The sequence below is a fragment of the Heterocephalus glaber genome, unplaced genomic scaffold (genome assembly GCF_053883595.1).
Source record: "Heterocephalus glaber isolate CG9 unplaced genomic scaffold, H.glaber_assembly_v1.0 deba00000738, whole genome shotgun sequence".
Lineage (NCBI taxonomy): Eukaryota > Metazoa > Chordata > Mammalia > Rodentia > Bathyergidae > Heterocephalus > Heterocephalus glaber.
The window spans coordinates 2,349,477-2,421,565 of NW_028258161.1; the positions used below are offsets into that span (position 1 = coordinate 2,349,477).

General features: G+C 40.3%; 1 long non-coding RNA gene across 3 annotated transcripts; it reads left to right on the top strand.

Annotated features, from left to right (window-relative positions):
* The first annotated feature begins 26,412 nt into the window (after window positions 1-26,412).
* On the top strand, window positions 26,413-53,052 carry LOC110345857 (uncharacterized). Of its 3 annotated transcripts, XR_002389482.2 has the most exons (4): window positions 31,260-31,414; window positions 36,495-36,590; window positions 49,932-50,160; window positions 51,751-53,052. It is a non-coding gene; the product is annotated as an uncharacterized LOC110345857 (long non-coding RNA). The 3 variants fall into 3 exon arrangements; XR_002389480.2 differs by lacking the exons at window positions 31,260-31,414; window positions 36,495-36,590 and adding an exon at window positions 26,413-26,627; XR_002389481.2 differs by lacking the exon at window positions 36,495-36,590 and having other exon boundaries at window positions 31,240-31,414.
* Window positions 53,053-72,089: the final 19,037 nt, after the last annotated feature.

The following is a 72,089-nucleotide window of genomic DNA, read 5'->3' on the forward strand; positions in this document are numbered from 1 at the left end:
AACTTTGCAATCAGGCCCTTTGAAAATGGCAGACAGTCCTCCAAATACTTTAGGCATATTATCTCATTGTGTCTTCACAATAATCTTATGGGGGAGATACTGACATTATTCTCATTTTAGAGGTGAGGAAATACTGGGGTACAGAAAGATCAGGCCACTCATGCAACACAAGATAGAACCAGGTTTTGAAGAGGGTCAGGTCGCTCCCAAAGACCACACTGTCGCTCCCTAGGTGACAGGTCTGTAAGATGTAATTGCCGTTCATACAGTCGGGGAGATAGAAGAAAAGGCAGTAAGCATGAGGCAAGAAAAAGGTTGTAGTTTGAATCGATCATCCAGGTCCGTGGAAATTATTGTGTGCCGCATCTGGTCAGGAGACCTGTGTGGTGCCGGTGGGAGCAGAGGGTGTGTGCATCGGTTTCCGATGATGCAGACTAGGGTGAGTCCTGTTTCTCAGTTTCTTCCCTTAGAAAAAGGAAATAATATTAGTAACTACTGATAAAGAGAAAAGAGTGCCGAGGACTGAAAACAGAGAGCCCAGTCTTTCAAAACGGACTGTACTACTATTGGGCAATATAGATAAACTCTGTTAGAGCAAAACCACTGAGTTCATCACTCTAACATCAGTCTGTTCAGATCCCTGAGTTCCAAGATGAGACCATGGACAAATTGACCCTGCAGTGGCTCCACAGACTCCTGGTTCTAAATACAAACTCAAGGACTGTTTCAGCAACTCCCAAGTTTATTCCTGCTCAGCTCACCTATTGTTAGGCAGATAGTCAGACATTAGTGGGCCTGAGGGACAAAGGGGTAGGGGACCCCAAAATAGCATGCATTGCCAGTTAAGTAAAGGAACAAAGGAGCCAATCTATAAAACACTTATAATCATTTGTCAGGCCTCATGGGATCCCACAGAGCACAGCGATATGTACACATTGTGCATAGTCCTTCTGATACTTGGCCACCTGGGTGTCCAATAATGCCAGAAAATAAACTGTTCTTTAAAGATCCCTGTGCTTTGGGCTAGGACCTGGATTAAATTTTTAAAATTTACCTTTCTTAAATTTCTTTCATAAGCTTCTTACATGAGTAAAGCCCTTGAGGAAACACTGACCATCTAAAAAGGACTTGAAGACATTTTGTAATTCCAAAGTAACTTCTAAAGCCTGACATGGTGCTGCAAGCCTGTAATCCTAGCACTTGGGAGACTGAGCCAGGAGGACAGCCGAAAGTTCGAGGCCAGTCTGGGCTACACAGTGAGTTCAAGGCCAGCCTGCACTACAAAGCAAGACCATGTCTCAGAAACAAGTTAACTTCTAAGTAAAATGTTGATGAGCATTATAATTACTCTAGCTCCTGAACCCCAGGAGTAACTTCTGTGCATAAAAAATTATCAAAAGTTGCACTTGGTGCAGATACCTTTGTGGAACTGCCTGCCATGTGGGTTGAAGGCATAATTTTCTCTGCATCTACTTCCAATAAGTTTTATCTTTACTTCTGAACCTGACTGAATTCTTTCATCAAGGGCACGAAAGGACCGAAGACTAAGGAAGTAAGGGACCGGTTCCTCGTTGCATCAGGACCTGATTTCCTGGTGACATTATGACTAACTCCAGCTCCCAACCCCTATAAGGACCTCTTTCCCCACCCCTTTTGGAGATACCTCCTGGCTTTCAAGCTTTCTGTGACTTCCTCGGGGTCTTTGGCTCCTGAACACTGGCACATAGTATTTCCCTATCGGCTCACCTCATAGACTTGTTATAAATACCCAACAAAATACAGCAATATACAAATGTGAGTTTCTAACCTTGTTGTCCTTATTTATGTGCTGGTCCACCTTTCCCTAAAGACAGGGAGCCCCTAAGTTAGGAGACCAGCTCTTATTTGTGTTTGTGTCTAGAATAGTCCCTGATGCATAAGGTACTCAATAAGTGCTGGTTGAATAAAAAAGAACATATAAGCAGAGAAATGAATAAAACAAAAGCAAAAACCACACTTCAGTTCTGCTTTCTCCTGATCCAGCCCTGGGAGCGAGCCAGCTTTCCTGGAACTGGGTATTGGGTTCCTAAGTGTTCAGAAGTGATGGTTACCACCGGGGTAGGCTGTCACTAGCACTTTGTTAACAGTTATAGGTAATCTTGTTTACCTATTAAAAACTGTCCTACCTGCAAGCTGCCTGGAATTGCTAGTGGGAATACTATTCCCCTTGCCCACAAAACCGGTCCTGGAGCAGTCACCCTGCAGCTGAACAGCAGCACATTTTATAGCTGGTGCGCTGGTGTGTGTCAGTGTATTAGCCGGCTGCCTCTTGTAATCACACCCCCATTTAGCAGGACGACATACTTAGGTGCTTTTGTAATAGACTCGCACCAAGCAGCAGTCAGGACACAGGGGACGTGGTGACTCTAATGGAACACGCTGAACTCCTCTCTGCACAGCGAGTGTCAGATGTGGCTAGGATGTCTGGGGACACCTCTGATCAACCACACTGCCCGTGAATCCTTTGTACCTGGGAAGCACAGGGGCTCTTGGCACTGTGTGTCTTTTTCTCCTCCAGTCCTGGGGGGAGGACATGGCGTCCCCTGTCCTCTTTGCTCTCTGAGCTCATTTCCTAGTTGTGATAGCTTCTGAGAGTTGCTTTCATTAATATGCATACTTTTTCCATAGTTTCAAAGTAGTTTTTTAAAAAACTTTATACAAATATAGCATAGCCTTTAAACTCATTTTTATATTACAGTTTTTCTGTTACCTGTGACTAGATTCCTTAATATATAGCACTCATTAGGGATAATGTTAAACCACCAGTTACAGGGAGAAAGTCTTACTCTAAAAAGGAGACAAAGCTGAGCCTGATGGTGCATAGCAATAGATTCAGCTCCCTGGGAGGCTGAGGTATGAGGATCACAAGTTCAAGCCCAGCCTGGGCCACTTAGCGACTTAGTGAAACCCTGTCTTAAGAAATGAAAAAGGTCTGGCAATGTAGCTCAGTGTGAAGGCCCTGAGTTCAACTCCTGATACCTCTACCAATAATAATAACAAATAATAATAATAATAATAAAGAGTTAATCTGTTTCTAAAAATGTTTATTATTGACATTTCTCTCTCCTTGCTTCCATGAAGGCAGAATGTTTGCTTTCCTCTTTGTATCTTCAGTTGCTTTTGGTCATGCCCTCAGGCAGTCCATATGGGGCGGAACATTGCCCGGTTTGGGGTTGATTTAATGACCTCGTTAGTCTTTCCTGGTGAGCAACACTGCAGCAGGTACTGGGCAGGTGTCCTCGGAGTTCCTGTGGAGAGTGGAGTGGCTTCAGAGGACATCATAGCTGCCTTGGGATGGAGAGGGGCATGGACTGTGGAGGTGTGGCACCTGGTACCAACTTGCACTTTGTTTTGTTGTTATTTATCTTATTGACACATAGTAATTGTACATATTTATGGGGTACCATGTGCTGTTTCCACACATATATACATTGGGCAATGATCACATCAGGGTAGTTAGCATATACATCACCTTAAACATTTAGCATTTCTTGGTGGTGACAACATTCAAAACCCTCACCTTAGCTGTTAGAAATATACAATGTTACTGTTAGCATCGTCACCCTCTTATGGAACAGAACACTGGAACCTGGAACCTGTTCCTTCTTTCTAACTGCACCTCTGCTGCCACCGGCCATCCTCTGCCCTTCTCCTGCCCCAGCCTCCGAGAACCACAGCTCTCTTTCAACTTCTGTGAGCTCAACATTTTTACATTCCACAAATGAGTGAGATTGTGACTTTCTGTGCCTGGCTTATTTCACTTAACATAATGATCTCCAGGCACACCCATGTTGTCCTAAGTAACAAGATGTCATCCTCCTTTTAAAAACTGAACTGCGTTCCATTTCATCAGAACCATATCGATGGGTACAGACCAATGCCGAGATGAATGCTCATTCTTCCCATTGGCCGCAATGTCTCCTTCTGAGGATGGGGCCACACAGGCTCCCTCTGACTGGAAACAGTGCTTGAGGCTCAGACTGCAGCTTGGTTCTTTTGGAGCTTAGGGTTTGTGGTGGTTCTACAAGACTGTCTATCCTCTGCCTTGAAGGGGCCCTGCCCTGAGCTCATTTGACTTATGCTGCACAGAAATGTAGAGAAATTTTCAAAGAATGAAAGTTGATGGCAGGGAGGCTGTTAGAGAAGCTCAAATTCAAAAATGCATGTTACCATTGCTAATTATAAGTTCAAACTCAAAGTGATATGCTCTTTACAAATTATAGCTAACTTCCTCTTTAGCAGAAGAGATGGAGGATGAAAGCTATACATTTTATAAATTGGTGATTAATATTTAAAGGGTTACAATGTAAGATATACCATGTACTAACTATATGGAACATAATTTCAATTTTGTCTGATTCAGAAAATAACTATAGCATCTTGCAGTCAATCTGCAAACATCACACTGTAAGAAACTGATTTTTTGTTAACCAAACTTTGGATAGGTTCTAGTTCACCTTAAGTGTTTAGTGGTATTATTAACTTAGTTGCTGAAGACTTACAGAGTGACAGATGATAATAATCAATGGATATCTAGATAAACAAAACAAGAGCTGTGAGGCAGAGTAAAGGGCAATTCAATAGAAGGAACTCTGAGCAAAGCCTGAAGATGAAAAGTGCAAGGTTTATTTGGAGAATGGTGAGGAGAAGAATGCCATGGGAAGTGGAGGCTCCTGCAGGCGGGAATAACAATTGTTACTAAGGTACACACCCTTTTTTCAGCATTTACCACTAGTACTAAGGCATAAGTATTTTACAAGAAGAAAACCATTGATTCTTCCTAGAAACTCTGACAAAGGTGCTTGTTTTTCTCGTTTGTTGGATGAAGAAACTGAGGCACAAAGGGGATTAACTGACTGACTACTGCAAATAGTGGTAGAGCTGAGGTTTCGACCCAGGTTGTCTGACTCCAGGACCTGTGATCTTTGGAGCTGTGGTGGGAAGGGTCGGGAGGCCAAGGTTGTGTGTGCCAGGTCAGGAAGGAGAGGGGCATACACCTGAGCAAAAATAAGGGTAAATACAGTAAGAATACACAGAAAGCCCCCTAACTTCATTATTAAGGTCATGAAATGTCCCTCCCTCCAAAGCTGTGCTTTTGGGCCTAGAACCACATATTCCCCACCCCCAGCCATTTCCATGCTTCCAGAAATAGCATCGTTGAAAGATAGGCTAGATCTGGGCTCCAGACTGTCTCAGATAGCCAGCTGTCTGACCTCGGGTAAGCTAAGCCTCCCCAAGCCTCAATTTCCTGAACTACAAAATAGGAAATAATTTCAGGGTTATTGTCAGGATCAAATCAGATACCATTCATAAAATTTATAGAGCACACTCTGAACTCATTAACAGCAGCAATTAAGAGCAGCTTCAAGTAATCTCTTTCACAAAAGTTTATCAGTCGCAATTATCTAGAATAAGAAGTTATCCTTGAATATTGATTTACTCCTCTGTCTCCCATGTGGAATATGAGTTCCTCAAGGCCAACAACAATGTGTCCACTCATAGCACCAGTGTCAGTATGGCTCCTGCTGAAGGTTAAATGACTTAGAATCCCTTCTCACTAGGATGGACCTTGGGGACCACCACCTTATTGACCCACTGGGATGTCAGCTTTCGGATGAGCATAATGAAAAAAAGGCTCGCTTGTGGGTAGTTGAGTAAGGTAGGAAGAACATGTAAGGGGAACTAAAGTAAAACCCAGCCACAGCATGGATCACAGAGAGAAGTGCAAGGTGGATGAATGCATGATGAAAGCAGCACTAAAATGACATTGCCCAAGGATGTCCCATGTGGCCCTTGCCTGGCTGTGGCTTTGCCCTCAGCCACTTTCTCATTGCTGCACTTCCTCTATTTACAGGGTGCTAATATTGGTTAGCAATTCTTTTGGATGGATTTCATTTAAAAGTCTCTGCGCCCTTCATTTCTCTTACCTAAAAGTTGGGAGCTTTTTAATGAGGAAGATCACATCTAGAAGTGGTTTACTATCAAATTAAACTGGTATCAATCCCTCATTGGTTCTCTATTCTGAGCCAGGCATTTGGCTAGATCATCAAAATTCAAAGACCAGTGTTATCACTTACTGCTGAGTAAACTTCTTTTCAACTGATATAATTGACCAGAGATGGAGTCAGGACTATAAGCTGATTCCAAATACTAACAGCTTTTGTATTGTAGTTAGTAACTTTTGTTCTTGCCTCAATTGTGTAAAATTGATTATCTTGCTGGCCCCTCAATGTTTTCTCTATGAATTGGGAATAGTCATACCTGTTCCACTTTACCATACGGAATAGTTATAAGAGTAAAGTGTGATAGGGTATTAGTATGTTTTATGTTGCTATAACAAAATACTTGAGAGTTGGCAATGCATAAAGAAAAAAGGTCAAGGTCACAATTCATAAGGTTCAAGGGCATGGCATTTGAGTTTTCTTGTGTTTTGTGAGAATCATGAGATGCTGGTGACACAATGTTGGGAGTGTGTAGGAGACAGGAAGCCAGAGACTGGGGAAAGGGCATTCTTGTTTTTTTAATCTCAACCCTTTTCTCAAGAAATAACTGTTAACCAATGAGAACTATAAGGCAGAACCCCCAAGATCTCATGATCTTGTACTAGGCCCTGCCTCTTATACATCCTACCACCTCTTATCTCCTCAATGAAACAAAGCTCCCCGTGTGAACCTTTGTAGAACACACTCCAAGCCATATATCAGTGTTAGGGTATTTTTTTAATTAGGCATTTTCTGTGTACTAGTAGCCAACATTGCTCAGACATTGCATATTATTTCATGAATAGCTATAAACCAAGTGGGGAGTATAATGATTTAGAAGACCTAGAATGTCCTACAAAAGTTGCATTGGTTCAAGGTTGGGCTTTTGAAAAGTAAGTGGACCATAGAGGTGCTATACTCAACAGTGGATTTTTTCACTGATGAATTTATAGCTGAATGTGCTATGAGGAAGCAGAGCTTGTTAGAAGAGGCAGGTCACTAGGATTGTGCCTTTGGAAGATGTATCTTCTTCTTTGACTCTTCCCTTCTTCTGTTTCCTGGCTGCCATAAGGTGAGCAGCTTCCATCTGCCATGCACTCCCACTATGCTGTTTCTGCCTTGGAGCCAGCTAAACGTGTACTGAATCCCCCCAAACCATGAACCAAAATAAACTCTCCTCCTTTAAGTTGTGGGTGTCTGGTATTTTGTCCCAGTGATGCCAAAGCTGATTAATACAGTGCACATTGTATAGCCCCACATCCTCTCTCTTGGTCCTGATGGAAGTGTTTTACTTATACCGTCATTCTTGGGAAATTCCACCCCTAATTCAGTGTATTATGATCAGACAAACCTATCACTTTCCTGCTCATCCATTTTCTCGTCTAGTAAATGGGATGAAGATAACAACTTGTCTGTGAAAGCATTGGAAGAAAAAGTGCTATCTGAATGAAAAGTATTATTCAGGGAAAAACTGCATCTATTCTAGGCTGATGTGTGTGAAGTGTCAATTTCCAGCTGTTTTTAACAGATGCACAAATAGGAGAGCAACAGCAAGAGGTGAACAATCCAAGCAGACACTTTAAAAAGGCTGAGCTGTAGAAACAGGACAAGGCCTTAGCTGCCTGCTTGAAACCATATTTGTTGGAACTGTAGATATATAGCATTGAGTCACAGTGAAATTGGGTTCTTTGGTCACCAGGAGGCTTTTAGGGCTTCACGGTGGTCACTAGCCAATCTGAGAAGAGTCACATCTGGTGGGATGCCCTGAGGGTGTCATGTGACACTCTGTGTCCAGATGGCAGGTAGCATTTATAGCAGACCCCACACCACAATTGGATAATGCGGCAAGAATGTAGTCCTGGTTTTATCTGCCAGGTGATGCTATTAGAAGCCAAACCAATACAGTATCTATCCTTCTGATTCATTAATGTGACTTTTCCCAAATACATAAGCATGGCTGTATTTGCAAAAGCTGGGAACATTATGGTTGTAGAAGGTAAATGTTACACGTTAAAGAGTGTGAAGGGTTAACAATTGGGTCTTAAGTTGTAGATTCTGGTGGTATTAGCCATGTGACCTTGAGCAAGTCACTTAATCCCTAGTCAGCTTCCATATCTAACTCTCTGCTATAGAGGGAGAGTACTTTGAAGTATTATGTAAACTATAGAATGTGATTCGTGCATAAGGTATCACAATGGTGTGGATGGTGTTAAATGGCTCCAAATAACAGATACTTTGCCGTCTTTTTATTGCATTCCTAACACTAGGATCACCACCTGGCACAGGGTGAGTGCTTAATTATGTTTGCAGGACTAATGATGCAAATTGTTGAACGGCAGGAAGTGAGAGTGGTAATGAGCTTTGCTGACCTGGAAAAGAGAACTATCAGTGAGTCTAAGTTGAATTACATCTGGACAGATAAGAGGTTGAAGCCCCTCTCATATATGCAGCCCCCAAAAGTGAAAACAATCTGTATTTCTTCTGTAAAAGAAGAAACATTTCTGTGGACCCATAGGCCTCACTGAAATTGTTATTTTGTATTTGTGTGTTTTAACTGAAACAAATATAAAACCATCTATAAACTTATTATGGTTATCAATTCTCATATAATTATAAAACCAAAACAAATTTATGAATTAAATCAAAGTGAAACTAAAGTTCAGATGGGCACTGATTTAGTTTGAGGGATGACTTTGGTTTGTGAAATTGAATTGACCCTCTAAATGTAGATAAGGTTCTTTTGAGTTAAATATGCTTGTGGTCTCACCTGCCATGTATGATTCATTTTTTCATCACTATTTAAAATTTATTTCAGTGTGAAACATTTAGTCTATGACATCATTTATTACTTACTTGATAAGAAGACACTTATATAATAAATCCACCTAAATTATTTTCTTTTTAGCTTGGTACAAATTAAATAGTATCATTGGCACCAAAATGAATTCATTCAAATTATTCACTGAACAACTACTCTATTTCAGACACGGCTGTAGGTGCTTGGGCCATATTACTACATGAAACAGACAAAAATATCTCTGCTTGTATGGTGTGACATTGTGATGGGGGAGAGAGTCCATGGACAATAAAATTGATCCATATGTAAAGTATATAGTACATCAGAAGTTAAAGGTGTTAGGAAGAGAAACAAATAGAAAAGTTAGGTAGATGTGGGAGTTACAGATATGGGTGTGAGTGGGTGTTGTAGTTTTAAACAGTGGTGCCATTAGGCCTTGTTGAGGAAGTTATATTTTGGCAGAGAATTGAAGAAGGTTAGGATTGAGCTCCAGAGAGTGAAAGGGAAGAGCCATTTTAAGAGATTGTAAACTCAAGAGATTGTGTCACTGAATGTGATGACACCAGCTGGTAATCCCAGCACTCTGGGAGGCTGAGGTTTGAGCCCAGCCTGGGAAACTTAACAACTTAGCAAGGCCCTGTCTCAAACGGAAAAATAAAATTTAAAAAGAAGGGCTGGGACCTAGTCTGATGTGAAAGCTCTGTACCCCAGTACCGCAAAAAACAAGCAGACAAGAAGTATGTGCCTGGAAGCGGCTGGGGATCTAGGTGGGAGTGAGTGATGGGGAACAGCAGCCCAAGGGAGCCAGACCTTGGAAGAACTGTGGCTTTTACTCTGAGAGAAACAAGATCTTGCTGGAGGACTTGGGAGTTGGGGCACAACACAGTCTCATTTTTCAGTGGTGGCATCCTGGCTGTTGTGATAAAGTTAGACTGTGGGGTGTGCAGGCCGGATTAAAAGATTTATGCAGTGATGCAGGGGAAAGATGATGTGGTTCCAATCAGCATGGGAGCAGCAGAAGTAGAGTGATGGGTAAGCCTCTGCGGATGCTGTGAAGGTAGAAGCAAAGGGTTTCCCTCTGGTTTAAAGAGAACGAGAGATCTAAGCAGGACTCAAAGGGTCTGTGGCTTGAGAACTGCATGACAGGAGCTAAAATATGCAGGGTTTTGTTTCCTGTGAATTAATTTTTACATCTCTCTGTTTTCTTTTTCTTCTTTACACCAATCTGTTCATCACACTCTGTTTCTTTTTGGGTCACTGCGACATTTTAAAGACTCTACTTCTCTCTATCTCCTTTTTCCTTTTTAAATTCCTTTGCTTCTGTCCCACATAGGGTCTCGCATCCATGGGCCTCCAGGCTGAGATAGCTGGGTTATCTCCAGTGTCTATGGACTGAATCCTCTGAAACCATAAGCCAAATTAAACTTCTCCTCCTTTAAGTTTGGGTGTTGGGTATTTTTTCCTCAGAGACTATAAAACTGATCAATATGATTACTAAGAGACCCTTATGTTGGGCTATAGGGTGATCCACTAAAAATGGTCTTATTTGGAGAACTATCACTCCCACTGAGGAAGTGCCTCTCACTCAAAGAAAGTTGGCCATGTGAAAAAAAACCATAGGAAATAGTCATTTCAAGGCAAGAGGTGAGAGAGCTATCCCAGCTCTCTCAGGAGAGGTGACTGGATGTTCCTACATCGTGGCAGATGGATGTGGTGGAGTGAAGCTGCTTAGTTCATGACATCTGGGAGGCAGAGCTCAGGGGAAGAGCCCAAGGAAAAGATACTCCCAAAGACAGGCCTTAGGAGTCCTACTTCCTCCAACCAGGCCCCACGGCCTAACAGGCACATTCTGTTGTGGACATTAGTGGATTAATCTGCTGATGAGTATATGCCTCCATGATCCAGTCACCTCTCCAGGAATCTTTTAATTCAGTCAAGTTGGCAACTAAGCTTCACTGTCACATAAATGCTGAATGGATTATTATTTGGATGGGCTCTGCTTGTTCTTACTATCATGAGTACTGTGTCTGAACGGAAGACACTCTGTGTTATGAGATAGGAGGCCGAGTTCCCTGGATTTGTGACATTCAAGTTCCGTAGGGTCTCCATTTCTCAATGCCCTTGTAAGAAATTCAGAACAGTACCCACCCTGTGGAGTCTTGGAGACTCTTTAAGAAGTAATAAAACATCAAAAGATTTTTCGATTTAAAGATTTGGATTCAATTGATTTGGGCTTAAATGATTTGGAACTGAGATTTTCATTTCATTACTTACAAGTTGTATAACTTTATGCAAATAACATAATCTCTTTGTGCCTCAGTTCATTTGTCTATAAAAGTAGGCATTATAAATGAAAGTCTATAACGTTGTGAGAATTAAGTAGGCCAACACATATAAAAAATACCTAATAAACATTGTACAAACGTTTGCTGTTTTTACTGTTGTTATTATTATCTATTTTAACATATTGAGAAAACATTAAGTTTTTAGAGGAAGGAAATCTAAATCAGCTGGAGAATATATAGGAGCACAGTGGCAAGGCTTTCTAATTCTGTTGCTATGTAAATGCTAATTTAATATGCTGATTTTTGAATCAGTAATTTCTATTTCCAGCTCTGCTGTTAGATATAAGATTGACTCTGATTCTCTGAGTTGAAGCAAAGCTCACTATTCATTAGTTCTATTGTTTTCTTCATCTTGAGTCTGAACTTGGTTGATTGATTATTTGATTTGATAGTGTCATTCATTTGAAGAACACCATTTATTCATTTATTTATTCATCAAAGGTTTATGGAGTTTCTGCTATGTGCTAGACAGTATGAAGTCCACAAAACTGAATCAGAAGGGAAAACTCCCTTCTTGTTGTCAAGTGGCAAGGACAACTAATGTCAGTGGCTAAACAAAAAGAAGAAAGTACAATAACAGTGGTACCAATGAGAAAAGGTGAGAGAAGATGACTGCTATCTTGGCTAAAGGACCTTAAAGAAAGTTTTACTGAAAAGATGATAGGTTAGATTGCAGGAGACAGACAAGGGAAAGAGGAGTAGGACCAGGGGAATGGACAGCAGATTAGTGCTGCTTGTGTGTGTGTGTGTGAGAGAGAGAGAGAGAGAGAGGGAGGAAGGGAGGGAGGGAGAGAGAGGGAGAGAGAGAGGGAGGGAGGGAGAGAGAGAGAGGAAGAGAAGAGAAGGATGAGTGAAGGAGAAAAGGCCGGCTGGCAATGTGTTTATTAAATAAATGGACAGCAGAGACAAAATGCCTTTCCCCTTCCGCATCTTAGCTTCTCCTGAGACTCTGACAATTCAGCTGCTTTACATACTTCATTCTGGTGCTGCTGGCTTTGCACCAAGCAAGCATTGCACAGAATGTTGACGAAGCAAGAATAAGACACTGGGGATAACAGCAATCCCACAATCACGATTTCAGGCACAAAGTTCAATCCTTTCAGCTAATTTACTCGAGAGTTACCTTCTACCCCATTAAGGTCACAGCCCACTGGCCCCGCAAGTTTTTCCACAGTCCTCACCTTCATCTTGCATCTTTTCACCTGAGTCCCGTATTCTAACTTATAGCCAGTACCTAAAAATGCTTCCCTTCTCTCTCACTCCCTGTGGTAAACAGCTAGCAAAGTTGCGATGTGGTCTAAACAAAGGGTCTGTTTATTGACCACTGCTGAAAGACAGTGAAAAAGGTGGAGGTTGGGGAATGAGAAGATGCACATACAACTCTGCTTGCTGGATATCTGCAAGTTTTTCCCACTAAATCTCAAAAAACCACTTTATCTCATCCAGGCAATTCAACCAGGTTTTCCTCAGTGTAGAAATCCACTTCCCAAATCTTTGAGGTGACTGCTTTGCGTCTTCCTTCCCTTCCCTCTAATCACTGCCACCATCCCCTCGTGGATGATCTTGCTTCAGTGATATAGCTACAAAAAATGGGGTCATTCTCTTAGACATTCCTTCCAAACCACTGTACCTAAAGACATATGCTTTGCTTCCCACCTTTCAGTGAGGGAGGAAATGCTGCTTCTGATTAAGGCCCATCCATCATTTGTTGGTGTTTTGTTCCCATGTTTTTCCACTTTCTCAAGAACCTTGAGAGACAAGAGGGCAGAGAAGTTTCCTAGTTTCAGAGTATATTGATGTGTTTTTTGTCAATGAGTGGTTTTTTCTTGGAAGAAATAACTGCCTGAGTGACTTTGGGTATGTGATAGTGTCCAAATTTCACTTTTTCTGTCTATACAATGGGGTTAACAATTAGTCCTGACAACCTCATAGAATCTCGTGGGCATTAGATCCATCAGTGGACTTGAAAACACTACAGATTGGGGATCAAACTATGAAACTATGAAGACATGACACATGGACATGAAATGAAAAGGTATACCTAGGGGCCATGTCTGATTTGCCTCAGACAATACTTGCCTCTATAAGTATTCATCTCAGTTGACTCAAATTAAGAAAAGTGAATGGAAAGACTACAGAGGTGTGGAGAAAGTTAAAGCAACAGACAAGGTATATTGAGGCAGCCAGGGAGGCAGTTACCTCCCCAAGGACTCAAGGGGCAAGGGCAATGGATGGAATTGCTAGGACTCAGTATGCGGAGGTGGGAGGTAGAGTGGTCTAGCAGTAGATCTAGAAGTAACCAGCACTTGCTAGGGAATTTGAGGCTGAAGTAGGGTGGAACAATGGAGAAATACTTTTCTCTGTCCTCCTTCCCTCTGCTTTGCTACTCTTGGCCAAGTCCATTGAAAGCCAAAGGGAAGGCAGGCTGTACACTGGGCAAGCCTCTGGGTCACAGAGTAGGGCCCAAATGAGAAGAGAACGCATCTGGAGAGGCAGCCAGTTTACAAACAGAATGAGCACAAAAACCATCCTCCAAACAAATGGACGCATTTCAATAAGCAGACTGCTGTAGTGAGAACTCAAATTACAGAAACTTTGGTAAGGACAGAGCATTCAAACTTCAGCCTGGCCTGTTTGTTCACGGCTTATTTTCCCTTGTAAAGTGAATGGCTCAGAGGTGAACCTGCAGCCCCATAGGCACCAGGGCTCAAACCTGCAAGGAGAATTTGAGATAATCAATTTAGTTCATAGACTCTTCTAGAAGCTTAGAGATGGAAATATGAGCAACTTTCCAATTTTCTTTTCTAATTACTCATCTTAAAAATCATCCTTTCCCTTTCTTCCTGCCTTTTTTTTTCTTTCGAAAGAGAGCTTAGTTATTGAATAATTGTTACACATAGCATGCATTTGATGTTCTCTCTGGAGATTTCCATCCTTGCTGGGTGACAGTCAATCAGCATGCTTCCCTCTCAACAATATTAACATCCAAGATGGTGAGATAAACAAGCTCATTAAAAAGCAAGTTGTTACATGAAGCAAACACCTTAGACTAATAGTACTTGGCATCCTCTGTGGTACACCCAGGGAAATGGTATTAGCAGCCTTGATAGCAGTCTGCATTTAAGAGAAAAGCCCAGAAGGCAGCCAGTTTATCCTGTAGAATTATTCATTTATGTATGACACCATGGGGAAATGCTAGGCCCCAAGCTTGGAGGTAAAATGTTTGGATGGTATATTTACAGGACTATCTTTTCACTCATTTAGGGGCTCTGTTATTGCTTGTGTCTGGATGTCCTCCCAAAGCCTCATGTTGTCATAGGTGGCACTTTTCAGAGGTGGCTGGATCTAGAGTGCGTGATGCTGGGATGAAGTGCGGGATCTTGGGATCAAGGGTGTGTGATTATTAATTAGTCTGCTGATTGGTTTGGGATAGTTCTAGGTGTGCATAATGAGAAGGCCCACCCTGAGGGTGAGTGCTACCCTCAGGGTGAGTAACCTGCATAGAATATATATAAGGGACAGAAAGAAAGTCACTGCTTCTTGCTTGCTGCTTGCTGCTTTTGCTGGCTCTTGCCTGCCATGGACTGTTTCTCCTCTGTGATGCCCCTTTGCAATGCCAACCTGCCTTGGAGCCAGCCAATTATGAACTGAAACCTCTACAAACTTTAGCTTTTGGTGCCTGGTATTTTGTCACAGCAATGAAAAAAGTAACTAAAATGAGCACTTTTCCCCATTTATTCAACAAACATTTATTGGGCACTAGTGACATGTATTCTGCTCTGCTGGCTACTGGGCATATAAAGTTGAATAAGACAACATCTTGGCCATGAAAAGTTCACATTCTGAAGTGTGTGGCAGGCTGATTGGTGAGTAGAGCCAGAGTCTAGAGAGTTAAGTACACGGATTTGCTCTGAGCAAATTTGTGGGAACACAGAGAAGGTGTAGTTAGCCCAGTTAGGGTTGGGGTACAGGGAGAGGCAACTCTTTAGGGCCCATGGCTTCTGTATTGATTTAAAGAAGCAGTTACTATAGCTCCTATCCCATGTGTAGTTCTGCCTGTAAGCTTCAGTGACCTAATCTTTCCTTCCACTTAGACACTAACTGAACTAGTGGGAAGAATGCTTTCCTGTGTAATGTGATGCCACTTGGCTGGGGAGGTAGTACCCATCCTATCCTGGATTCTCCTGAGATGATGGGAAACTCAGTAGCATAGCTCCCAGGCTGCCCAGGCATGTGGGCTGAAAGTCCAGCTGGGTAGTAGGAGTTTCAAGAGGGTGGACCACTGAGGACTAATGTGCTGAAAGAGGGAGAGCTAAGATGAGACTTGTAGGCTTTTGTATGAACTCATCCGATGGAGGAGATATTTGGGAAGTTTGAGGCCTATCTCCCCTTAAGGAAAGGTAGAACCTCTTTGGTCTTGGAGACAGTCCCAGAATAAGTTTTTTCCATATCTAACAAAGCTAACAAAGCAGAAAGTGTGAGGGAGAAATCTAACATTTACCGAGGCCATAGGCCATAGTTGGTGTCCAGTTCATTTAATTTTTTCACATTCCCATGGAAGAAGCTGTGTGTGTGTGTGTGTGTGTGTGTGTGTGTGTTTGTGTATGTGTGTTCTGTTTTTTCCTTTTAAATCTGCATCTTAGAGAAAGGAAGTAGAGGTTCTGGTGAGTATAAGGAAGTAGAACTGGTCACAGAGGATATAAGAAGTGGGAGAGCTTTGAGTCAGGATCAGGTTGACCTTCCCTGCCCCACATCTTACCGATGCTGACTTGGGTTTGGGCAGCATCTTGGCTTGTGGCTTGACTCCCAGGTGGCTGCAGCTCCCATGACGTCCTTGGAGTATCATTTCCTTGGTGGGAAAGTAATGATGTGAGTCAGCATACTTGGTAGGCCTATCCCAGTCTGCATGTAAGTGCCAGGGGACTGTTGCAAAAATCCCATCATGTCCTGGAACACCCAAGGGACACCAGTTAAGGAAGGAACAGCAAATCTCTAGGTCTCAGAGTTAATTTGGAAAGGAAAGGGTCATGAGACAGTCACATGTGTGATATTTTTGCCAAGTGTATTAAACTCCGAAGAAAGCTGAGAAGTTGGCTAGTTTTTAAAGAGAATATTCTTTTTCACTTGTATTTTTCTAAGCTAGGATTGGTTCCATTGATCTCTATTGAGGTCCTGAAGTCAGCTCTTTCTGAGTAGGCTGTGGAAGGCACAGTGTTGATCTTTCTACCCGTCATTATGCCCACAGCATTGACCACAGCTTCTTGTGGATGCCCAATAAGTTTAATTGGTTGGTTTTTGGAAATAAGGTCTGGCTATGTAGTCAAGCAAGAGTTGAACTTGCGATCTACTTGCCTCAGCCTCCCTCAATAAATATTTCTTGAATTAATGTGTTCAGTACCACCCGAGAGCTCACTGCTGGGCTCCATCTAGGTCTTTCCTTGCTTAAGAATGGAAAGAATGAGATCAGGGGAATCTGGTGTAAACTGTCACCGATGGACATAGAAAGAGTCATTGCGGAGTGCCCCAAATGTTTTTTCCTTTGTGCCCTGACTTTAAGGTGCTACAAGTGGAGGTAGGGGCCTGTGCTTGATTCTTTAACCAATAAACTAGATTTGCATTCCTGGCATAAACTGAACTTAGTCATGATATATTATTCTTTTCAAATATCAGGGATTTATTTGTGGGGGATTCTTGCTATTAGGTCCATAAATATGTTGGTCAGTAGTTTCTTTTCTTGTAATATTTTGTATGATTTTGACTTTGGTATAATGCTGGCCCTATAAAACAAATTGGAAAGTGTTCCACTTCCTGAAATTTCTGGAGGAGATTGTATAGAATGATGTAATTCTTTTTCTAAACGTCTTGTAGAATTGACCAAGGAAGCCATCTGAAACTGGAGAGCTTTCCCCACTTTGGAAAGGTTTTAACTACAAACATAATTTCATAAAGATGATTATTCATATTATGTATTTCTTTTGAATAAGTTATGGTGGTTTATATCTTCAAGGGATTGATTCACTTCACCTAGGGTTTCAAAATTATGAGAATAAAGTTGCTATAATTTTCTTTATTATCTTTCTAGTGCCTGTGGGGTCTACAGTGGTCTCATATTGGCAACTTAATTCTTTATGTTTGTAGGTTGTGTGTTTTCTCTTAATCAGTGTGGCTAATCTATCATTTTTATTGATTGTCTTAGTCACTTTCTCTTTGATAAGACACAAGGCATGACATCCACAATTTAAGGAGGGGAAGTTTATTTTGGTTCACATTTCAGGCTATGGTTGGCCGGCTCCCAAGAAGAAACAGCATGGCAGAGGAATGTGGTGGAGGAGAAGCTGCTTACCTCATGGTGGACAGGAAGCAGAGAGATCAAAGGAGGACTAGGGAAGGGAGATGTATCCTTCCAGGTCATGCTCACAATGATCTGCCTTTTCAGACCAGAGCCCTCTTCCTAACAGCATGTCAGCTACAATGCTCGCTTAACCCAATCACCTGCCAAACTCATGAGACTTTGGGGGCCATTTTAGATTTAAATTGTAACATTGATTTCTTAAAATTGTGACTTCACTGATTCTCTCCATTTTTTTTTTCATTTCAAATTCATTGATTTTTTTGCTTTTATCTTCATTATTTCCTTCCTTTTGCTTACTCTGAGTTCAATTGACTCTTTTTCCCCCTTTTAATTAAAGTAGAAGCTTTATTAACACAAGACCTTTATTTTTTTCTATATAAGTACTTAGTGCTTTAAACCTCCCTTTATGCACTCTTTCATTTGCATCTCACACATTTTGGTGTGATACTTTCTCTTCCATTTGTTGTTGCTACGAAGCTCCACAAGTGGGAACATTCTCCAGTCAAAGCTGGGAGACAAAAGAGGACAAATATCAAAGGGCTTCCTCAGTTACTTACTGATTGTTTTGATTTTTCAACCTAATGTGGATGCTAATGTCTACTTTGCAAAGCCCTCGGGTAGTTGTACCTTTTCTTTTTTACAATGTTCAAGCATTTTTCACTGTAATCAGTGGTAGGCTTCCTGTATCTTGGCTAGCACCTGAAATTCTGTCGGGTTTTGAGATTCCATCAGATACTGGTAAAGAATTGTTTATAGAAAGATACACACTCATCCTTGTGGGACTGGACACTTGGTTTCCACTCACCACCACCACTGGAGGGAAGGTGGTAGGAATGAGACTTGGAATATGTGCTCTCTTTCTAGGAGAGAATAACTGCACTCATGTTTTCAAGAGGGACTGAAACCTCTAGGGCACACAAAGACTAGTAGGATGATCTGAAACTGAACTTCTCTCTGTAGAGATTGGAGTTCCGTGTAGTGAAGATGGAGGATTGGAGAAAATTCCTCTGAGCAAACAATGTCCAATTGCAGATGCATCAGTCTAAATGAGTCTTCTCCTTTTTTCATTTTAAATTACTCTATCCTTTTCTCTTCTTTTTCCTTGTCTCTGGATCACTAATGGCTTAGACAGTGGTCTCAGTATTTTAATTTGTGTATCTCTGAAGTTTAAAATAAATTTAAGCCCTTACCTCATACATGGTCATACACACATGCACTTGTACATGAGTTATATAATTATAGCAAACCATTCTATAATGTTTACTGTATATCCTAGGCACTTTTTAAAGCACATTATCCAGTTAACAACTGCAAATTGATTAAATATATATGAGCAAAGTTTAATTTTATCCTTATCTTTTAGTTTAAAAATGTACCTATCAATAGAAATTCTGAGATTTTCTTCTCATACCTTCCGAGGCATCTTGGCCACCTTGGGTTGCATTCACCTCCTCTTTCGAGATCACTGATGTAATTAGCACATTTGGAAACAAGAAATAATCAGCTTTCTATCCTTGAGTAGCCGATATGTTCCAGTATTATTTTTTAATCACAGACAGAAAACTACAGTTCATAAAAGGATTTATTGACTGGCTAGTCTGAACTGGACTTCAACTTCCAATCATCTAATTCTCTTTTACCAAACTCCCTCCAGAAGAACATTTTCCAGAGCCTGTCAGGGTTCTATTAACAGAGAAACAAAGTGCACTGGATAAGAGACAATGAGAAGAGGGGAACATAGGGTTGTAGTAGTTCCGATGGTCGTGGTCTAGGAAGCACAAGCTTCAGATCCCTTTAGGAACTTTAAATCTCAACTCAAAAAAGGAGGTCATCTCCTTGAAGTCAGCTTATCCATCTTCCTCTTCAGTGTGGCAGCAAAGGGACAAGTGGCCTCTCCCATCATGCACTGCATCCTTCTTCCCTCTTTCTTTCTGCTGTCACCTATCAGCTCTCACCAGACTCCTAAGCTGCTCCTCACAATCCACTAATAAAATTCCCATTTCTTTTGTAATTGTATTTTAGCATGGTTCATGCTCTGATACCAACCTTAAATCAAACTCTTTGCAGAAAGACTATCACAGGGTGACAAGCTCCTTTCTGCATGTCTCATTACTAAAACATTTATTCAGGGCATTATGAATGATATGAATGACTGCCTTTGAGTGCTGCAATGACTTAATACACTACAACTAAAGGATTTTAATTTCCTTTCCTGGTCTTCTCACTTTGGTTGCGTCCTGAGTTTCTTTTTATTTTGGATGCACAGCCATAGTGTGTTGTAGGGCCTCACTCGAGACTATAGCATGGAGAGGACCTACTCTAGTCCAGGGACCTGAGGCACATTGCAAAGAAGGATTCTTTAGCCCTGGGTCTGTGTGATTTGTCCAGATTCTGGCCACCTGGTTTTCCAATTATGTTACTTGCTGTCTCCAAAGAGGGCTAAGTACAAAGTGGAAAAGAAATCTTTTAGAAAGAGGAGCGAAAGATGAGAGCTAAAGTCTTTCTGGTGGGCCTGGAAAGGGATCTATATCCAGGATGCTTTATGAATGTTCGTTCACAAGTTTATAGCTATCAGAGTCTGTAGACATGAAAATCACACATGAAGAGGTAGAATAGTCTGAAGATGTCACAAAAATTGTGGACAGAGAGCCATGGGCTCCTGCAAGGTGCAAATTATTACTTGGGAGATGAGTATAACAAGATATTGAAAGAATTTTTCTTTCTGTTCCACAATCAGCAACTGGACTCAAAGAAGCTGACATGGGAGATTAAATGTCTGTGTACTCTAAAACGAATAAAAACAATTAGAACCAGACGTGTTTTGGGCTTAATAAGGAGCAAACTGTCCTTGCTCAAATGCTCCATGCTTACTAAACAGCTTGAACTCTACTGCACACAAACATCAAACAAGCATTTTCTAAGCATTTGTCTTCCCCCAACACAGTTGGATCTCCCTTTCCTTCTCTTTGTTGGCATCTCAGACAAACTCTTAGTTTTCCACACTCATTTGAATTATTAAGTCTGGGCAATCCAGTTTAAGATGTCTACCTCATTTCTGTTCCTTATTCCACTTTAGACCTGATCTGTATTCCTAGTAACCTATAGGAGAAAGATGCTTTTTCTCTCTTTCTACCCTCGGTCTCCTAGTTTCATCTTAGTGGGGATCAGGGATTAAAAGCCAAGAATAAGAGAGAGGGCAGGGGTCATCCTAGGGAGCTGGCCACTGTGGACAGAATAATCTTGGAGGTGGTAATTTTATGGAATGAGCAAGCCATAAGAAACAAGCCAGAATCCAATTAGATGACAATTCATTAACTCACTTGACCAGCTCTTATAGATGTAAGACGTTACTGGACTCAGAAATAGGAAAAATTAGTCAGGGGTGAATATAAATATCTTAACCCAGTTATAGGATGCCCAGCAATACAAAATTCAATCGAATGAAGTAGCACCTGCTTGGAGGATTCAGATTTCCAAGAGTGGCCCAGAACTTGGATGATACTCTGTGCCTTTGCTCTTTGCTGATTATCATTGAAACTGAACAAGTGAAGACCTTTCCTCCAAAGCTACTGGATAATCTAATTGCTTTATGAATGAGGGTTATAATTTAGATTTAAAATATCCCCAAAGCTTCACGTGTTCAGAAGAGGGGCTTCCAGGAGGTGATTGGATCATGGAGGCGCTATACTCATAAGTGGATTAATCCAGGGTCCCCAACATTTTTGGCACCAGGGACTGGTTTCATGGAAGGCAAATTTTCCACAGATGGGGGTGGGGGTGCAGGATGATTCAAAGATACTCACAACCTGTATCCCTTATATGTTCAGTTCACATGAGGGTTTGTGCTCCTATTAGATCTGACAGGAAGTGGAGCTCACATGGTAATCTGAATGATGTAAATAGTAGTGAATCCTCCCTCACTTGCCTTCAGTTTACTTCTTGCTCTGCAACCAAGTTTTTAATACTTCAAGGCCTAATATCAGGCCCACAGGGTTGGGGATCCCTAGATGAGTCTATTCATGAGTTCATAGCTGATGTGTGATAGGAGGTAGGGCCTGGTTGAATGTGGGTCACCAGGGACATGACCTGAAAGGGTATATTCTTGCTCCCAGGCTCCTCCTTTCTCTCTCCCTGGATTGATCAGCTTTCCTCTGCCATGGCCTTCCACCATGCCATCGCTGCCTTGGAGCCAGCCAACTAGGGACTTCTTCTGAAATCATGGATCAAAATAAACCTCTTCTCCTTTAAGTTATGGGTGTTGGGTATTTTGTTCCAGTGATAGAAAAATGCCTAATACGATGAGGAAGTATTGTGCCCCTGTAAGGTTTAGAATTAGATTTATTTAGAAGTATTTAAGAGCATTAAACTCATAACATTTTTAATAAGAAATTTGTACAAAGTGGTATTTTAGACATTTTTGTTAAGAGACTCTGGCCTATCACAGCAAGAAAATCTTGTCATTCTAGTTCAAAATGATGGAATAACTGATTTGAACTTGTGACTTTAGTTAGAAATCTTACTAAGATATATATTTTCAGTAGAGTATTTAAACAGTCTTCAGTTTTATCTTATTTATAAGTTTACTTTATTAGATTTCTGAGTTGTTCAAGCTTGTAGGAGGCTCTTTTAACTAAGTCAGACAACTGGGAACTTAAAGGGAAATTAAATATATTTAATAAGTTAATGTATAAATGCAACTTAAAATATTTGAAGGAATTGAACTACATTTGTAAATGAGACTAAGTGTTAATCAAAGATCCCTTAAAAGGCAATTGTTAATGATTGCTAGCACTATAAATAGAATAATAAGATCTGTAGGCTGAACTTAAAAGCTTCAGAAAGAACTAGAGTTTTGAATAAATGAAACATTAATTTCCAAATTAAACTCTGAATAATCTTTTTTGTGCACCCAATCTGCCCTTGACAGCCGTTTGTCAGGGTCTTCTTTTACTGCTTCTCCTCTGGCTCACAGTGACAGGCCCCTAAAGCTCTCTGTGGCAGGCCTCAGAATACAGCCTTTGGGGGCCCTGGATAGGACTGGGGGTGGATGAAGGGGCTTCCCACTTTTTAACTCTCCCACATAACTTGATTCTTCTAAAACCTTTCTGGAACTTTTAGAACTCCTAGAGCTGCTTTACCTGCAGCCGACTTCTTTGTTGGGGTAACTGTGAGATGCCTCTCACCTGTCCTTCTGTAGCATAGGTGCATCCTATAGGAAATTGTTTTTTTTTTTTTTTTTTGGTACCGGGGATCGAACTCGGGTCCTTGCGTTTGCACAGCAGGCGGCGAAACCACTGAGCTAAATCCCTGGCCCCCTATAGGAAGTTCTTGCATCCCTGCTGTGAGCGATGGTTGGTGCACAGGCCTACTACCAACACCTTGCCTTACCTTCATTACATTGCTTTCTTTCTGTGCTTAGATAGGCTCAAGGGCAAGCCTAAAAGTCTGTCTCTTGAGTAGATGACCCATTTGGGCATGAGCTGTCCCACAGATATCCACAATTTCAATTACTGATTTCCTTGGAGTGCCTTCCATTTGTAGGTAGAAAAAAATACTCCACAAGCTTATAATTCAGGGATTCAACAATTCCCTTATTCACTCTACAATTCTCCAGGTTTTTAAATGACTTACAGAGGCAGATGACTGTTAAATTGTTTGTGTCATCAAGCAGGTTTGTCTCTCTCTTAATGAGCTGGGGACAAGTGTCTCCCACCTGCACCCTTTCTGCTTATGGTCTTGCAATCTGGTTGCCAATTGGATAAGCAGCACGAAAGATCCCAGTGTAATATAACCGGGTTTCTATCCCCAGCTCTTAGCTGAAAGAAGCATTATAAGCAAGAGAATGAGATGGCATGGGAGGGTCCAATTTTGACCTTTCTGAGGGCTATTGATTTTTTGTTTTTTGCAAATCTGGAGCGTTTTCAGTCAGCAAAATCATAGCTATCACTGGCCACTAGATTAGATCACACATGTTTGGGGGGTCCATGGATGCAGTTGTTTGGTGTTTGAACTCCAAAAGGCGATTTGGTTGCCAGATAATACTCAGGTTTAACCAGCAGGACTTCTTGGGAAAGTTTCTCGGAACTGCCTCACCGCTCAGTGGCCCCAGAGGAGACCTGCAGTTGTCACTGAAGGACATCCTGCAGCTTTGTTTTACTGGCGCCTGCTGAGGTTCAGAGCTGAGGTAGATACCTAGTTGTGATGTTACGCAAAGCGATTCTGAGGAAGCTGCTGTTTTCTTATTTCAGATTCTGTGTGTAACTTCTAAGGACAGCAACTTTGGTATACTTCCCACTCTTCCTTTTTCCCAGGACAATTAGGCAATATTGGGAATGAAAACAGTGACTATCAGTATAAACAAAAAGTGAGTAATAGCATATGTATCTATTAAGCACTTATTTGGGTCTAGTATTGTTATAAATGTTCTGCATAGTCAACCACTGTACAAGGTGGGTGCTATTTTACCCCTAATGTTCCACAGAGGCTAAGTGTCTTGGCCAAGTTCTTACAGCTGGTACGTAGAGGAGGCAGGACTGAATGCAAGCATTCCGGCACCACTATATTACCTACATCTAGCAGGTCTCATACTTTGTCAATATACTGTACTCTGGTCTAGGAAATAATTAACCTTTTTTCTAGAGCTAAGGTATCTACTGAGAAGCTGTTTGGCCCAAGCATCTTAAGGAAATCCAGTACGAATAAAATAAATTTTTTCTCATTTTATAATCAGAATGCTTCCAGTAGTAGAAAACAATCCTAGCAAATGCACAGAAATGAAATTTTGGGGGGCGGGCGGGGTCCAGGGATTGAACTCTGGTCCTTGTGCTTGTGAGGCAGGCAGTGGAACCACTGAGCTAACTCCCTGGCCCCAGAAATGCAATTTTAATTCACCGTAATCTTATTTGCCCACAATCTTTCCCAAAAGGGTCTCTCTGGTGGAAGTTCTCTAGCCACAGAATGAGAAACTTGGGGCTGAGGTTCCCATAAGTTGTTTCCAGAAAGGGAAGGAATTTTAGAAACAACCCAAGTTCAAGTAAGAGTGGGTATCTTTAAGAACTTTTCACCAACAAAGAAAGACAAAAAGGAAGACATTCAAATATGCTGTGTTTTTTTTTAAAGAAAAAAAAATAGGGCATTATGTTGTTGAGATGTTTTTAAAGATAGTTGTGTGTGTGTGTTTTAAAAAATAATCCATGTAAGTAGGCTAGAATTTTGTGGTTAACTAGTTTACATGTAATACCAAGACATTAAACCTAATTTGTCAGTTTTACTTGGATGATTTTACCTCTGTTTTGGAAAAGGAATGACTGAGATGTAGGTCAACAGCATGTTGAAATCTGAGAGAGATTTTGTCAACTATTTTTGTAACCATGGAAATTAGAAGCCATTGGTTGAGGCTGGACATATTTAGTGAAAAGTCCATAATATGGTAAAACAACAACAACAACAACAACAACAACAACAAACCTCTAGGGTGATAAAAATGCAAATAAATTTTTAGGAAGAAAAGTTCCAAAGGGGTAGAGGAAGTGGGACGGGAAGGGGAAAGGAAAGAAGGGAAAGGAAAAATTATGAGAAAAGAAAAAAAATGGAAACGAAGTCTTCGTCAATAGGGAAGAGTGGAGGGGGTGAAGGGTGCACAGGTAATGGGGAAAAAATAAGAACAAAGATACATCATGTACAGGTACAAGCACCCAATGATAAATATAAATGAATTGTATACCTAAAATGTACCACTAAAAGAATTTAAGTGAAAAAAACAAAGTCTAGAGTGGAGGGAAAGGACAGGGGTTGGATTGAAAGAGAGTTAAGAAAGAACTTTTTGGTAGTAAGGCAGGTTGAACATGATGTCCGCTTAACCAGGGAACCTGGAGGAAATTATGGTTCCCCATGACAAGTGATGTGGTGACCGAGAGCATGACAAGTTGGTGAAATAGTGTAGACTCGGAAGCTGGACCCTAGATTTGAGTTCTGACTGGGCCACTTACTAGCTATGTCATCTCAGGCAAATTCCTGAACCCTGTCTTATAGTTTCTTTATTAGCAAATTATAAATAACCTGTTAGGGTTGTTGGGAGGATTTAATATACCAGTACATATAAAGTGGTCACAGCAAGGTGTGGCATATAGTAAATAGTATGCAAATAGATAATTATTATTATTGCCATTTCTGTTGTTGTTGTGTTTTCTTTTGAATCACAGTGGTGGCCTGGATCCTGATCTGGTGAAAGCTTCAGAAGAGTCCATCTGACAGTATAAGTACTGACATCTTCATGTCTGGTCCAGGCGGACTTTTGAATGCTGTGTCTCTTTCCTGGGGCTTCAGGGGAAACAGGCTTCCCAGACACTCAGTTACTCAAGCTTTTGGCGCCCTCTAGTGCATGATGACTGTTGATGATTGCAAGCTACCTCCAGCACCACAGAATGTCTGAATAGCCCTGAACCGAACGTCATCCCACCGTCCAGAGATGCTGGGAAAGTCCTGCCACTTTGGTTAGGATAGACCTTGGACCCATTGAGAGATCTCAGTGTGCCTCTAAGACCCCCGACTCTTCATAAGCAGAAGCATTAGCACCTGGGAAAGGCTCTATTTCTGTGACAGGTTTTCACTGCTGCTCTGTGTGGTTGATTGTGCAGGGAAAAGACACCACGGTCTTGTGACAGTCCGTGAAGTATATGTTGGCAGCAAGGCTCTGGAACAGTGCTGTAAATAAACAAAGTCCATCCATTATTCAGGCAAAGAAGAGTGGAGAGCCCTCTGTGGGAGGTTAGAAAGAGAGAGATCAAGGACATTGCTTCTCTTACAGGTTGCCTGAAGTAGGCAACATTTCAGGAGGTGTTTGCATGACTAAGGATGAAGAGTTGTTGGGTGTGGGTGGACTGAGAGAATGGACAGTTCCTTGCTGTGAAGCAGTGAGCATCCTCATTCCGGAATCCTCTCTTTATGTCATCACAGTGGCAGTCCTTGTAGCAATAAAGATGAAAGAAAACATTGGGGTGGGTTAGGGGAATGGCATGAGGCTCCTTTCCCTTTATTGCTATTCTAAGAGTAAAGAATGGGAGAGACAGAATGACAGAGACCAGGCATCAGAGCTGAGCATGGTTCTGGAGTGGGTGAGTGGGTGGATAGTGTCTCTTGTCCTTTCTGGCTTGAACATTTTCCCTGAATGGTTTTCCTACCTGTGAATGACAAGTGCCAGTCACCCCATGAGATGTCTACCTGACAGACTCCCAGATTCAAGGTGCCATGCAGAGAGGCAAGAGAAGTGAATGGCTCTTGCTTTATCTAGGTACTTGGACCGAGAATAGTGTCACCAATAAGTTTACCTTTCCTTCTTTCTCGTTGTCTTGGCAACAGTCACTAACACCACAGGCAGTACTGCACTCTCCTGTATGTGTTTGAGAGGAAGACAGATGTTAAAACTTACCATATATCATCAATTCTAAGATTCACATTTTGCTGTCTCTAAAATTGAGCCGCTTCTTACATATAATATTGTGTACTACGATATAGTTATTTATCATATGATATAGAGTAATAATATTAAAATTCATCTTATAATTTGTTGACATTTTGATGATTATAACAAATGAAATTCTGGAGCAATTTTTCATCTATATAAACTCAACGTCTTTTCAGAAGCCAGTTTTCCCAAATGCCACCAAAAGCTTTCCAAATTTGAATTGTATTCTTCTGAATCATTCTAACTCAGATCCAAGGCATTAATATTTGCAGTGGATGCCATGGCGACTTGCTGAGATCATTTTTTTCCAGTACTGAAGCACTGTACATGGTCCACAGCTCTCAGGCGAAGAGACTGTCTCCTTGTACTGGGTCAGGCCACATTTCAGGACTGGCTGATGTGGAGGTATAGAAGCTCGACACCCCTTTTCCCTATTAGGGATAAAGGAAAGGGGTGTTCAAGTCCAGAGCTTCTTGTAGAATTGGCTGACTCCTTAGTTACACTTGATTTTCAGTTCAGCTTCTCCTTTTGCCAATCACACTTCTTGTAGTTCATCTACACACAGAGCTCCATTTCAGAGCCTGTTTCTCAGAGAACTTAGCATGAAATAATGGGTACCAGAAGCAGTCCAAGAAACTCTAGCAGGGAAGTTTGGGCTTGCTGGTTGACCAGAAGTAGGATAAGGGTCTGGGTCACTATACCAATTAAACCACAATGATTTTGTCCCAGCTGCTGGGAATGTGGGCAGCCCTCAGCTCTCAGGAAGTCTTGCCCTCAGCTGGAGAGAGAGTCGCTTTGCCTCTTGAGGCCATACTGCCTGCAAGGATTAGTCCTCTCTCTTCAATTAGGGCCATCTCTAAGACACATAGTGAGCAATACTAAGTATTTTTTTTCTACTGGGGATTAAACCCAAGGCTTTCACACTGAGCTATATTCCCAGTCCTTTTTCACATTTTGAGACAGGGTCTTGCCAGCACTAAGTTGCCTAGATTGGGCTTGAACTTGCAACTTGTAATAGATTTGAAGTTATTTTACTTGTCTCTGCCACAGTCTCACATCTGAAAATGAGACTGATAATAATGTCATTGGCAGGTTGTGACTTTTAACTTTATAATGGATATTATCTAGACATGTAGATGTCTATGGTAGCTATTATTATTATTTGGTACCTTTTAGTTCTAAGGCACAAAATTACCTCATATCTTTTTCCAGTGAGGCCAGGTCTTTCTCTCCAGAGCTGAGTAAGACTGCTTAGTCCTCTCAGCAGTGAGTTCTCAGGAATATATGTTTTTAATCATTATTTTTTTAAAAGACTTCATTAAGAGAGTTAAATTTCAGCACACAGGATGAGAGAAAATATTTGTAATATTACATGTGGCAAAATCTCCCTCATATCAGCAATATAAAGAATTTTTAAGATTATTAAGAAAAAGGATAATTAATTTAATAGCTCAGTAGAAAAATGGGCAAGAGATATGAACAGAATATACTCACTGGAATGATTAAGATGGAAGACACCAAAGATTGGGAAGAACCAAGCACTATAGTACTGGCATTGATGTAAAGTAGTGTATTCATTTTGGAAAGCTGGCAGCCTCTACTTATGTTGCATCCCCAAACACACAGAAGTTCCACCCACCTTTACGCATATGCCAGAAGAAATGCTTACTTGTTTTTACCAAAAGATATTTAAGAATAATTATAGAAGCACTAGGTATAATACAAAAAAAAAACCAGGAAAAAATGTCAAATGGTCAAATATTCACCAACATTAACATGGATAAATACATTGTGGTATAATCACATAATACATATTGTATAGTAATGAAAATGGATAATTAACTATCTGAAACATTGAATCTTATAAGCTTAATAGTGAGAGAAGGAAGTCAATGTATGACATGAATACTATAGAATTTAATTTTTATAAAGTATCTGCACATCTGACAAAATTAACTTAGGCTGTTAGAAGTGAGATTCTAGCAAATTGGGAGCTAAATACTGACTTCTAAGTGCTAGGTGGGAATGTTCTATTTTTTGATGTGGGTATTGGTTATATGTACATAATCATTTTTAAAAATTCTTTGAATTTTATACCTATGTGTACCTTATGTATGTATTTGTATATATATATATGTATTTATTCTTTGATAAATGTATATTATCCTATTAGTATATATTCTTCTATAAATACATATATGTATATATTTATTCTACTACAAAACTAGACTTCTTTGGGATCTAGAAGGCTCACACATAAGAAGCTGAGTGGAAGCTGAATCATATTAAGTATCCTCACAAATATCATTCAAGGAAGAGATCTAAGAGGTTGATGGGAGGAGGACAGGAATTATACAAAGGGAAATGGAAAGTCAAAGAGAAAGATTTTGGGTTTATCATTGAGACCAGTGCTCTATTCTAATTTCTTAGGATGACCTGGGTTTCTCCAGGCCCAGCAACACCAAGCCAAGGGTGTACTCTGGTTGCCACCATTGACATATGCAAATAGGCTAAAAGTTTTCCCCCAACTACTCAAATGTGTTAACAAAGCTGACTTGTGAGCAGTGATTTATTTTTATCAACATTTGTAGCTTGATAGTGCGGATGAGCTGATGATGACAGCATGGTGATAAGCCAAGTTATATACTAGGCTTGGATCTGAGCTAGGGAAGAGGAGGCACCTGCAGAAGGTCCCTCTTGGAGATGATTGCTGCCTCTTTCTCTCCTGTGTTGTACTGTCTTTACTCGATGTCAGATATCCTTCCTTAGCTGCTGGACCACGAGACACTGGCTACTATTTTTCCCTCCGTCTCCAAGACTTTTGATTTCTCCCACCGCACTTTCTATATTAAAGAATAGCATGTACATGACAGAAGTTTTCAGTGGTCAAAGCTGAAGTGCCAACATTTTGAGACCAGGACTTCCATGCCCTCTGTAAAGGCCCTGCATTGACCCACAGATGCTACAGGGTGCCTCTGGCCCACAGCTGACTCAGGTGTCACTTGTACTTTTATTTACACTATCTTTTTGATGGGACAATTAACACTGACTATCTCAGCAGTTTAATTTAAAAAGTGTATCTCTAAAAGGAGCTTTCATCACATTTTTCAGAATCCTAATGCTAAACCAGGAAAAGATAGATTTCCTTCTTTTTGAGCCCTGGTCTTAGGTTACTTTCATGAAAATCAAAATAAAGTATGCCATTGGTGGCTTTGTGATTCTGCTGAATTTTAAAAGAGCAACAATCAGTTTCATTAGTTACTTTGAGAATGATTAATCCAATATTCTTTATGGAGAGCTCATGATTACCAATAGTAAGAAAATAATTAGACAATTCTTTTCTTATATAAAGTCATACCCTCAAATGCATCTGACTTGGGGAAAATATCACATAGATGTTGTATTGTATCTTCAATATTCTCATAAAGAGCTCTTATTATTTACCTATCAGCCTAAACTCACAATCCCACCAATGAATTCCTATATGACCCATAATATCTTTTGAATTTCTCTTCTATGCATGGCTGGGAGAGGGGATTGTAAAGAAACATGCTTATTATTTTAATAAATTTAATTCAGTGTATACGAGGTTTATTGATCTGTCATTCAGATATTTTAAAAACTATTGTTGGAAACAGAATCCTTTACTAGAACCTGGACCAAAACCATAAAGGGATAACAGGATGTCAAGAGCATTTGCTTAGGCAACAGGATGCTTGAATCTAGTCCTGATTCTTCTCATTGGTGATGAGATTCTTGGGCCAATCCCTTCATGCAATTGGACTTCAGCATCTCCATTTGAAAAATGGAAAATTCTGCTTACATTATCTCATAGTTTTTGACAATCTCATGAAATATGGGAATGTTTTTCCCATTACTTCCTAGGGAAAGAGGGGTTATCGCTAAGAGGAAAAGGGAACAATAAGAAATCCTCATCTGAATTGTTCTGGTCTATTTCTCATTGGGGTCATTCATCATTTTAAAGTTTGAATTTTAATTCTAAACAATATAGTCTCCCAGAGGAAAGGAAAATTCTCCTTTAATTTTGCTTCTTAGGCAGCAGAGACTTGATCACACAATAGTGATGGGCATTTTGGAATTCATATTCTTAGAGTCACATCCTTCACTTGACAACCCAAACACCCATTAACAAGCCCCCTCGGCCTGCATGATTGAAATGATAGGCAATGGGGCTTATGTGATGTAATTCCTCAATGATGTCATTTGGAACTTTCAGGGCCATGAATTCCCTATTTTCTAGGGTGCCATGCGCTATAGTGATATAACATTTACTTTAATGGCCCAAGAAATGCCCTGAGCTTTACAGCAGCATATTAACACTGCCTTCCTGCCTGAAACAGTATAAGGCAATGTGAACCACATTTGTTGTTTATGATTACTTTGTGATCCAATTTGCAGGACTGGAGCAATTATTGGGTATGTACATAACACAAATCTTAATGGGAGATTTTTATTTTTTTAGATCTATGTATCTGCTTGGTCACTAAAAGAGGAATGAAGGAGGAACCATTATCAGACTTTCTCTGATGTAATTCTTATTTTGGCTAACAGGGGAAAGTGACAGAGGGATTCATGAACATAAAAGTGAAAGAAGAAAGAGATTCTATTATATACTGGTCTCAGGACTGAAAGTTCATTGAAGAGACAGATTTGCTTTGGTTGTTGATCATTTTATTCATTGTACACTACATTTGACCTTCCAAAAACTTAGACTAACTAAAGTTCATCCGAGAACAACCTCTGATAGAGAGCTACCTTCAGACATAAAGCTCTTAGTAGCCTCCAATGCTCCTGAAAAGCAGAACAATCAGATAAAAGTATGATGGGTCCCTGGATCTTCTCATTGAGGATATTCATTAGAATTTTGCCTAGTATGGCAGCTACCTTTGCATAGTAGAAAATAAATATATATTTGCTTTGAGCCTGAAATCTAAGGGGTTGTTCCAATAGCATATCTGTGTTAGTTAGCTCAGTTGCCATAACAAGATAACATAGCCTGTGTGGCTCCTGCTGGAAATTCAGCTGGTGGCAGATGGCCATGTTCTCACTGTGTCCTCACACAGTAGAGAGCTCTGAGGTCTCTTCTTCTTATAGCAGCATGAATTCCATCAGCAGGACCCTGCTCCTACTTGAAGACAATCATCTGAACCTAACACTCTGAAGGCCACATCTCTAGATACCATCACCTGGGAGGTGACAGCTTTCTGGGGAAGGGTCCAATTCAGTCCATAGGACTAACTTAGTCTATCCTGATTAATTCATTAATGATTTAGGGATTTCTTAGCACTTTCAAACCCCTTTACTAGGGTTTAGAAAAATATTGAAGTGATCTTTAGCTCTGCAAATATTACTCTGTGTTCATTGCTATGCTGTAAATCAGCGGTCTCCAACCATTCTGGCACCAGACACCAGTTTTGTGGGACTGAGTGGGGGCGGAATGTTTGGGCAATGGTTTAAATGAGCACAACCTAGATCTCTCACATGTGCAGTTCACGGTAGGGTTTAAGTTCCTATGAGAATCTAATGCCATGCTGATCTGAGCGGAGGCAGAGCTCCAGTGGTAATGTGAATGATGGGAGTGGCTGTAAATACAGATAAAGCTTCACTCCTCACCTGCCAGCTGCTCACCTCCTGCTGAGGGACCTGGTTCCTAAAAGGCCACAGATCAGTGCTGGTCTGTGAATCGATAGAGGTGGGGGCCACTGCTGTAGATGACCTCAATGAGGCTGCTAGCATTATTCCTAGAGAAACATGTCATTAACTATTTTCTAAGTGCCTAATGTTGCTACCTTGTCCCACTCTGAAAGTTTCCATCCTACTCTGTCATATTTCATCTGCACTCTACTCTCCAGGGAGGAAGTCTAGGACATGTGTGACTAACCACTTCACACCATGTTTGCCTCCTCTCTAAAGTTAACCGGGATGGAAAAGATAGATTTTCCACTTTCTCTTCCTGCCACTCTTCTTTTTTTTTTTTGAGGAGCTTTTATTTTCCTCCCTTGCCATGGGCCATAAAGGTGGGCACAGGGAGAAAGAATGGCTTATTGATAAAGGGAAAAAGAAATGTGATTCATGTTTCTATTATGTGTTTATATGTGTAATTATTTGATCAACGCTATATTTCCCACTAGGTGATAAGGTGCAGATAGAGAGGGAGAGGGTTTATTTTTCTAACACTGCATCCCTGTTACTAACCATTGCCCAGGGTAGCAGAAGAGAGCTACACTTGCCCTTCGGAACAGAGTAGGGCTATACAGGTGGAGATTTTGACTTTCATACTTCACCTCTTCTTCACTGCATCCTCCAGACTTCTTCAAAGCTTGGCTTGAATGCTACTTCCTCCATGTTCCTCTCAGCTCAGATGAATACATATAACAGTGAGCCTATTCCCCTTGACTTGTTTCTGTGACTAGTTCCCTCACTGGTTATGATGGACAGACCCCTGTATTATTTCCCTTACCTCCTTACCACTTCGAGTGGTGCCTAGCTCATTGACTCTGTGTAATAGTTATTTGATAAACATTTGCTGTACTAAAAAGAGATACCTTCATTCTCATTTTTCTGGCTTCTTGGAACTTGTAGAATTCTGTACTGTGCAGGAATTTTTACTGTATCTATCAACAGGATCTTTGATCTGTTTGCCAACCTCTCATCTGAGGATGTCTGACATGGTTGTAGCATAGAAAGGCCTTGGCAAATATTCTGTGTTGATAAATGGATAATAAGGCCCACAGAGAGCAAGGAGTTTGCCTGAAGTCTACAGTAGAAATGGAGGTTGAACTTCTTGTGTATAGTTTATCTCTTAACCCACGCATCTTCTTTTATTAGCAGTCTTTAGTCCAGCAAGCATTTATTTAGCTCAGCTACATGGAGAATGATACTAATAAAATTGTGGAATTGGTTCTGTAAGAATGCACAACCTGGCTCTGCTCATAGCCAGAGGCTGGGCTGTCAGCCCCAGCTACTACCCTGGAAGTGCAGGACCGGCCACATTTTAAGGTATTCAGGGACAAAGGGCCCTCTACAAGTGCCTGCACCACAGAAGATTGGGCAGCAGCATTGCTTTTGTAAATGAAGCAATCTTTTTAAAAATACCAAATGCATTGCAGTCTCAAAAAAAGCATTAGTTGAAAATCTGCTCCATAGCCTACCTTTCCACTGTAGAATGACTGAATCTCTACAGCACAAAGTTTGGTCCTCATGTGTTTGTATTAAAACAGCCTCTAATTAGCTTGCATGAAAATCCTCCAATCTGTCCTCCATATTGCCTCCAGCACTGTTGCTGAAAACAAACAGGTAAGTTGGGAGTGGTGGTGCACACTTGTAAACCCAGTCCGCTGGGTGGCTGAGGCAAGGAGACCAGACTAGGCAATTTAGGGTTTTAGCAAGACTCTTCCTCAAATAAAAAAAGTTTTAAGAAGAGGGCTGGGAAAGTAGCTCATTGAGAAACCCCTGAGTTCATTCCTCAGTAAAAAAAAGAAAAGAAAGAAAATGAAAGAAATCCAACAAACAAGCAAAAGACTTCATCTATATAATTATAAAAGTAACTCTATTTGTCGTGAAAAGGAAGTACCCCATGGTCAGAAGAAATGCCAAGGCAACCAAAGTTTGCCTCTCCTCTCATGCTATAGCCCCTCCTCATGACTTCCTTTCAAATGGGGACGTTCCAGTGAGAGGAAGCTCCCTGCTCCTGGAGAAGCCCGGCTCTGAGCTGAGCTCACCACTGCTGCTGTTGTGGCAGAGCACAAGACAGAGTGCTTGAAACTGAAATGGTGAGTTTTAAATTGGCTTGGAAAAGTTACAGCTGTGCTCCATTCTTCACTTTGAGGAACGAGTTGTACTCCAGCTCATGGAAGATGGAGGCTCAAGCTGCATAACATGGGCTTTGGAGAAAGCAGCCCCTAGCACTGGTCCATTGCTTACCAGTTCCTCTCTTCCTAGTTATCAATCTCTGCTCTACTTTGAAAGGAAAACTGTGTTTTTCTCCTCTCCTCCCCTTGCTCTCCTCCCTCTTCACCCTTCTGCCTCTCTTTTGGTGCTAGGACAGCAGGCCTGATGACGGTACTTCAGTTATCTTTCTGCTTCCAGGCTACCAGAATTTAGACCCAGACCAAACTGCAGTCCACAGTATCTTTGACAAAACTCTACAGGGCTTTAGAAAGCATAAAGGGCTCTTTGTACACAGAAGCTTAGTTAAAATTAAATAGCAAATGTAAACATGGCTTCACAATCGGGCTAGAAGGTCTCAACAATGTGACTTGTATCGACAAAAATGTCTCAGCTGTGACCAGAAAACAATTGCCTATACATAAAGCCTTTGGAAAAATTATTAAAAATATTTATCTGTGAGTATTTATGGCCTTATAAATTTTTAAATGATAATGGAAATTATTTTTTTCCTAGTAGCTTAGGGATAATTGATGACTGCTGCCATTTTTTGCTTATCGACAGACACATTCACTCTGACCATTTATACAGAAGTCTAAAAGTAGCGCAGTTGATATTCTAGGTGTCATCTTGATGTTTGCCCACAGAATGTGGGATTTGCTCTGCATGGCAAACCACTGAGCTCTACAATTCTCCAGCCAGGGATCTTTAGTAAAAGGATCTAACATGTTCCCTGCACGGTAGGCATCCAGTAATACACGATAGGGGAAGAAATGAGTGATGCTCAACTGCCTGAAGTTGCGTAGCCCCTTTCCTCCTCCACACAGCCATACTCAAGGTCACAGGCAGCATAGGGTACAGTGTTTCTGTGTCCTATTGTGCAAAATGTGCTTCTAGTTTTCTGCTTGCCTCTTATTCTTTATATAATATTTCTTTCCAAGTGCTTCACTTTGTTCAGACAAATCCTATGAAGAACTATCCTGTCTAGGAAGACTCTAGTTTGTTTTTTAATCCAGTGCTTACCAATGGTGAATGAACTAGGAGGATGTTCACTTCTCTAAGCCTGCTGTTCTGTTACCCATGTGCCTAAAGCCCTGGGACCACCTCCTGCAGACAGAGGCAAGAAGCCCTGGCATCTACTCTTTGACCGTAATCTGACCTTAACATATATGACATCGCGTATCATTCATAGAACTTCAGAAATGGTGACAGGGCTATCTTGGATTTTCCAGAGGGCAATTATTAAACCTCCCTTACCCTTCATTTACTTTCTCCAAGTCTTGGTTTTTCTCTTTGTGTTGCTCAATAGCTATATCCAGAGACAGAGGACTCAGTTACTTTCTTGAAGCTCTGGTTAAAACTTTGGTAGTAGGAAGTGATTGTTATAAAGGAAGTCTGGGTGATCATCATTGCAAATGATTCTTTATCCTGCCTCAATAATAGATACCACCTACTATGTACTTGATTTATCTAATTCTTTTTTTTTATTTGTCGCAACAAACCTTTAAATGCCCTCTGTTTTACAGATAGGGAAACCAATGCACAGAGAACTTAACTTGTCAATGTTCATGTAGCTAATAGTTATTTTTGTTTGTTTGTTTGTTTGCAGTACTGGGGATTGAACTCAGAACCTTGTCCTTGCCAAGCAGGTGCTGTGCAGCTGAGCTACACCCCAGGCCTCTTATGTAGCTAGTAGTGAACCCAGGTAGGCTATCACAGAGTCTTCACTCTTAACATATATGCTATGAGGCCTTGTTTAGAGATGATGGAAAGTCTGGCTATATCTTATATTTGTATCTATTATGGTTTGGATAAAAAATGTCCCCCAAAAGGCTCATATGTTGAGAGGTGGTGCTTTCAGAAGGTGATTGAAGCATGGGGGAACTATACTTCTCAGGAGATTCATCCACCCATGTTCACAGTGGAATGTGCTGCTGGGGTAGGGCCTGGTTGGAGGAGGTGGGTCACCGTGGTGATGTCTATGTCGTCTCTGCTCTTCCTCCTCTCCCTGCTCCTCTCTCTGCTTCCTGGCTGCCATGGGTTGAGCATCTTTCCTCCCTCATGTCCTTTCTGCCTTGGAGCTACCAGACCATGGACTGAAACCTCACAATTTAAAAAACTGTGAACCAAGTAAGCCTCTTCTTAAGTTGCAGGTGTCACATATTTTGTCCTAGTAAATGGAAAAGTTGACTGCTATAATACCTACCTCTAAAATCAGATCCATTCATAAATTTTCTTTGTAAAGACCCTCATTCTTCTCAGCTGCAGTGAGAGCTCTATAAAAGCATTTGAGAAAAGCATCCACATAAAGTGACCGTTGGGTGTGAAGTTCTTCCTTTGGTTAGCTGCTCTGACAGAGTGGTCAGCAAAACTCCAGAAGCAGCCCCAGACAGAGAGGTGCATGACTGGGCATCTCAGTTCTCTGCTTCTGAGTTTATCTCCGGGGGAGAAAGAAAGTAGATTTAGATCTGTTCAACCTACAGCTTGTTTTCTTTTTCTACTATCTGCTTGGCAGTGAGCTCCTTCTTTTCCACCGTGTTCCTCCCTTGATTAGAAGTAGGTCAGCCTGACAGTGAGAAAGGACTTTCCTTCTCCTCCAGGCCAGGATGGTTCTCATTCTGTTTGCAGTGTTTCTCTCTGCACCTCAGGGCCACCAGATCCTCATTACATTCCCACTCACAGGAGCTCATCCACCGGGCTGCTCTTGCCTCTCCACTCTTAGGACCTCAGGATGCACAGCCAAGCACCCTGGTGCCAAAGCTTCCCAGTGTTAGGAACAGACAAGAAGTGGATAAAATGATAGGTCACGTGGATGCCAAGTTACATTCTAACTGTGCTCCCTTGTGAATTTTGAATGGAACAGCAGTGAGGATCTTTTATTTGGATAACATGATCATAGGGCCATCACCTCAGGATCCAACAAAACTGCGTTATGTCCAAGCGCAGAACTGGGCTTGTAATTCTTATGCCACTCCGGTTTAAGGCATTCAAAAGAAAATAAACAAAAAGCCAGAATGCTGGGCTGGGGACTTAGCTGAGTGGTAAAGTACTTGTGTAACTTGTACAAAGTCCGGGGTTCAATCTCCAGCACCACACACCTAAAAAGATCAAGCAAACTAACAAAGAAAAACCACCTTTATCCCCATTTGGAACTACAGTAAAATGATGTTTTTACAGCCAGAATACTTCTTTGTTCCAGGCATTTCTACATGCATCCTCGTAATACTCAAAGAAGGTAAGGTATTACTGTCACTGTATTACAGATGAAAAAATAAAGGTTATCAAATTTAAGTAGCTATTCGGGGCCTTGTTAGTTGATAACAGGAAAAAGTCGAACCTGGGATTTTGACTTAATAACAATCTCTTGAAACTCACAAATAATTGTTCACCAAATTTTGCAACTGTGTTTACTTAAAATGGTCCCCAATTAGATAGCATTTAAAATATAATTATTTTTCAGGAAGAGTAGATTAATCAAATATAATCACTAGATAATCTACCTGACTAATTTTGTCGTCTCAATTTCAAACAAGCTTCTGTGGGACTCTCCTTGCTCATCCTAGTGACTCTGATTACGCAGGGTGTCCCTGGGCTGCCCAGGTTCTGTCTGTGTTTTCTGGGCTCCTGATCTGGAGGATCCTCTACACCGCCTCCCCTGCCCTACTCTGTGTACTGGGCCTTAAGCCTAATGGTCTTTGGAGGTAATTCTAGCTAGCTTTCTGTGGGGTCCATGACCTTGCTCATGTGGAGATTCTTCCTGGCCCAGTGCCACACCTTTTTCTCCATCTAGTGCCTGATTTTCTCCTACCGTGGCTAATGAGTTAACCATCTAAGTAGCCTCTCTGCTTCTAATTTCCATCCTCAGACACTATCGCTTTTGCTCAAAAACTCTCCCCCTACCCCGTGCCCTTAGGCTCCACATATGGAATACTCTAAGTTCCTTGCAGCATATTTCAAACTCTCAGAATTTTGACTCTAATATAACTTTCTAGACATACTGTCTTCTACTTCTCTTCAAGATACTCGTTCTAACCAAATTGGACCCTGTTGTTCTGAAGACGATTCATAATGTCCTTCTCTAAGTCCCTTGCCTTAATTTTGGGCCTATAATGATCTTGTGCACCTCTTCATTTGATGACATCTCTATCTTCTTAGTTCAGCTCAGATTCTGCCTCCTCTGTGAGACTCTACCAATCCATATGCTCTTCATTGTCTCTATTTCCGTAGCATTTGGGTTTATTTTCACCATCACAGTATTGAGCAGCTTCTGCTCTGACATACAGTTACTTACAAATTGTGAGTCTCTGTTCTGTAGCTCCTCCAAGAAGGATCATTTCTTTTCCTACTTGTGGCACCTGTACAGCTTAGCACCGCACCTTCCTAATAATAGGCAGTCAGTAATTGCTTTCAGACTTAAATATGTTCTGATAAAGTTAGTTTCTGATTATGTGAGAAAGATGATGATATCATTAAAACTGGCAGTCTAAGAAGAGCTAAAATTATTTTTAGATTTTCTTGTGGCCCTGACAGAATTGTATGTTTGATCAGATGCTTTCTTTAATGTCATTCCTTCTGATGCACCAAACATCGTCATGCAGAGAAATGCAAAGCGATCTGCTCCTTCTTCTAGTTGTCACCCTTGGCCTATCTACTCGATGTGTATTTCAGCAGTCTTTACATAAAAGCAAAATAACCTGACCTAAATAACCTGAATGAAGGCCATTTTATTCATTTGCTATGATCTTCTTGGGTTGTGGAAACTAGGAGTTGTGCTCTCATGTTGACAGTGTTCTCTGAACTGTCACTGAGATAAAATTTGGGTCACAAAATTGATTATTGGAGGCCCTCAATATTCATCCTTTTCCCTCCTCCAACTTTTCTCCTTTCTATTTCCTACTTCTAATTTTAAGGAGGCTTATTTGAATAATATATATATATATATAATTTAGTAGCATATTAATATATTTCAAGCAGCATTGATAGTATATATCATACAATATACAGATACATTATATATCACCATATATATATATATATATATTGCAAGGAATGCAAATTTTGGAAGCTAATAATAACATTTTAAATGGGTAGTGATCTTAAAGTGAGTGTGTAAGCACTATGAAAATAATTTGTAAAGTTCACTATGGTCCTGTTGGCCAAATTATGCCAGACATAGGCCCAGAAGAGAGCATCCTCCAATACCATTAACAAGCTGTGTCATGTAACTCACCAGGAAGCCCCTGTCTGGTCCTGTCTTATGAGTGCAGAGGTACCATGGAGAATGTGAACTCTGTTTTGAGAACAAAAATAAAAATAATAAAGCTGTGGAAAGTATGAAGAAGTCATCAAAGTAGAATTCAATACATGAGAGGGCTCACACTGTAACACCTCCAACAGGCCCCCTTCTCCATCCCAGGAGCCAGGTGTGTCTCTTACGCATCAGACGCCCCATTGCTTGTGAACAGGAGTCCTCCTGGACTGCATGCTGACTTCTTCTCCATAGAGACCACACAGGAAGCCCTCTCCCTCACTCTGACTGTGGTTGTGAATTGGATGCTTGTGACTATGTCTGTGTCACTGTGAGTTCTTTTGTGTTATGGTCCCTGCTTAGAATCTGGTGGAAAAGAATTTGTCCTCTATCAGAAACGTATACACATGGCCCCAAAACTGCATGACCTTGTGGAGGTTCTTTGACTCCATGAATCCAGTCCGTGGCTTCTAAGTTCATTATACTCCCACTAGACAGAGATTGTATCTCATTCAAATTTCTATTATCAATGTACTTGGCATATAATAATGCTTGGTACTGCTTGATGAACTAAATAATTTAAAAATTGGGCAATATGTGGGAAAAATAAAAGAACAATTACTCTATTAATAGAAGAATGTCCATAACATTCAGCTCTTATGGCTATTGGTCTCCAGCCCCATTGAATACATATACAAGAAAAAAGCTAGGACAAGTTAGGAATCAGACAGAATTGAGATAGAGGTAAAGAAGGCCTTCCCAGGGGGAAGGTTGGTGCTTCCACACTAAAGTGAGTTATAACAAACAAACAAAAATGAGTGAAAGTGACCTTCCCCGGGCTGCTTTTAGACTTGTGCTATTCTCTGCGGTGGAATGAGCAGGATGGTGGAGATGGAGGAACCAGGCTACTGAAGGGTCTTTCAGCTAGGAGATTCCAAAGGGTGCTGAGTCCGTCATACACAGGGGTTTTATGGGGCCAATCATCACGATGAGCTCTGTTCTTAAGGATTTAGAGTTTCAATCTGATCCCAAACACAAGGTTCAACAGGAACCCCAATCATGCATTGAACATGACCAGAGCAACCACAAATCTACATGGAGGAGGAGAAACTGAATGGATCTAGAGAGAAATTCGAATGACAAAGGAGGTGGCAGTTTGGTTCCAAGTAACCAGGAAAACAAGATAAGAGGGAATAACAGGATGAAAGGGGCATCATTGTAGGCAGGATTTGGTAAATTTCCTAGCCACATACTCTCCAGCCTGGAGTTTATCCCCAGGGCTAGGAAAGAGCAGAAATCATTCCAAAGACCCAAGGGGATTTTTGCCAACCTTATTCCAGGGTCTCTTAAACCCTCATAGTTGTCCAAATTGATGTCTTTGTTCTTGGTATTGCTAAAGTGTTTAGAGTATGCCAGATCCCATCATCTCTCAAAGACGGGTGGACAAAGCCAGTCATTCAAGCAGCTACATACAGATTGGAATGCTGGATAACAGTGCAACTCTGTTTCCAGGGAAAAGCTGGGAGCTGGGTCTTTCTCTTGCTCACAATGTTCTGAGCTTGGGATAAGAGCTATGGTGAGTACCCACACATTTGTTCAGACCCTTGCTCTGTACTTCATAATGCCCTTAAGTTTAGTTTATGCCACGCCCCTATCAGCTCTGTCTGAGACAGGCAAGACCAAAGCTAGTCCTGTGTATATCTCTAGAAAAAAATGGAATATGGAAGGTGTGGTCCAATTTCTCTGCTTCTCAGGAAAAAGCTTGGATCTAGGTTCCTCCTGATCATATAGCACTGTGCTAAGGGTGGCATAGGGAAAGAGGGTAAAGGCAATGTAGGTTAGGGTGACAGTATCAATGATAAAGAGAAATAGGCTGATATTAGATATTTGGGGAAGTCAGAGTCAATATGCTTGCCTGTTGTATTGGTTATGGGGGATGACGGGGTGCAAGGAATCATGGGAGGCTTCCCATCGTGGAGACAATGGGAAAATGGCAGTGCTGTCTGCTGAGGTGAAGATGGTAGGTCGGGGGCAAGTTGGAGGGTAGTAGTAAAAGGCTTGTCTCCAGGGGGACTCAACAGTTCATAATGATGGCAACTGTGATTTAGCTAAAATATGATCATACATGTTGGCACTAACACTTTATTAATGACCTTCCTGAGGCTAAAGAAGATTAAAGAAAGTGCCCAAGTCCATTTGCCTAAAAGAGGAAGATCCAGGATTGGAATTCAGACTGTCAATGTAAAAAAAAAAAATTCTTTTTCTTTTCTTTTCTTTTCTTTTTCTTTTTTTTAACTGTACTGCCTCCTAGCGTGAACCAGTTTCGTCTTCATTTTGGGTCCCAGATTCTTTTTTGGCTGATTTGCTGCCCCCTGCTGTCCGTTCAATGTAACCACCTGTAGTTAGGAAAAGGTTAAGAATTGGCCGTGGTCAATTAAACTTAACAAAATCTACAGACCACTAATTTTTTCTTCTATGGAAGGTCTTTGTGAGAAATATAAAGAGCCCACCAAAAAATGTATACATACTTCAGGTAAAGTATAACGCACCATGTGCTTGTACTCTTGACTTAACCCTTGGAGAGTTTTATCTATGGGGGACCTGAGAAAGTGTCACATATCACAGAAAACCCACTACACTGCTGACCCTTAGAGTAGAAACTGAAAATGCTCATGCAGCAATCTCAATGGACATTTTGACCAAGGTTGCCCAAGCAGGAGTTTGTCATACTAATAAATATCCGGAAGCTAATGGCAACCACTTTGAGGACCTCTTGTAACTGTAGAGGCCAAAAAGAGTGACTTGTGTTAATTTCATGATACCTCAATGAATTTAGTATTAAATATTCATACAAATTTTTCTTTTCCTGAAGTGTGTTTACTTTTTGTGTTTGGTGGACCCCATATATGTAGAAGAAACAGACCCTGTTATCCAGGGAATGTGGAAGTGCATGACTTTTATTTCCTGACCAGAGGAGTAAAATGTTTTAAGAGGCAAATAAGGGAGGGAACCTCTGATAGACAAATGGGAAAGGCAACGGTTCCCCTTTTGTGCCGTGAGGGTCAGAGGAGCTGTCACACCCATCCCTCGCTTCCCTTCATTCCCCAGCCCTGTGAGGAGGGACAGGGACAGCTTCCCTCAGGGTTCACTGAGCCACTCCACTCTCCAGGCCACTCTGCCAAGAGGTCAGCCTTGGTCCCCTCTACCACTTCTGCCACTCCAGGAGGGATCAGGGCTCATTATTAAAACCCTCAGCCTCCACAAACCCCAATAAGCTCCAGGAATACAGCTTGACACCCCCCCCCCACCCCGGAAGATTCCCGTTTCAGCCCTGCCGTTTCTTGCAGCAACATGACAGCTGTCAATCAAACAGCATCTCTGGATGTTACACCAGACTGCTGCAGTGACATCTGCAGCTGTCCTGAGGGAACACCCAGCACCTGCTCCAGATGTCTGCCTAGACTGCAGCAGGCTCAAATTTGAACTAAGAAATAGAATGAGATTTGGAGCAATCAGTAAGCTGGAAACAGAAGGCTTGCGTTTAGACTAGTTCTGGCCAATCAGCAAGCCTGGATTTGGACCAATCACAGGCCTGCACCCACCTGCTATATAAGCAGCACTCTCCTCACACTTTCTCAGTTTGCTCTAGGAGGGTTCCTTTGGCGTACCGAGTCCCCTGAGGTACTGCATAGGTCCTGTTCAAATAAAGGCTCGCTCCAGTGGCCTTGTAAATCTGCTCCTGATTTATTTTTCAGGTAGCGTAGACTCAGGTGGTGTTGTAAACCTACTTGGGACTCTTATCCTGAGTGGTGGGAACAGAGCAGTTGCTTTAAAAGAAAGAGAAATACACTGTAAACACAAGGGGATGTTAGCCTGAAGAGCTCCAGAGACCAGCGGTCAGTGACGATGGGTGACAGACCAGTGTCAACCAACAGTGGGTGGCAGTGGACAGCAACAGCAGAGACCTGCAACTGGCAGTGTCGACTGACAGAGCTTGGCATCTTTGGGTGTCAGCCAGTGACACTGGGGCCAAGAGCTTTTGCGCTAAGGGCTCAGGGCTGCCAGCAGAGCTGTCTTTTGCTGATTCGTGGTTTCTGTCTGAGTTGAGGAAAAGAACCCTCAACTGATTGGTGATAGCAGTAGGTGAGACAATCAGGCGCTGCTGGAGACTTGGAGGAGGCAGTGGCCCTGGAACTGGATCCTGAAGGCAGAGCGAGGGTGTGGGGAATGTTACTTAAACCAAAGCACTAGCTTGAGCAGGAGGCAGGGACTGGGCAGAGTTCTGGAACAGAGAGGCAAGGGCTCATGGTTAGTGCACGAACACTGTGACAAGAATGCCTCGGCCAGAGCTGGGCTCTGTCACTGAGCCCTTGTGTGACATTGGGAACATTTTAGCCTTGTTGAGCCTCAGTTTTCTTTTCCATAAAATAGTGATTCAAAGCACACATTTTATCAGCTTTTCATAAGATATAAATAGCTTAATGAATTCAAAGTGCTAAATATAGTTCTTAGCTCATAGAAAGTGCCCCAGGTCACACCTTGGTAATTGTAGAGGAGAGCAAGCCAGAAAGTTGGAAACAAATCTTGGAGGACCTTGGGTTCCCTTCTAAAGATTTTCAACTTTATACCTCAGGCCACAGGGATCTATCAGGAAGTTATTGAAGAGAAAATTGACACAAGTCTTCTAAAGATACTTCTGGCTACTTTATGTGGGAAAACAGGAAGCTGGTGACCAGTTGGAAGGCTGTCAGATTTTCTCACTAAGGCATATGGAAATTTTTTGAGATATTGAGAGTGTGTTTTTCTTTATATTTTCTGATTTATTTGATTATAACGCAGGTTGCAATGGGGCAATGACTAGATGCATTTATTGTGGGAAGTATTTTAAGTTTTTCCCAGAAATATTTCAACTGTGGAAATTCTTAGAAGGTAGAAACATTGTACAAACTAAGGCGAGGGAATGAATCACCTGATAAGGCAAATTCCCTAACAAATATTTTTCCAAAGTAGAGGTAAAAAAGGGGTCCCTCTCTTTTTCAGAAATGAGGGCAGGAATAATATCAACAGAGACTGGTGGAAAATAAGCTTCCTTTGCTTTTGAATAAGCAGATAATCTCAGAAGCAGTCTTCATCCATACAAAACATTTTTCCCAAAGCTGCCCCTAAAGGAAATGAAAACAGTCAAGTGCAATCAGCAACATTCTTTTGAGCGTAAGAGAGTATGTTTCTCTTTCACCACAGTTGCTGTCTTAACAAATTACTTTTTCTCTTTAACCTGAATTAGTGTGTTTACTAATTCATAACTGTTTTGTGAATAACTTCAACAATAACTCCCAGGAAAATTGCATTAGCAAAAATAGAGCAAACTAATTGAAGAAAATAAGACTTGCCTAAAGAAACACATAAGGCTTTGCTTTTTTGGGCATCTGTAGCAGTGAGAGTGCTGAGGGCCAGAGTAACATCAATAAATGACAAGGAAACTTGTGACCAGAAGAAAGAATTGCACCTGTATGACCCAGCGGTTAAGACTGGACTTAATGTAGCACCTACGAGAATGCTTATTTTCGATATTGTATTTTGACAAAAGTGATTGTTTTTAAAAGTAATTTGCAAACTATCTCAAGAGAGTTGGATTTTAGCCATTATACTGGCCCAAGAAGGATCTGATTTGTAAAGCCCTACCTTTGTCCACCACTAGTGGAAATCATGGTCATTCCTTTATTGTTTTGATTAATGATGGAGTCCCTAGGGGAGTGACTTCTTCTCAATCAATTTACTTAAGTTCATACCTATGATTTTTTTTTACATTTTTTCCTTTACTGGTTGCTATGGTTTAGATTTGGTTTAATTGCTTAATTATGTCCCCCCAAGGGTCATACGTGATTGAAAGTTTAGTCTGGAGAGTGGCACTACTGGGAGGTGTTAGAATCTTTAAGAGGTGGTGAGCAGGGGGAAGTCTTTAGGTCTTTGAGGGCAGGGCCCTTGAAGGAGATTGTAGGGCCTCAGACACCTCTTATTCCTCCCTTTTTCTTTGTGGCCATCAAGTGAGCTGTTTTGTTCCGGGATGTGTTCTTCAACATCGACATCCAGCACCCCAGCCAGAGGGCTGAAGCAGTGTATCTGCCTGATTATGGACTGGTATCTCCAAAACCATAAGCCAAAATAACCCTTTTCTCTTTACAAGATGATTGTCAGAGGTGTTTGTGGTAGAGACGGAAAGATGACTAACACAGTGGTCCTTAGGTCATTGAAGGTATGAATTCATGGAGTAGGTCATGTGACCACCTGGGAGTTCTTGTGCAAACTCCTGAGTTCTCCCAAGAGAATTGCTATAAAATGAGCAAGCCTATTTTTCATCTTGCAGTGCCCTGGGTTCAAGATGTAGTCCCTCACCTGCTCCTGCAGCTACTCTTGCCATTGCTATCTTCCATCACGGGATAAAGCCAGGAACTGACTCTATTCCAGAGCCACACCCGTGAGTCCCCAAAACTGTGGGCTAAATCAACCTTTCCTCCCAATGAATTAGCTGCCGCAGAATTCTTCTTGTCATTACACGAACCTGACTAGTACTTCTGACCTGCTGTGAGCACAGTAATAGCTTCCTCTTTACCACTCCAATTCTGGGTCTCTGATCATAAAATGGCTGATGGATCAATATGCGACTTTGGATGTGCTTTTTCATCAGAGGTTTGCAGGCAGTGTATTAAAATGTAGTTGAGACATAATCTTTTCTGAGTTTGGTTCCCATGAAGTACTTCCCAGGGAGAGTAGAGTCCCTGGCAGTGAAGTTCCACACATGGTAGCTTTCATAAAATAAAACAGGGAAGCATCTGCTCTAGCAATTTTATGGGCATTTTCCTTTCTAAGGGATTAGAGGATGTTGGGCAGATGTTTATGGCTGCCTTCACATACATTCTGAAGCACTGTCCTCATTTGAATCTGTAATTCACATTGTGATGTAGCGCTAAAGTTGTTGAGTTAATTCCAGTGTGTGTCTGGGGTCTGCTGGCAAATGGCTAACAACAGGCTCCTTAGGGGCAGGAGATGGGCCTGAGTTAGAGTGTTTTCTGAACCCTAAAGTGTTAATACTCCCACCAATGCCAATGTAAAGCTATGAAGTGATGTGTCCCTGGATGTGGAATTTGTAAGGAGTGCATAGCAGCACATTATGTAGTGGTCCCACTACACGAATACAACATGCAGAAATAACCCCACAAGTATGGATAATGGTAAAATGGAGCAAAAGAAGTTGGAAGTGATGGGTTTGGGGATTTTTATTATCTTTGCTTTTAATAAAACTTATTTGGTTATAAGTTTATAGCACTTTAAGGAGTTCAACAATTGTCTTGCAAAACATCTGGAAATTAATTGGGTCTGACTAGCTGATCCCAAAGGTCTGGGACACCTGCTTTTCAGGTCAAAGTGATTTTTTTGTGGGTGTAAATGATCACTTCTACAATGCCTCTGGCCCTTGGGGGAGCAATCCTTGAAGCTGTTTTTTGTTTTGTTTTGTTTTTAAAATGGTCATTCATGGAAGTGGGAGTAGAAAATTTGACCTCAGACCAGTAATAAGAGCATTTGACATTGCTCTTGCCTTAGGAATACACTTTCGGTACCGTTTACTGAGGCAAAACTGTCTGGTAATATATACTCATTTATTCATTCAGTCATTCTTCACATGGTTGTTGGGCACCTATGCATGCAGGGTGTTGTGTCTGACCCAAGACGGTCAAAAAAAATTAGTCCATTCTGTCCCGGAGGTCACAGTCTAGTGAAGAAGAAAATATACATATAAGTCACAATCCATAGACAAATACAAAAACCACAATGTACCATTATAGCTAGGATTAGTAGTATTTTGCCATGCTGGAGATTGAACCCAGGCCTTGTGCATGCTATGCAAGTGCTCTACCACTGCACTACACCTCTAGCCCTTTAATATTTTCAGAGCCATATTCCTGAGGCGGGAGGTAGAAAGGAGAAGTTCCTGTAATGTCCTGATGGCCAAAGGGAAATAAGGGAACCTGGCTCTTCAAAAACCACAGAGTGCCCAGTGCTTACAGTCAGACCACAGCCAAGAAAGACAAGGTGGTGAATGTGCTATAGGCACATTTCTTCTCTATAAACGACCAAGCATACCCACCTCTAAGATTAAACGATGCCTAAGGACAAATGGGCTATAGAATATCTTGAGCAGCCAAGAGTGACCTCAACTCAGTTGTAATTCATTATTTCACATTTGCATTGTGGTTTTGACCACCCTCCCACCCACTCAGTAGGCTTTGGGCACCATGACAGTTCCTCAAAGATCCACGTAGGGACAAAACTTCCCCCTCTAGCAAAAAGAAGGAGACTCATCTCTGAGTGAACTGCTGAGCCAGTTCAAAGAGTTGCTCCTCCCTGTAAAAACCACACAGAGGCTCTGACCCCTGACTTCTTTGGCCATGAGCTCTTCTCACTGACCCACTCCTGCCCGGAGGACCCTATCCTGACTAATACATCTGTGCGGTCACTTCTGCTTCTGTGCATCCCGCTCGATTCTTTGGACACCAAGAACCTAGGACACTCACAGCCCCCAACAACAACTCTACAATTTAGAAAAGCTAAAGACAAAGATGCTGTATTTCCTTTTCTAGGGCTGGGCCATTATCTTCCTGTGCCCCTCTTGTCTGTCCCACTCTGCCCTCTCTCTGCTGGGGAGTGCTTTCACCTTGCACTTTGCAGAGAGGTCTATTTCTGGTCAAACAAGCAACTGCACATAGAACACTTGCATTAGTCTATCCCCAAACTCAGTAACTGTTAACTACAACCATCCTCACCACCATCAACCACCACCACCACTACCATCATATCCCCCCCCCCCAGCATCTCTCTGGACTCATAGAAGCTTAAATCTGCAAACACCTTATCTCTTTTGCAGTTCCTTCTTTCTGATGGATAGGCATCTAGCCTGTAATGGATTATCTCCCATAGCACTGAGCTTTATCACCAACAAACAACATAGGCAGCAACCAGGATAATTAATTCTGCTACCCTACATGGCCTGATTTAGAAATTTTTCTACACCCTGAAAAGAAGGTTTAGAGAAATTTAGAATGATCTAAAATACTGTAGATTTTCCAAATAATTATTTGACAGTGCCCTCATTCTGAGATCTCTGAACACTTTGTGAATATGTGTAGCTGTGTTCATTGATCTTGTTTAACAACATGCTAATACATCAGGTGTCCAAAGTGCGCTGAGCCCTTGTACAATAAACTAGCCGTGCACTGAGAACTATACATCCAGGTTACCCATCTGAAGCCAAGGATCAAATTCTTCAGCTTGCATGTGCGCCCTCTGTTGACCATTGTGGAGAAATCCCAGCTGTTTTACAAAAACCAGTGTTTTCTATGTTTTCTATCATTCCTTCTTTCTGAGAAAATTTATTATTCTCATTCTGAGTGCCAAGTACACATATTATACTAGTGTCTTTGTATGGTTATTTTTACTCTTTTATGTGTTTAAATCATTTTCTCATAAAATATCCAATGTAAAGAATAAAACAAGCCAGAAAATGAATGACACAAAATTTTGTTATTTTGTAGAAATATGGATAATAGTTCTTTAGGCCAATTAAATACACTAATTTTAGAAATTTGGATTGTTGAAGAAATTATTTAGTTCAGTCTCCTTTATTTTAAAGCCCAAGAAAAAAGTTCTATGACACTAACTTGTAGTATTAAGTGCCTTTATTGCTACACTTCAACCTAAGAATAAAAGAAATAGTCAAGTTTTATGTTATTTTCTTTTTTTCAGTTGACAGAGAAAAGACGTAAGAACGAATTTAAACTGTGTAGAGAATGTATTTAGGATTCATTCACTTAGAAGTAAATCACTAAAACCAGAAACTGCAAATACCAGCGTGTGAAATGAGAAGCAAAAATGAGAAAAGCAGATCCAGACCTTTGTAAGACTGAAGATTTAGGATCCCCAGGAGAGAAAATGGACATGGTAATCCAGAACTGGCAGAGTTCACATCAAAGAGGTAAAAGGCCTTGATGTACTAAGCACTCAGTGGGGAATTAGGTAAGGAACAAAGTATTGAATGAGCAGGAAAAAATACAGAATCACCCTACCTAAAGATGGCCAGTGCACTTGCCTCGCAAGCGCAAGGACCCGAGTTCAATCCCCGGTAGTAAAGATGGCCAGTGTTGGCTTTTCATGTCTTTTCAGAAAGAGGCACAGAGCCAAGAGCGGGAAGCACTGGGGACTTGCGCTTCCTTTGACCTGCGGTCAGGTCTCCAGCCAGCATCTCAGCAGCATTTCCAAGTAGCACAGAGCCCAGGGCATGTTCTACAAGGCCAGCCGCAGGGGCAACTGTTGGGATACAGAGAGGAATAAGTGTCCTGGCTCGTTCCTTTTTTCTGATCCTAAACAACTTTTACATAGTGAAATAGATATGGTTGTTTTTTTCCAAAGAGATCAGGCAACTTCTGTATTCTATCTCACACCTGACAGCTGCCCCACCAGCCCTAGAGAATATGCTCTTAGTCCTGCTTCTGAGCACCAGTCAAGGGGCTTGGGTGGATATTGAACTACTGTGTTGGAGGTTGTTTATCTTTGGACCTTGTCCTTCCTTTCTCCCATTAATAATATTGTCAAGAAGATCACAACAGCATCTATGTTGAATAGCTGGGCAGAGGATAAATTAATTCTAGATTCAATCAGGCAGCTGTGGTCTCATGCCTCAGAAGCAGTATTGGTGTCATTCTATAGGATGCATTTTGTTTTATCTCTGCTGATGTGATTATAAAAGCCAGACAGAATGAAAACAGACTTCGCTACATTATGAGCCAGTGCTACACTAATGAGACAGGGCTGCAGATAATCACTCAGAATGACTTTTATTGGTTTAATGGTACCCATGGGTTGTCCAGTGTGTCAGCCCAGACTCACAAGTGAGAAGGGAAGTGTTGCTGGCTTCAGACCCAGTGACAAGAGCTGTGATAATAAACAGCACAGGGAGGGGACATTAAAGCTGCGTTATAGCTTTTGAGCAGTAATTAAGGTGCTTAATAATGAGAATAAGCAATAAAAGTGGCTAAGCTATGTTCACTGCACACTGTTTAGGAAATGAGACAAGAGTGTAATAAATTTTAGAACTATTCTCATCAAAGTAAACAAGTAAAGGAAGTAAAACTTTCTTAGCTGTGCAAAATTCGCTTTTCTGAAAATTCTGATGTGACAGTTCGGGATAAGTGAGGCTTAGCTCTGTTTTCACAATCACAGCCCTCTGTGAAATGTGGTTCAATATCCCAGAACACGGAGAACGAGGGGTGATGCATGCGTGATGAGAGCCGAGACCACAGATCGGAACTGGGAAGGGGAGCCCCACGTTCAGCCTTTCTGCACACTTCTGTCGAAGACTGGGTAGCCAGGCTGTGTTTAAGAACCCACACCCAGGGCCAGGTGGAGACTCCCATGGGAGGACAAGACCTCAGTGTCCTGCTTCTCAACTTTTCTCATTGTGAGAACAGCCTTGTAGAGAGTGAGCAGAGGAAGAGCAAAAACAGGAAGAAGAGGAAAACCCTAGTCTTTTTCCTAAAGACTGTTATCATTCCATTTCCAAAAACAGGGAGAAGAGTATCCAATAAATATTTCTGCAATGAATAAATGTACAAGTGGACAGGGTGAGGCAAACACTACTATGAGCCATGCTCTCTGGCTTTGCGGACGTGTAAACTCTCCAGTGAGCAGCAGTGGCAACCTGGCCACGCCCAGTGTGAGTCAGGGATGCACCCACCAGCTTTAAGGGCGACAGCTCGGTGGCGAGTACTGACGTCATCATTTTTGCCACAGATATTGTTCCATTTCCTTCCTTTGAAGAGTGTGTGGCTCCTTGGTGACCAGACATCCTTATATGCTCCTGTACTCGGACTTCGACTGGAGCCAGCTTCGGCTGCTGCTGGTTTAATCCGCCCAGGGGCCGTGTTAATACCCACAAAGGGGAACCTTACAATCACTGTGCCACCATCTGTTTCAAGATGACAAAACTGTTTTGCTTTTTTTTTCCCTACTGCTCTGCGTCCTGTGCCAAAGAAGTACTAAAATTAATCCAGGAAAAATGAAAGGAATGAAAAGACAGGTCAACTGCAATCAAATTTACTGTTCATTAATTTCTTTTAAAATAATTCCACTATCCAGTCATATTTTATTTAGCTTAAAGGCAATAACAGGGATAGCTTTTCTTTTGTTTTTCTTCTGGAACAGTTTAGAAAGATCCAAGAAAAAAAAGTGAAGAAAATCCATTCAGAACAAGTTTCTTAGCCTGAAAAATGTCCCTGTCCTGGGACACACGTGCTGACCTCCTCACAGCCCAGACAGAGATGTGTCAGCCAGAATCAATAACTAGCGTCAACCCTGCGTTGGGTTCTGTGTTTAAATCATTATTTAAATTCTTTTGGGGGGATAATATTACTCTTTGATTCTTTTTATCTGTTTTATGGAACCAAAAGTAACTGAGCAACCAGAAAGGGAGAAAAGATGCTTTATCCAGCAGTTCTTGTTAATATAAGAACAAAAACTTCCCCCGCTATTCCTAACCAGGAAAGGGAAACATCAAGTGTGTTGGTTTCTTCTCGAATTCTCTCTCTCAGACCCTTCTCAACAGCTTTGGAGAAGCTCAGCACCAGCAGTCCCACTCTGACTCCCTGGAGCGGGACACCCTGTCTTTTCGTAGGCCCTTCCTTATCCTGTTTGCTTCCACAGGAAGCTATCCTCCTGGGACATGGTGCTGGGAAAGCTAGGGCCCTTCGCTCCTAGGCAATGACTAAAATCAGCCCTTTTTTTTTTTTTCCTTCAGGTACTGAGCATTGAACCCAGGGCCTTTGTACTCAGCTGCATCCTCAGCTGTTTTTTAATTTTCTTATTTTGAGATAGGGACATGCTAGGTAGCTAAATGCCCCAGGCTGGGCTTGAATTTGTAATCCTCCTGCCTCAGCTTCCTGCTGGGATTACCAAAGTGCACCACCATGCTCAGCTGGAAACAGGCTTTTTAAAATTGTGAGGTCAAAAGAAATCAAAACTCTGAATCAGATTTCAGGCATCATTTCTAACTGTAGGAAGGCAACTCTTTCAGAAAAAAAAAGATTTAAAACTCATTATTAGACAGTTACTCAGTCCTTGGTTTTTGTGTTTGGGTATAATTTGATAATCCCACAAGGCAAATGAAAACTTTTCATCTGTTAAAAGATATGAGCCTATGGAACTTTATTTGAACAGTATCTCTACTCGGTGAGAACAGATGGTTCATAGTTGATCAATGCAAATCTCTATATGTCTATCCCAAAAAGAATAGAGTAACTGGATTATCATATAATTACAATTACCAAATAATTACACAGTGTTTAGCTAATATGTAAATAAATGAACATTTATTTACCTGCTACATGGTAGCCACTTTTCTAAGTGCTTCACATGTGTTATTTCAAGAGTTTTAACATACACTAATGAGGTTAGTGTTTATATATCTATTTTTCACATTTCTTAGGGCTTAGTACATGCCAGGTACTGTCTTAAGAGCTTTACAAACATGGTGTGCTTCTTCCTACTTTCCCATGCTGGCTCTGAGGTCACCAGCACTCCGTCCTCAGCCTCTCCGGGTGCTCACTCCATCTGTGTGCATGAGCAATGGTCTTGGTTACATCTGTACCACACATCTGTACATCTAGGCTTGACCAGACTCCTGAGCTCCACATCTCAACAGCATACTGGAAGTCAGAATCTGGATTTACCAGGGGACCCACAAATATAAATGACCCAAGTTGAACTCGTCATCTGTCCACCCCAAATGTGCCCACCACCTGCCTTCCTATCTCGGGCATGGACATTAGGGAAGTGTCTCTTTACAGCTTTGAGTCCCAGATTCCTCATCTATATGATTAATAAGTTGAATTAAATAATCATCACAAACATTCTTACTTTGACATTTTTTAAATTCTGCAAGCCTTTTGCCCCTAGCACTGTCTCCAGGTTTTACTCTATCTGCTTTTAAACTTTTAAAAATTCTTTTATTAATTTTATAAGTACAAACTGAACATATTCTGTAGGCTCAACACAGGGGAGGACACACACAAGCTTAAATATCACATGATTTCTCTTCTATGAGAAACCCAAAGTATAAATAACTTAAGAACAAAATAAAAGATAGATAATAGGAAACAAGGAGATGGATCTTTTGCAAATGGGAAGGGAATCAAGAAATGGAAGAAGTAAGGAGAGAGGGGAGAATAGAGGCCAGAAAGAATTGAGATGTGTTATGTACATGTACCACTTCCCCATGATGAATGTAATCATTCTGTACTTCAGATATGTTACTGTGCTAGTACAAAAATTAAAGATTCTTGCTCTCAGAATATGCACAAGGCATATCAGGCATGGTGGTGCACTCCTATAATCCCAGCACTCATGAGGCTGAGACAGAGGGATCACTTCAAGGCCAGCTGGGCTACATAGAGAGTTCAAGGCCAGCCTACCAGTCAGCTGACCTCCCATAGATAATCTCTCCATCAGTCTCTGACTTCCGTGTCTGGACTTCTGCATATCAGTCTGCTCTTTGGCCTCTGTCTATGTAGGTGAGGCCTTCATGGTGGCTCATCTGCTTCAGTGCTTACACTTCCCTGACCACTGATGGAGTAACCCTCCTAAAGCTCTGGTCCCACCACGGCCCTGTCTTGGCTGCAAGCCTCCAGCAATGCTTCCTTGTTTGCAGGAAAAGTCTTGAGTGGCAGATGACACCTTTGCCATCAGTCCCCATGGGTACCCGCCCCACCTTTCTTACCTTGCTCTGCAACCCAGGAGAGCCGGAAGGCAGTGGCTCCCTCTACAGGCCGTACTGCGGTGACTTCTATGCTCTGTACGTGCCAATTCCTTGGGCCATCTGTTTTTTAATCTGGGCAATAAATTTCTCAAGACTCTGAGAAACTCAGGATTATTCTTCTGAAAAACCTTCTCTGCCTTCCAAGAAGCCATCCATTTCCCCCTTCTTGCACCATTTCTATTTCTTCAATGTGTTTCTGTTACTGCCTGTACCATCCTGTGTTGTAATGATTGCTTCATGTTTTGTTTTACATCTAGAATACAGGGTTCGTTAGGGTGTGGACAGTACCAGGATAATCCCTGTGTCCCCCGTAACACCTGGGAAGCAGCACACAGTAAGCCCAGGTGAAGGTTTGTTGACTGGATGACTGAGGGGCAGCACTTGGGAAACGCACACGGGCAGGACGAGTCCAAGGGCTAAAGTGGGGGTGGTTCAGGGAGGTTCGGCCACATCACTGGCGTAAGAAGGAAAGAAAGCAGCGAGCAACTCCTGGATCTGAGGGGAGGGGGGACAACCGCCCTTACCTGACATATGCTGAGCCCTCTGCCTGCTACCTCTCATGCTCATCTGTGGGACCAGTCTGTGATTGCCCTGAGACACGGCTTGGATCACAGCGGACTCGGCAGATCCCCATAGAGCACGTCAACTACGTTGCCCCGGAGTTGCACTATTTGCCATTTAGGGACAAGGCTAGAAAATAGAATTGTTCAGGGAGCAGTTAGTTCTGTGAAGGGAGATGACTGATTCAGGCCCTTAAATATCTAATTAGAAAAATAATGCATTTCTGCCTATTATTGAATGTAGCTGTATCGTCTCTGAATTGGGGAAAGAAGTAGGATGAGCGTTTTGCCATGATACCAAAACCAGAGCGCAGCCTGCTCCCATGGCTGGCCTCTGGGTTTCTGCACGTGATGCGGCCATGAGTGACGCACAGCTCTGTCCTCTAACCTCCCTCATCGTCCACCTGCACCAACAAACACGCAAGGCTCTGGCCTCGCTTTGGGCCTGCGGGCAGCAGTGATCACGCTGTTGACAGACGGGGCCGCCTTTCTTCCCAAGCATTCTTCTCCTTAGGGCAAGTTCTTGTCTTACCCAACCTTGCGTGCGTTTGCAGGGCTCAGCCAAGGGTTTGGCCGTAGTGTCTGCTTAGTTGTTGCATAGGGAATTGATGAATGAATAAAGAAAAATTTAAAAGGAGAGAAAGAGATGAGAGAGAGAGAGAGAGAGAGAGAGGTGGAAAAAATGTGAAGACAAAAGATTTAGAGAATTAAAGAATATCAAAATAAGAATGCTTGTAGGGATGATTTAGTTGAATTGTTAAATATGTATGTGACAACAGAGCCCAGAGAATTGTAGGTTGCTTAGGATTTAATCCAGCTCCTCCCCTGTCCCTCCTTGTCACTGCTATGTTTCTCAATGTAAGGAGACAGTCCAGAGAATTATTTCTTCCATGATCCCACTAATATTTATTAAACATATATCAGACTCTGTTCTGGGGTCTAGAAATAAGGAGCTCAACAAAACAAACAATGCTCTGTCCTTCTGGAGTTTACAGATTCTAGCAAAAGAGATGTACAATATAGTAAAATAAATAACTATTTAGAAGCTGTAAGTAATATGGGAGAAAAATAAAGCCATGGTAAGAACAGAGTACAGGGGCCCTGAAAGGGACTCAGAAAGTGACATGTGAGAAAAGATCAAAGAGCTGAAGGTAGTGGGAAGAAAACCTTAGCAAGCTCCAGGGGAAGAGGGCAGAGCAAGGCAAATGCCCTTCGGCAGGCGGGTGCCTGGCATTTTCCGAGCAACAGCAACGGGCCCAATGTGGGTAAGGAGAGCAGTGAAGGGTGAGTCTGACAGAGAACCGAGTGACTGTATAGCTCCCATGAGCCTTTGTGAGGGGCCTGACCCACTCTGGGTGAGATAGGAAGCCATGTAACAAGGGTAACACAGACTGTGGGGTTGTGAATAAAGCATAGGGAAAGGGTAGAATCAGAGGCCCAGTTAGGAGACTACTATACTGAATCAGGAGAGACAACATGGGGCTTTCAGCAGGGTAATGGCAGAGGGCATTTGAGAAGCCATCAGTGGGAGGACCAGAAGTTTTGCCTGAATGCATTAGGTGTGAAATACTTATTAGGCATCCACATTTGTAGGTCTAGTAAGCACTTGGATATAAACTTTGGAATTCAGGAAAGAGAACTCAACTACAAATATAAATGTGGAGGCCACTAGCATATAAAAGGTTCTTAAAGCCATCAGACTGGCTAACATCACCAAGGGATGAGAGTAGAGGAAGTGGTCTAAGGTTTGGCGAGCGACTCAGCATTTAGAGATAGGGGAATGCAGAGGATCCACAGGGACCGAGCTGGGGGGAGAGTCAGGAGAGTGGAGTGTCCTGGAAACCGGTAGGGAACGTACCCCATGGGGAGATCCCACCAACTGTTGAGTCAGACACTGCTCACAGATCAAGAAGAGGGCAGTGAAGGCTGGATTTGAATTTAGCCATGGGGTCATTCCTGATGCTCTTGCTAAGAGTAGTTTATGTGGTGATGAGGAGGCAGATGCCTAATGGAATGGGTCAAGAGGGAAGAAACAAGAGGAATTAGAGATAGCGAGTATCAACAGTGCTTCCAAGGAGCAGAGGAATTAGGAAGATGAGTTGGTAGGCGAGGTCAGCAAAAGATGTTTGCTTTTTGTTTTTGAAGAGAAAAATAACAGCATCTTTGGCGACTGATAGGAATGGTCCAGTTGAGAACAGAATTTAATAAAATCCAATTCAACTAAATTCAACAAATCTGCCTAGAGCAAGGCACTATTCCATATGTGACACCTTTGTGAACAAGATAGTAACAGGTCATTGTCATTATGTACAGCAGGGAGCCGCCATTAATAAATCAGTAAATTATATAGCATATTAGAAGCTAAATGCTAGCAGAGGAAAATACAGAGCAAGCTAAAGGGGCTGAGGGATAAAGCAGTTTTAGATCAGGAGGCCAGACAGGCAGGGCTGGCTGAGAAGACAAGGAGTCAGCGGTTGCCATGTGGTTAAAGAGGCAGCCAGTGCGCTCTATGGCAGGAGCAGTATCATGAAGAAAAGTCATGCACGTAACTACTCCTATTAGCTTTGGGGTGCTTAGGGAAAGAAATAGTGGCTGGGAGGCAGGAATTCCAGTGAGGTTGACAGAAGGACATATGGAGGCAATAGCTGGACCTTGATGTCAGACAGGTGAGAGGGAGGTTGTCTTGTGTGCAGGAGATGAGGAAGGAGCTCTGAGGGCACCAGCATTTCTAAAAGGAGAAGCGTCAGCTGAACAGCCCCACCCTGGCTACTGTCGCCACAATTCAGGGGGCCATTTAACTGGCTGGGACACTGGGGTTTGGTACGTGGAACCTACTCCACCCAGACACACCTGTTCGCAGTTCCGTCTCCCTGGTGTGAAGGACCCACTCTTCACTGGTCTCCCTGTAGCACCTGGGCAGAGTATGGAGGTTTGGCACCCCGTTCCCCTCTAAAACAGCACAAACCTCTCCTGGTGCTCTTCATAGAAATTGGAGACCAAGAGCAGCACCCAGACAAATAAGAACTGCTTTGCCCTTCTGTTCACAAAGGGTCTCCGCTTGTCTCTGGCTACAAGAGCAGCACAGGGCCTGCTCCTCACATTTAATACAGGACACTTGTTAAAATGCAGAATTGGATTCTGCAGAGTCTGAACTCCCTAGAATCCCAAAATGTTGTGGGTACTGCTTTCCCTTAGATCATTCTGAGTAACAGGGGGCCAGACCACCGTCCCTTCTTTAGTATATTCTTCTCACCAAAATCTAAGAAGTCTGTCAGATATCCTCAGTCAAAAGCACCTGCTTCTTTTTGCCTGGTACATCATCTCCCACACCTCTACCTCCAATCTCACTTTAAAAGCAATCATTTCCCTGTAGAGTATTTCATTGCATCTTGAATACTAATTATCATTTAATGATTCAGATGTGCATTGTACTCTAGTGCCATCTACAGGGCCAGTGATGTTATCTGGTTTTGTGCATTTTTTCTTTATATTTGATTTTACTTTATTTTATTGCTTATGTTTGCAGTAAAGAACAGTGATATTCGTTGGGGGGAATTAGTTGATCATCTTTAAAACTAACACTATATGTTGTAGTTAAATTCTTTAAAACACACAATCTGATACTCTCTCTCTTTTTTTTTAAAGAGACAAGGTCATGCTATGTTGCTCAGGCTGGTCCTGAACTCCTGGGCCCTAGAAATCCTCCTGCCTCAGCCTCCCAGAATGCTGAGACTACAGGGATGCGCTACCACTTTCTTTTACCTAGGTTCAAAAAGTTTTTGCTTAACATCTAATTTCATCCTTTTTAGTTTCTAATTTTCATAGTCAAAAACTAAAGTAAGACATCTAGATTTCTAATTTTCTACTGATGTATCAACTAATATACTGATAAACGCACACTTGATGTAGGAGAGGTGAATTTATAAATATCAGAATTTGTCACAAGAAGTAGATAAAAGCTCATAAAAACAAAATATTTGACTAATAATTACATTTAATTATACTGTATAAAATAAGTGCATTTCAAATTTATTCCATGTTTTTAGATGGAATAAATGTAATAAATTTTTTAAAACAAAACTACTACTCTAATTGGAAGTTAAGGAGCACAGTCCTGAAAGATCTTTGGATCAAAGAAGAAATAGAAAACATGATTTTAAAACAAAGTGGTAGAAAAGAACACATCACATCTGATATAATTATATAATAGCACAACTGCAATGCCTATAACCTTAAAATAAAGAACAAGAGGTTTGATTCTTGAAATTAAAGGAGGAACAATAAAATAAACCAATAGAAACCAAGAAGAAGGGAATTGGTAAAGACAAAACTTATTTATAAAAATGAATCCAAAATTACTGGTAGGATTCTTAGCAAATAAGGGTAAAAAAGATAATTTCCATGTCATGTGGATTAGGCAAAAATATAGTATGAAGAATTTTTTAAATATATATTATCACAGATACTGAAAATCATGAAAAAAATTGCAAAAGACATTTGTCCAACACTCTGGGAAAAACATTTCTTAAAAAGCAAGGTAAATAAATAATAACCTATCCAAATAAAAATGTTAAAATTGACCCAAGAAAGAACAGAAAATCTAAGCAAACCAATAACCACAGATGAGATTGGACATGTAACTAAAGAAGTAGTATTTTTCAGGCTGCAGATGTAGCTCAGTGGTAGAGGGCTTGCCTAGCATGAACAGGGCCCTGGCTTTGGCTTTTAGCTCCACTACCACCACCAAAAATAAAAATAAAAATAAAAGACAAAACAGCCCAGGGATTTAGCTCAGTGGTTCCACCACCTGTCTCGTAAGTGCAAGGTCCAGAGTTTGATCCCCGGTACAAAAAAAAAAAGACAAAACAACAACAAAAAAATGTAAACCATCATACACAATCTCAATGCAAAGCAATTTGGCAATATCTACTCAAATCACCCAGGCACATACTCTGATAGAACAATTTCATATCCAGTGATTTATTTTACATATATATAGCACATGTGAGCTCATATTTTCATACATACAAAATTGCATAAATTCAAGGTTATCTACTGTAAGTGTTTAAAATATAAAAGTATTTGAAACACCCAGTGTCCTAAATGTTATACCAACTCAATGGAGTAAAATAAAGCTGAAAATTCTTTTTAAAAATTCAGAATAATGTGTGATTATTTGTACAAAGCTATATATATATATATATATATATATGTCTACTGGAAGACATAAAACATGCCTAGGTGAATTCACACACACACATGCACACGCACACACACACTGACAGAGTGTTACTTCCTATGATAATGGGAACAGAACACCAAGAGATGAGTAGAGGGGAGAGTTTTACTCTATACCAGTAGTTTTAAAACGTCGATCCATGTACATGTAATGTCCAATTAAAACAGAAATTAAAAAGTAAATGTTACCATTTCTAGATTGGTTTTTATATAATTCCTAAGTAAACATGAAGCAACAGTAATTTCCCACATTATTTAAATTGTTAGATGGTAGAAAAATATGGAAAAATCCCCAGTTTTTAAAGAAGCTCTTATATTCTTAATACCAGACAAAGTAATTCAAGGAAAATAATACCTATAGAGTTCTTTTTGTTGTTGTGAATTCTTTTATTGGTACATTTTAGATGTACAATACATTTACATTTCTCATTAGGAACTTGTACCTTTACATGATGCATCTTGGTTCTTATTTTTTCCCCATTCCTAGCCCTCCCTTCACCCCCTCCACCCTTCCCTATTTACAAAGACTTTGTTTCCATTTTTTCCATTTCTCATAATTTTTTCTTTCCCTTCTTTCCTTTTCCCCTACCCCTCCCACCGCCCCTACCCCCTTGGACCTTTTTAGAGTTCTTTAACTTAAAGAAAAATAGGTGCAGAAATTCAAAATACTAGTCATCAAAGGGTTAAAATTAAAACACATTATGATCATGTGAATAGAATCCAACAATACAAAGATTCTTTGACATTGGGGAATGTATTGATATAATGAGAAAAATCATATTCTAACAATAGCACCTAAGATGGTATTTAAGACATTCAGTAGATATGAGTAGTAAGAATTTTCAAAACATCATTTTGAGTGGAAAACAAGTAGCAGAATTATATATAGGTTTATTTTAGCCGTTGTATGCACAAAGCAATAATTTATACTCTTTGGATACATACATAAATATAGTAAAACTATAAACACTTAAATGGAACGAATACTTGCCACTTTCAGAAAAAAACAAAAATTACAAGCCTAAATTATTAATAGTAGTTTTGAACGGGGCCAATGCTCCACTCAAACTGCTTGTGACTCAGTCTCAGGCCTTCCACTTACTGGTTGCATATGTGACCTTGGGCAAGTTATTGAACTTCTATACCTCAACTGTCTGATCTGGAAAAGTGTAGATAATAATGCCCATCTCATAGATTTATTGTCATGGTTAAATGAGTTAAGACTCAAAGAACTTGGAAAGTACCTGGTACAAAGTAAAGATCCGATAAATGATAGTTGTTGTAGCAGATGCTATATTTACTATTATTATTAATCCAAACATACCTAGAAATTGTAAGTGAAGTCAGAAGCTACAGGTTTAATAGAAATCAAATAAGGAAACATGTAAGAGGGAGAACCTAGGGATACAGCTGCCTTGGGAAAAAAACTTACAAATACACTTTGTCAGTTAATGAAAAGGCTAGTGAATATTTACACACAAGAGACCACAAACTTAAATTAAATATATACTCATATAAAGGTGAATGTACAAGTCTATTAGCCAAGAGCAAAGAGTTTACTACAACATTGAAAGTTTCTTTTAGTACTTTCAAGGATTATTGACTTAAAATCTTGAGGATGGGCCAGGGATTTAGCTCAGTGTTTCCACCGCCTGCCTCGCAAGTGCAAGGTCCCAAGTTTCCCAAGTTCAATCCCAGAAACCAAAAAAAAAAAAAAAAAAAAAAATCTTGAGGCTAAAAATGCTTGTTATAGGATTTATAATGGGGTACTGTGTGTTTATTCAGTAAACAAAACTTTGGAAACAGAGACTGAATTTACCCAGCAACACTGTGATGTCTAACACATCCTGATCTCATGGGTCTACTTCTACTTGGCTACAGTTGAATAAATGGATTGTGGAAATTTTCTTCAAATGAACACAGATAAAGCATTTCTTATTTTATATCAACAAATATTCCAAAATCTAGTAGCTATGATACAAGAGGTTATCAGAATAGACAGTATTGCAAATGTTTAAATTTAAAAATTATGATAAAAGACACATTGCCATTAATCCCCCTCAAAATATTCCCCCTTTCTTCAAACACATGAGTGTCCTTTACCAGGTGTGATTTTTAAAATACAGTGAATGCTGCTGCCGAGTGCCATCCACAGAAAGACAGGCTCATAAAAAATTACACTGTGTCTTCATCTACCTTATTTACCAGATCTAGCACCTTGTGACTTCTGGCTTTTCCCTAAAGTAAAAATGACCATAAAAGGTAAATGTTTTGAATTGATTAAGAATATCAGGGCAGCCAGGATAGCACCACTAAAGACATTCCCAAAAGAGAACTTTCAGAAAGGCTTCAGAAAGTGGCAACAACAATGGGATGAGTGTGATCAAAGCAAGGGGAGAGTATTTTGAAGGAGACTAATGGCAATGTGTCTTTTACTGTAACAATTTTTTTAGATTTAAACACTTATTGTATTTTAGATTACACTTTGTATTTATCTGAAGGACTTGAAACTTACGTTCATAAAACCTGCTCACAGATGTTTATAGCAGCTCTATTCATGAGTGACTATACTCTGAAGTAAGATGTCATTCAGTAGGTAAATGAATAAACTGTGGTACATCCAGACAGTGGGATGTTAGAGCTGAAAAGAAAGCATCAAGCCATGAAAAGATACAGAAGAAACTGAAATGAATATTACAAAGTGAAAGACACCAAGGTGAAAGAGGTTAGGGATGAGAAAGGGAGAATAGGCAGAGTACAAAGGATTCTTCGAGCATTGGAACTACTCTGTGTGATACTATCATGATGGACACGTCATTATAAATTTGTCCAAATGCACAGAATGTATAACACCAAGAGTGAATCCTAATGTGAACTATGGACTTTGGGTGACAATGATGTGTCAACATAGCTTCATAGATGGTAATAGCAATCTCTTGGGGACATGGGGCAGGAGGTAAAAGGAAAATCTCTGTGTGTTACACTCAATTCTTCTGTGAACCTAAAACTACCCTAAAAATAATCTTAAGACAACAACAGAGAACCTCATGACACCTAAAAATGTATGTTAACATACAATGAAACTGGGTATTTTGTAAAATTAATGTGCACTAATAAGAAAAACATATACATGTTGTCAAAAAAGACTAATAAGGCAAATCTATACACACTAAGAGGAAAGTGAAAGGGAATATGTGTAATAGAATATAATCTGTGTTCTAAATGGATGGAAATTTCCTGAAAGGATGAAAAACTTGACTATTTTAATTCTTAAAATTAAAATTGCTGACAATGATAATTTGGGTAAGAGAATTAAGAATTAAGAATTAAGTATTTGGGTAAGAAGATGACTCATTTTCATTCCATTTTATTTCACTTCTATTTTGTTGTATGTCCTTTAAGTTAAAAAATAAATTTAAAACAAACATTCCTAAAAAATGTATGTTAACATAAAAATAAAATTGAAGATTACTTTTTAAAATGCTTCAGAACTAGCAATGTTGTCTCTGCCTCCTTTATTTCTATTTATTTGTTTGTTTGTTTGTTTGTTTTGCAGCTTGAACCCAGGGCCTTCACACTGAGCTATATCCCCAGTCCTTTTATTTTGAAACAGCATCTTGTTAAGTTGCTAAGTTGCCTAAGATGAGTTCAAACTTAATGATCTTCCTACTTCAGCCTCTCCAAGTACTGAGATTACAGGCTCATGAACCACCAGCTTCTTTCTTCTGCATAAAGCCTTCTGCAAAGCCCTCAGTGGGCTCAGAGCAACTTCGAAATAGTCCATTGGTTCTTCTCGGTGTAGTAATTGCTCACTTCGAGTTTGGTTCCTGTAGTGTAAGCTCTTTTTCCCTTACATTGTTATTATCTTAGTGTCTCTAACCTTGTCATTGACTTTGTTTCCTAACTAGAAGCCAAATGGGAAGGGGAAATTTTTATTCTTGGACATGATCTCTTCTCTTCTTTTGAGGTTTTTTTTTTTTTTTTTTTTTCCAGTACTAGGAATAAATCCAGGACCTCAGGCAGGCTAGCAAGCACTCCACCACTGAGCAAACTCTGCAGGCTTTCCTGAGCTTCTTTTAGTAAACATTTTATTAACCCTAATCCAACCATTTTTACTAATACAGAAATATTGCTTGCAACATATACAGAATATTTACAGGTTCTTTGTTCAATCTCTTTTGTTTTGTTTTGTTTTAGTGATTACTTTAAGGGTTGTAAAATATATTTTAATTTACTGAACTATCACAGAATGTATAGTATGCAAATATAATCGAATATACTTTATCTCTCCCTTCACTTTTTATGCTATTCTTGACATATATTTTACTTCTACATATGTTTTAACCCTGAAAATACCCTACCTTCGACTACCAATTATCTTTTAAAGATATTTTAAATTAAAAATATTTTTATATTTATCTCCACAATTATCATTCCTTTCATACAATTTTCTATTTAAAATAATTTTTCTTCTTACCAGAAAACTTTCTTGAGCAGGAATTTACTTGGTATATGTTTGTCTCATAGAGTCTTTGCTTAATCTTGAGCTTTGAAAGTTATTTTCACTGGATGTAAAATTCCAGGTTAATGTTTTTTCTTTAACTACTGTAGTGATACTACTCCTTTGGCCTCTGGCTTGCTTAGTTTTTGACAAGTATTCCCTTCTCAATACTATATTTGTTTCTCAAATATAATGTGTTATTTTTCTCTAGCTACTCTTAACAATTTTTTTTATTTCTCACTGGTTTTCATGAATTCAATCATAATGTGCTAAAGTGTCATTTACTTTCTGCCTAGGATTTTACTGAGCTCATTAAGCCTATGGGTTTATAGTTTTCATTAACTTTGGAAATTTATTAGGCATTATTTTTAAACTCTTCTCTCTGTGCCTCTGTCTCTCTCTCCTCTTCCTGTCTCTCTCTCCTCTTCCTTCCCTCCCTTCCTCTCCTCATCTCTCTTCTCTTCTTCCCTCTCCTTCCAGGACTAAAATTTCATATCTGTTAGACTGAATATTTTTCTACAAGCTATCAATCATCTATACATTTTTTTTCTTTTGCCTAATGTTGTGTGATGTCTATTTGTTATAGTCTTCCAATTCTCTGATTTTTGTTTTCTATATCCTGCTATTTATTTTAACGTATTTTTTTTTCCTGAAATGGAATTGTATTTTTCACTCTAAGCATTCCCTCTGGGCTTTTTCTAGGCTTTCTGTTTCTCTCCTCATGCTGCTGTATTCTTCTACATTTTTTGAGCACATGTAGATTTGCTAGATGTTTTAATTCTTTCTCTTTATATCATGCTTGTCATTTTAACAGCTGTTTCAATTACAGACCAACTACTCCAAACTCAGCAGCTTCAAACAACTGTTCCTTTAAATGTGCACAGATTCTGTGGGTATAGAATCCCAACAGTGTCTACTAAAAATGGCTCATCTCTGTTCCACGAAGTCTGGAGTCTTAGCTGGGAAGACCTGACTGTTGGAAGCTTGAAATACAGAGCTACCTCCCCACACACAGCCAGAGGTTGAAGATTCACAGAAAGGAATCTCACCAAGTAGTTTTGTCTCCAAACAGAAGTATCAAATAAATTGTAGTCATTTATTTATAAGCACTACACCAGTCATGAAAGAGGCTGCTAAATGCAGTGTGATAAGAATTTTGGAGTTAGACAAGGGTTTGTATTCCGGCTCTATTATTTCTGCAACAAGTAATCTGGTGTCTTTTTCCTCATTTATTAAATGGAAATAATGCTTTTTGTAATGAGGTGATCATGAAGAGTAAATGAGATTGTGCTCATAGTATACATTTGGTGCATAGTTAGTTCTTAAAATAGCTCCCTTCCCCAACTAAATTAAATCAAAGTACATAGCTACCATAATAACCTATGCTATAGAAATATCATATACATAAAGTACATGTTCTGCCTCATAGTAAGTTTTTCTGCTTTTTGTTGTTGTCACTTCCAAAGTTTATTTGAAATCAAATTTTAAGAAAAACAGGAAATTTTTGGATGTAACTTGAAAAACAGGACAGCAAAAATTACTATAAGCAAAAAATGTGATTTATGTATTAAAGACAGAAGAGAAGGCTATAAAGGAGGTTAATATCTCTATCAAAACAACCCTTCAAAGACAACTTGTTTTGAGTTTATTGAGTCTTTTAATCCTTTCAAGTACACTGCTAAAAATTCTAGTCCTAAAATATGCCACAAACATCCAAAAATTGAAAACTAATGGCAGAGAAAGAAAGACTCAGGAGACTGACATCTTCGGCTATTAATGAGATGCCCACCACTTACTAATTACATAAGTTGGGGACCATGGGTGAATTATTTAATTTTTCTATTCTGTAAAATAGAGACAGTAATACCTACTTCCAGAGCTGCTATTAAGACTAAATAAGATATCACATGTAGGAAAAATTTCTATAGGACAATGTGTTTAGAATGTAGTAATTATCTGACAAATGATAGCTATCTATTAATGGTATAGATCTGTAGTGTCTTGAGAGCTTAACAAATATCTTGATATTTGGATTCCTTCTTACAGGATTTTGATTTAATAAATGTTGGATAAAGCTTAGATCTTAGCCACTTATTTATATTTTAACTTCTTAAGTGATTCTAATGCTTAACCAAAATTGGAAACCATCAAAATAAATAACTTTCTAAGCTATAAAGCTAAATCTGTAGGTCATACTTTATTTTTTAAAATATCTGTAAGTAGAGCTTTTAATTTAAACCATATCATATTGTGTGAGGTTGTTGGCCACAATTAATACTCTATAGATTAAAAAAGAGAATGATTTCTCAAATTTTCAGGTGACAGCAATAAACATAGAGCTGAAAAATTCTTCTTCCTAGTGGTCTAGTGCTTCCAATTCCTTTATTTTGTGTATTTACTTTCTGTTGAAACATTAGTAGTCAGATTTTGCTGTTATTAAAATAAGATAGGTACATAGTATATCTACCAATAATCTATATATATTTTATAGTCAAAATGTGTATGTGCATGTGAAGTGTATGTATGTATATGAGCATTTGTGTGTATATAAATTGATGTCTTGGGATGCAATATAAAGATTAGCTTTTAGTTTGTACCTTTCTGAATTCACTTCAAAAGCTCTCAAAGGAACTGAAGATGTTGATTTTAGAGACCTTCCCTTCTCCATGTTCTCCACCTTCATATTCCTAGTTCAGAGACTTTTCACCTTGTCTTTTCTTAATCAATTACATTAATCACATTACTCATCAAGTTGACTCCCTAGTTTTAATAAACTAAAGAAATATTAGCAATAGGCTTAATTAAAGTGCTCATAAGATTTAATGCAATGTTATTGAGATGTGATTATAATGTCACAATTCATTATTGTGAAATTACATGTATCAGGAAACAATTATATAAGATTTCAGTTTACTTTTTCCTCATTTATTTAAACCTGAGTCAGCAGCTCGGAGAACACGAATATAGGAATTTAGGGTGGATTCAGTTCTTAGAACTGCTTTCATAATTAGATGAGCCACCAAGCTTTTCAGAACTGTGTGCTTCTGGCTAGGGAAACAAGCCAAGCTGAGATGCTGGGAACAAGGTAGGTTGAGGGTTTTCTGTAGGCTTCAGCTCCCTCGTCAGCATTTGCATTCATTGTATGTCCTCAGACTTTGGATTTCTAAACTCCATTGCTTCACTCTGTGTCTGACGCCAAGTGGGTCTCTTGTCAGCCAAGTCTGAAGAATCCCCACGTCAGCATTCTGCCTACTTCTTTGGACCCAGGGATTTGCTTCCTTTGGTCTCCGCTTTAAACCTGTCAATACTGGCTGTATTTCTGCAGCCTCCTTAACGTGGACTGGGATATACAGTCCCCAGAACAGATAAGCTAGGTATTTTTTGTTTGTTTTGAGATCTTTTATTTCATGAAATGGTCAAAAAGTACCAGAAATGGCACAGCTGCTAGGGTTTAAGAAAGCTCATCTAGGTCATGGTCAAGCATCCTGATCCTCAACTCCTAAATTGATTCTTAGATGTAATCAGGAAGTTTTAACGGAGCTATAATCCCCTCAAAAAAGCTGGACCTCATCATGGTGCACTGTTCTTATTTGAGTATATTTATCATCATCGATTTTATATACCATTGGTTATATATGTTGACTTAGAGTCGAGCATGGTGATGCATGCCTATAATCCCAGCACTTGGGAGGGTGAGGCAGGAGGATTGCTGTGAGTTCAAGGCCAACCTGGGCTACATAGTGAGTTCAAGGCTAGCCTAAGCTATACAGTGAGACCCTGCCCCCCCAAAATGAATAAATATTGACTGAATAGTCAATATGTAGTTATTACCACCTACTATGGATTAGCATTATTCTAGGTACTGCTAGGAAGGAGAAACTGGTCTCAAATGGCTTTATCTTTTTTTAGGTTCTTTTTTGCTAATTCAATGTCTTCTGAGGTTTCTAAGATTTTAATATGCTTAATATAAATAAGGTTCTTTTAACATTTTTAGACATCTCATATACCTAAAAAAGTGACCACTTTGGATATCATATCCAGAAAAATTTGCATGTACCTAACCTTTGCATGACCTCAGAAGGTTCATGGACCCCTAAAACCCAGCCATAACACCTTACAAAGCCCTGTATCTTAGTTTTAGGACCACTGATAGACTTTATGCTATTTTCTAAAACCCAAAGAAAGCTTCTAGACCAAAGGAGCTGAGAAACGGACAGATGGATTTCTAGAAGAACACAAGGGATGTTATGGTTTAGTTCTAAAATCCCCCCCGCCACCCCGCAGTCTAATATGTTTAGAGGTGAATTGGAAAGTGACTGGATCATGGGGGTGCTATACTCATAAGTGAATTAATCCATTGATGAGTGGATAGCTGAATGTTCTGTTAGGAGGTGGGGCCTAGTTGGAGGAGGTGTGTCACTGAGGTCATGCCTTTGGAGGGTACATCTCTCTCCATCTCTTCCTTGCTTTCTGATTCTTGGCTGCCACAAGTTACACAGCTTTCCCTCACTATCTTCCTCTGCCATGTGGTTTCTACCTTGGAGCCAGCTGACTATGGACTGAACTCTCTGAAACCACAAGCCAAAATAAACCAGTGCTCCTTTAAGTTGCAGGTGTCAAGTATATTGTGCCAGCAAAGGAAAAATGACTAATACAGGAGATGATTTTGAATTTGAGTTTCTCATTCTAAAAACATCCCCAAGAGTGATTTGAGTACTACACTAAAAGTGTAGACTGAGCATATTTTTGCCATTGCAGATGTTATACTAAACAACACTGCTCTAGAAAAGACTGGATTGGACATGAACTCTAAGAGAACATTTGGAAATTAGTATTAAGTTGTATTCATCAGAGATGGAAATTAGGAGGTTTCCCAAGTAAACTTTTGTGGTGGAGGTCTAAGGACACAACTCAAGTTTCAGGAAAAGTTAAAACTAGTGGAAGCATGGTGGCACGTGCATATAATCCTAGCCCTTGGAAGGCTGAGGCAGGAGTATCTCCACCAGTTTAAGGCCAGCCTGGGCTACAGAGCAAGACCTAGTCTCAAATAAAACAAAACAAAAACAAAACAAAACAAAACAAAAAACTAGCTGGAGAGCTTAGTGGTAATTGTCATAAGTGGAAACTGGAAATATGTAGCTAATATCTTTAATGAAATGACTGTAATCTCTTCAAGACTTCTCTACCACATTAATTACTCTACTTTTTCTGTAAATTTATAGTATGTGACTCTACCACTCACTCTTCCTGCTGTATGCTATCATTTATTTTTATTTTTATTTTTATTTTTTGGGTACCAGGGATCGAACTCGGGATCTTGCACTTGCAAGGCAGGTGGCGGAACCACTGAGCTAAATCCCCGGGCCCTGCTATCATTTATTAACTTTAGAATCTAGGACTCCATTCATTCAGTGAAGACTTTGACGTCTCCATACAGTTTCCTCTGCATTATAATTTTAGGATAACTTCAAAATTAAGTGGATGATCCATATAAACATTCAAACCTCTATATTATTGAAAGTTCTCATGTACAAAAATGTTTTGTATTTCCTGTCACTCATCAGGTCTGATGACCACTCTGAATTACTCATAGCTTTGTAAACTAAAATCATTAATTCACACATTTCTAGTCCTTCATTAGCTGTTTATCCTTCTGACTCCCTTGCTCAAATACTTCTTTGACAACTTCAACCTCTTTGGGATTTCTAAGCCATAAATTACTTCATTTTCTCTTTCTGTTCATCTTATTTTATCTTTAGTCCTTTCAGCAGTCATTGAGTGTATAGTATATACCTTTTATAATATCTTATGTTTTAAGATCTTTGCTATTTCAGTGGGAACATCTGTCTGTCATCTTCCCTGCATCTGGGCAGAAATATTGCTGGAGAAAGTAGAACAACAAGGTAAATTGGTTCTATTATACATCCATAGTTACAAATATCAACTATGTACTTCCTCTAGATGCCATGTATTACCCACAAAGAATAAAGTCAGGTCATATGCAAAAGATAAATCAGTTGGGTATAAGGAAAAAAATACAAAAGCTTTAATTAATTATTGAAGCTAAGAATGCTATATAAAATACAAGTAACTGTAATTAACTAAATTTCAGATAAATTGAATAATCTTATAAATATATCCCAAATGATACATTAGATATATTAACAAAAATTACCTATTTTATCTGAAATTTAATTTAACTAGATGTCATATTTTTTCCTGCTACATCTGGTCATCTTGTTGCACAGAGTATAAGGTTGAGTGGATTAGAAAAGAGTAATAATAAGGTTTCCCTAAAGTACTGAAGACCTGTATTGTTGTTTCACCTTTGATTTCACTTTTTATAACCTGCAGAAAAATAACAAATAGTCCTACACAGGATATAGAAGAGTCACTATGGCATAGAGCAGATGTGAAAATTAAAAACTATGGTAAACTCCTTGTGTTTGGATATTACTATATAGTGGACCCCCAAAATCTGCAGGAGTTATGCTCCTAGACCACCTGAGAATTGTGAAAAACCACGAATTTCAGATATGGTCAGAAAAATGCCTATAAATGCCTATTTTTATAGTTTAAACCCTAAATATGCCATGTGTCTTATAGTTATGTACTTTAATTTAATAAAATACTATATTAATAAGACCTTAGAAGATGCAGGACATTTTTGCGGCATCTTGGGTATCTTAGGGTTGTAAGAAGAGTAAAACCGAGACTACCCAAGATACCTACATGCAATACAGCAAACTGTTAAGAGTTGGAATGCTGACCACTGTGGAAATCAGTATGGAGATACC